At 42.7% G+C, this 67,183-nt stretch overlaps 1 protein-coding gene, 1 long non-coding RNA gene and 1 pseudogene across 2 annotated transcripts in view; all 3 read left to right on the top strand.

The window, feature by feature from the left end:
* Nucleotides 1-34,286: 34,286 nt before the first annotated feature.
* On the top strand, nucleotides 34,287-35,293 carry LOC148001938 (18S ribosomal RNA; annotated as a pseudogene).
* Nucleotides 35,294-53,291: 17,998 nt separating this feature from the next.
* On the top strand, nucleotides 53,292-56,110 carry LOC148001939 (uncharacterized). Its single transcript, XR_015634453.1, has 3 exons — nucleotides 53,292-53,531; nucleotides 53,684-53,805; nucleotides 55,507-56,110. It is a non-coding gene; the product is annotated as an uncharacterized LOC148001939 (long non-coding RNA).
* A 9,547-nt stretch (nucleotides 56,111-65,657) lies between these two features.
* Nucleotides 65,658-67,183, top strand: part of LOC134478876 (uncharacterized) — a 5,544-nt gene continuing 4,018 nt past the window's right edge. Inside the window, exon 1 of the mRNA XM_087579613.1 lies at nucleotides 65,658-67,081. Within this exon, the coding sequence (XP_087435739.1) occupies nucleotides 66,990-67,081 (92 nt within the window). The 5' untranslated portion in view covers nucleotides 65,658-66,989. The remainder of the gene's footprint in view (nucleotides 67,082-67,183) is intronic.

A 67,183-nucleotide genomic window follows, 5' to 3' on the forward strand; every position in this document is an offset into this window, starting at 1 on the left:
ATCCATATGAAATAAGCATGGGCATGGTTGATTGGATACCACAGGTCATATGGTAAGGTGGAAAGAGAAAAGAAGATAAGTCTTGTATGCTTCTGATCAAGGTAGCCTTGACTACTCAGTGGTAGTAGCAATAGAGCCTGCCCAGGACAAGGTAAAGGGTTAGAACCTACACATGACCTTTTCCTCTGACTTTCACATGTGTTTCCACACAATAGGATGTGCATTTACCCATAAATATATACACATCACACACATGCCACACACACACACACAGACACACACACACACACACACACACACACACACAGAGACCACATACATTAATAAAGACAGATGTGCAAAAAAGATACCTAACCCATGGGTATATAACAGCCACACCTGTATATGTGTATATAGGTAGGCATGTGTGTACATATGTCTACTTGAACATTGTAAAATGTTTTTTAAAGATTTATTTATTTATTATATATAAGTACACTGTATCTGTCTTCAGATACACCAGAAGAAGGCATCGGATATCTTTACAGATGGTTGTGAGCCACCATGTGGTTGCTGGGAATTGAACCTATGACCTCTGGAAGAGCAGTCGGGTGCTCTTAACCGCTGAGCCATCTCTCCAGCCCTTGTAAAATGTTTTTGAGTAATTTAGTAAATATGTAATTTATTTACATGTGTATATAGATATCTGTCTGACACACAGTTAGATACACATAATAAATACATAGGTTCTTTGTATATTTGGTTTTGTCATGGAGTATACTGGTTTCTCCATCTTTGTTAATTGACAGTTTTGCTGGATAGAGTAACCTGGATTTGTGTTCTCTTAGGGTCTGTATGACATCTTCTAAGGATCTTCTGGCTTTAATAGTCTCTGGTGAGAAGTCTGGTGTAATTCTGATAGGTCTGCCTTTATGTGTTACTTGATATTTTCCCTTACTGCTTTTAATATTCTTTCTTTGTTTTGTGCATTTGGTGTTTTGACTATTATGTGATGGCACAGATTTCCTTTCTGGTCAATCTATTTGGAGTTCTATAAACTTCTTGTATGTTTATGGGCATGACTTTCTTTTCTTTAGGGAAGTTTCCTTCTATAATTATGTTGAAGATATTTACTGGACATTTATTTTGGAAATCTTAGCTCTCTTCTTTACCTACTATCCTCAGGGTTGATCTTTTCATTGTGTCTTGGATCTCCTCAATGTTTTGGGTTAGGAGCTTTTTGCATTTTACATTATCTTTGATGGTTGTGTCAGTGTTTTCTGTTATCTTCTGCCGATGAGATTCTCTCCTCTATCTCTTGATTTCTGATTGAAAATACTTGTGTTTCTGACTCCTGATCTCCTTCCTTCTTTTTCCATCTCCAGGGTTGTCACCCTTTGTGCTTTCTTTATTGTCTCTATTTCCATTTTTAATTCCTGGATGACTTTGTTCAATTCCTTTACCTGTTAGTTTGTGCTTTCCTGTAGTTCTTCTGGAGATTTCTGTGTTTCCTTCTCAAGGGCTACTATTCCTTACCTGTGTTGTGCTGTATTTCTTTAAGATACGTATTTATGTCCTACAAAGAATAATAGATCGGAAACTCAAACACAAGGAGGAAATCTGACCCTAGAAAAAGCACAAAAGTAATCTTCTTGCAACAAAGCCAAAGGAAGAGAACTACACAAATATAATTCCACCTCTAACAACAAAAAAATAACAGGAAACAACAATCCTATTCTTTAATATCTCTTAATGTCAATGGACTCACTTCTCTAATAAAAAGACATGGACAAACAGAGTGGATACTTAAAGAGGACTCAGTATTTGCTGCAAACAGGAAACCAACATAAGTGACAATGACAGACATTACCACAGAGTAAATTGCTGGAAAATCATTTCCCAAGCAAATGGTCCAAAGAAAAAATCTGGAGTAGCCATTCTCATATCGAATAAAATCAACTTTCAACTAAAAGTTTTCAGAAAAGATAAGGAAGGACACTTCATATTCATCAAAGGAAAAGTCCAACAAGATGAACTCTCAGTCCTGAATATCTATGCTCCAAATGCAAGGGCACTTGTATTCATAAAAGAAACCTTACTAAAGCTCAAAGCATATATAATATGTCACACAATAACAGTGGGAGATTTCAACACCTCACTTTCATCAATGGACAGCACATAGAAACAGAAATTAAACAGAGACATAGAAAAACTAACCTAAGTTATGAACCAAATGGACTTAACAGATATTAATAGAACATTTCATCCTAAAACAAAAGAATATACCTTCTTCATAAAACCTCATGGTAGCTTCTCCAGAACTGACCATATAATAGATCACAAAACAGACCTCAACAGATATAAGATTGAAATAATTGCATGCATACTATCAGATTACCATGGACTAAGGCTTGTTTTCAATAACAACAATAGTGACAGAAAGCTCACCTATACATGGAAGCTGAATAACACTCTACTCAATGATAACTTGGTCATGGAAGAAATAAAGAAATGAATTAAAGACTTTTTAGGATTTAATGAAAATAAATGTACAACGTACCCAAACTTATGGAACACAATGTGTAGAGAGCTGTGACGTGCCACGCCTCAAAGATGGCGCCGGTTTCCACCTTCCACCCTCCCAACGGTGAGCGCTCCTTGCAGTAAACAAGTCCTTATTTGACTATGTCTGCCTGGCCCGCTAGCTTCCGCATAGTGACAGCCTATCTACATGACCCACATGGCTTGCTAGAACAGGCCAGTGCTAGCTATTTAAGTGTGGTGCAGGGCATTCCCCGGGGAGAGAGAGGCAGAAGAGAAAGAGAGTCAGATGATTGTATAAAGGTTCCTGAGTAAAACTGCTTCAAGAAGATCTCCTGTGGTCCTGTCTTCCTTGCTGGTTGAGGTTGGGTGAGGCAAGTGTGGCCTGTACGGGGAATCCTCGAATCCACCGTAAAGAGACTCAACTCTCTCCGAGATCAGAACTTCTTGCTGTCAGGGCAGCACTGGAAAGTTCCCAAGGTAAGGTGGGACAATAAGGACCGTGGGAAATAAGCGCCTATAAAGTCTCAGGGTAGTGAGCAAGTAAAGTTCACTGTAACAGGGAACCGAAAGTAAAGTTCACGATAGCAGCGAACTGAAAGTAAAGTTCGTGGTAGCAGCGAACCGAAAGCAGCAAGACGTGCGGTGAATTTAGCCGTACCAGCATAGAAAGTTTTGGTCATGGGGACCTCACAGTCTCGTCCAATTTTTCTGGCTCTTCAAGAGCTGTTTGAGCAAAAGAAACTAAAAATAAAAAGAAGCACCATAGAGAGATTTTTGAGTGAGTGCGAAGCCATTGCACCCTGGTTCGCAGCCTCTGGTAATCTCACGGTGGCAAGTTCGGACAAGTTAGGGAAAGACCTTGATTTTGCCCGGGAACAGGGGACTCTAAGACCTGGGGTCCATACAGTATGGTGCTTAGTGTGTAGTTGCCTTGAGGATCAGAAATGTTGTCACACAGCTATAGAGAAGGGGCAAGCTACCCTAGAAATGCTTCAAGAGGAGAAGTCAGAAAAGCAGGGAAGCGCAAAGGAGAGAGACTCAGAAAAGACAGATACAGAGGAGGAAACAGATGAAACAGATTCAGAAGAAGAGTTACAAGAGTTGATAGATCAAATGCAGAAACAGTCTCTAAGGAATAGACAGAAGAAGAAAAGGAAAAAGCCTAAAATGGTGGAGGAACCTCCTGGGCAGTTCCCCTTGGCTCCTCCTCTCTGCAATGTTGTAGAGGGAGGAAGTAGAGTTTCGGGTAGTACATTCTGCCCAGAAGTGTGGAAGGCAGTTCGCACAAAACTACATCTGGCCTATCCTGTTTATGTGGATGCTAATCAACAAAGGTATCATGAGCCTTTAGACTTTAAGGTGATCAAGTCCCTGGCGGAATCAGTCAGGACATATGGGATTACGGCCTCATTTACCGTAGCTCAGGTTGAGGCCTTACACAGATTTTGCATGACTCCTAGTGATTGGACTAACCTTGCTCGTGCCTGTCTTAGTCCGGGACAGTATTTGGACTGGAAAGCTTTTCTTATTGAGTTTGCCAATGAACAGGCTGCCGAAAATTTGGCAGCAGGGGGCAGCCAGGCTGCCTGGGATAGGGATATGCTGCTGGGTCAGGGACACTTTGCCAATGCTCAGACAGGGTATCCAGGACAGGTTTACCAGCAGATTAATGAAGTTGCAACAAAGACATGGAAATCCTTACCTAATAAGGGAGAAGTGAGTGGAAACCTCACCAAGATCCTTCAAGGACCTATGGAGCCATTCTCTGACTTTGTAGCCCGATTAGTAGAAGCAGCGGGGAAAGTCTTTGGAGACCCCGATACTGCTATGCCCTTGATTAAACAGTTGGCCTATGAACAGTGGACAAGGGAATGCCGAGCTGCTATCACTCCTTACAAGAACAAGGGACTTGAAGCTTAGATGAAGGTCTGTAGAGAAATAGGGGGACCTTTGATTAATGCTGGACTTGTGGCTGCTGTTATGCAGATGACACAGAGAAAAGGAGGCAGCTCAGGAGCGTGTTTTAAGTGTGGTAACAGGGGCACCTAAAATGGCAATGTCCAGAAAGGGGAAGTCTAGTTAGTACAGGAAGTGGCCAATGTCCAATTTAGGAACAAAAGTAAGCCCTTATATCATTATCCCCCAAAAGGTTGAATTGAGGAAAGATAACCTTAAGACTCTTAATGATTTTCAAAAATTATTGGGAGATATTAATTGGGTCAGATGTTGTTTAAAATTACCAAATTATTAATTAAAACCATTGTATAATATTTTGGCTGGGAATTCGGCCTTGGATTCTCCTAGACAATTGACTGATGAAGCAAGGGAAGCTTTAAAGAAGGTTGAAAAAGGATTACAAGGCACAATGTTACATCGATGGAAGGAGGGTGCAGACATTGTGCTATGCATTCTAGCCACCTACATGCAGCCCACAGGATTGTTGTGGCAAGATGGCCCTCTGCTTTGGGTTTATCCCAGAGCTTCTCCAGCTAGATCAGTAGAGTATTATCCTACAGCAGTTGCACGATTAGCCCTGAATGGGATTCAACAGTGCATACAATATTTTGGTGTTTCCCCAACCTCGATCATAGTGCCCTATACAGGTCAGCAGATGAAGATCTTATGTGGCACTGTGGGTGATTGAGCTATATTACGCTGTGGATTCCATGGAGAGATAGATAGTCATTATCCAAAACACCCTCTGCTATCCTTCTTTAAGGAACATCTCGTGATTTTTCCTAAGGTTACCTCCAGTGTTCCCATACAGGGGCCCCAAACATTTTTACAGATGGATCCAAAAATGGCTGTGGAGCCTATATGGTTGACCATCAAGAGCCAATTTTGTGTCAATATCAACCTGGCTCTCCACAAGTAATTGAACTCAAAATTGTGCCTGAAGTGTTTAAAAATTGTTCTTTTGCCTTTAATTTGCTCTCTGGTTCATCATATGTTGTTAATGCAGTTAAGATACTAGAATGGCTGGCCCTATTAAAATTAGCAGCACGGTATGCCAGCCACTGAGGGAATTTCAGGAATTGATCTGGAAAAGAGGTCACAAGTTTTTTGTCCAACATATTACAGCTCATACAGGTTTGCCTGGTCCTCTCAGTGAGGGAAATGATCTTGTGGATAGATGTACCCTAATGGAGTTTATCTTCATAAGCTCAACATTGGATCAAGCCTGACAGTTTCATCAACAATTTCATGTGCCTCCCAAAACCTTACAGCAGAAGTTTCATCTGTCGTGAGCAGATGCTCGACAGATAGTTTTAGGATGTCAACAGTGTATCACTTTCCATCATCCCCCTAGTATGGGGGTTAATCCCAGGGGCTTACTGCCTCTAAAGATTTGGCAAATGGATGTAACTCACATATCTGGATTTGGGACTCAAAAATACATTCATGTTTCTGTGGATACCTGCTCAGGTGTCATTCATGCTACCCCTATGAGTGGGGAAAAGGCACACAATGTTATTGGACACTGCCTAGAAGCCTGGGCTGCTTGAGGAAAGCCTCAGCACTTAAAAACTGATAATGGCCCAGCATACACTGCCCAATCTTTCAAATCCTTTTGTAAACAGATGGATGTGCAGTTGAGCCATGGTCTGCCTTATAATCCCCAAGGTCAAGGTATTGTTGAGCGAGCACATCGTACCTTGAAGGAATGCTTAATTAAACAAAAAGGGGGAATAGGCCATGGCAGAACTCCTAAGGAACAGATATCCTTAGCCCTTTTTACTCTTAATTTTTTAATTTTGGATGATGATGGCCTTTCTGCCGCTGACGGACATCAGTGTTGGGCGGGCACATTGAAAAGTTATGTGAAGTGGAAAGATGTGCTCACTGGCTTATGGCATGGGCCAGACCCTGTGTTGGCGTGGGCAAGAGGGTCTGTTTGTGTGTTTCCTCAGGACCGGCAAGATCCGTTGTGGGTCCCTGAAAGATTGACCAGGAGGTGCAACAAGGATGAAGATCCTGCTGTTGCTGACACTTCTCGGTGTGACCCAAATGCTGGTCAAAAAAAGCCCCGGTAGGGGATACTACCGGTGTTCCTGAGACTCATGCCGATACATCATGACCTTTAAGCCCACTCCTCTAATTTGTCTGAACAATTGTCAAGTTATTTTTTAGGTAATTGGACTGGAGAATTCGATGTCTTAATGGATCAGCTATATGTAGCCATCGTGACCGTGAACTCCACATGTGCAGATGCTAGACTGGCTACGGGATTGTCATCTTGGATTGCTGCTGCTATGAATCATCTTAGAGAGTGGGTGGGTATGGGAGCCCTAGCTGGACTCTTGCTTCTGGTCTCCCTCGTGAGCCTGTGGTGTCTCTGTAGAATGAGGTTTGTTCAGAGGCAGCACACGGCTATGGTGGTACAGACATTTACAGCCATTGAAGCAGGACAGTCCCCTCAAGCCTGGCTTACGGTCATTCAGAAGACCTAGTTGCACCTCGCCCCTGAGTATATGTGAGTGACCTTGCCCAACGACGGGCAACTTCCCTTCTACCTAAGGTATGGAACCTTGTGGGCGATGAGGTGTCCTATGACGGGTTTAATGAAGGGATGATCCTAAGACGGGGGGGGGGGGAGTCGCCATGCTCAGCGGTGCCTTTGCCTGCTTCATTAATTAAACAAAAAGGGGGAACTATAGAGAGCTGCGATGTGCCGCGCCTCAAAGATGGTGCTGGTTTCCGCCTTCCACCCTCCCGACGGTGAGAGCTCCTTGCAGTAACAAGTCCTTATTTGGCTATGTCTGCCTGGCCCCCTAGCTTCTGCATAGTGACAGCCTATCTACATGACCCACATGGCTTGATAGGACTGGCCAGTGCTAGCTATTTAAGTGTGGTGCAGGGCGTTCCCCGGAGAGAGAGAGCCAGAAGAGATAGAGGTCAGAAGATTGTATAAAGGTTCCTGAGTAAAACTGCTTGAAGAAGATCTCCTGTGGTTGTGTCTTCCTTGCTGGTCGAGGTTGGGTGTGGCAACAATGAAAGCAGTGCTAAAAGGAAAACTCACAGCTCAAAAAGAAATTGGAGAGAGCATACATTAGCACCTTGAAAGAACACCTAAAACCTCTAGAACTAAAAGAAGCAAATGCACCCAAGAAGAGTAGAAGGCAGGAAATTGTATTAAACTCAGGGCTGAAATCAACCAAGTAGAAACAAAAAAGGAATATTCAAAGAATCAACAAAAGTGGGAGCTGGATTTTTGAGAAAATCAACAAGATAGATAATAAACCCTTAGCCTGGCTAACCAGAGGGCACAGGGTATCCAAATTAACAAATCAGAAATTAAAAGTAAGACATAACAAGAGAATCTGAGGAAATTCAGGAAATAATCAGATCCTACTACAAATGCTTATATTCAACAATACAGGAAAATCTGTATTGAATGGATAATTTTCTAGACAGATACCAGGCACCAAAGTTAAATCAGGATCACACAGAGCATCTAAACAGCCCCATAACTACTAAAGAAATAGAAGTGGTTATTAAAAGTCTCCCAACCAAATAAAGCCCAGGACCAGATGTGTTTAGTGCAGAATACTATCAGACCTTCATAGAAGATGTCATACCAATATGGTGCAAACTACTCCACAAAATAGAAAAAGAAGGAACACTAGCCAATTCCTTCTCTGAAACCATAATTATGCTTGTTGCTACTAAATATTGGCTGCGCCCGTCCAGAAAGAGCACACCAAACCAATACCAACACAGTTCCATGTGGTGGATTTAATAAATCCCTTATAAAATACAAGGGGAAGGGGCCAGAGAAAGAACAGAAAAGAGAGTGAGGGTGGAAGGAGTCTGCTTTTATTTGTACTGTGAGGTAAAGATGCCCAGGTGGAGGTGAGACTTGAGCCAAAACGTCTTCTGGGAATGTATGGTGTTACCGCTAAAGGCAACACTTGATACCAAAAATGCTTATACCTAAGCCACACAAAAAACCAAGAAAGAAAGAGAACTTCAGAGCAATTTCCCTTATGAATATCAAAGCAAAAATACTCAAAAAAAATTCTTACAAACCAAATCCAAGCAACCGTCAAAATGATAATCCATCATGATGAAGTAGATTTCATCCCAAATATGAAGAGATGGTTCAATATATGGAAATCCATCAATGTAATTCACTAGAGGGGCAGGCAGTGAAAAGTACCCTGATTCCTCCTGGAGATAGGTTGAATCCCCAGGACACTTAAAGGGGACTGCCGGTGCCTTCCCAATTTCCCAAGATATCAGGTCCCCCCAAAGACCCCTTTATAGAGGTTTGAGGCAGACCAGTCATGTAGGGCAATGCTGAAAGCCCCTTCTCCACAGGTCATGTAGGCTCAAGACAGATGAGAGGTAGAAGCAGAATCACACCTACAAATAAGTATATGAGGAGGTCTTCCCAAGCTCTCAGGACAAACCAATAGGAATTACCTTCTGTCAGACACTGACCCATTCACAAAACTGTTTAAGCACAATGAAAGGCGTGCAGGAATTATTCCATTGTCTACGAGCTTGTTATAAGAGCTGTTACTCTGCCACTTGGAGATGAGATCTGCTCTCCGGAAATCATCACTGCCAGAATTTCCCTTGCACTCCTCACTGGCTAGTCAGTCCCCTGCTGGTTCAGCCCAGCCCAGGTAACCAAAGTGGCAGACAGTGGGGGTAAGGAGAAGGACCGGCAGTTGGGGTGGCAAAAAAATGTTCCCCCTCCCTGCCTGAGATCTTTCTCCCTTTACCTGTACCCACACAACTAGCCAGCCTGGTCAGAGATCACTGTGGAGAGCACTCGGGAACCAGAGCCCTAAAATGTAGTTCTCGAACAATGATCAACAAAACTGCAGTGCGGGAAGGTGAGTCACCTCCCCCAACTCTGGAGACTAGCAACCTATCTTTTCCTGGTTAGTTTTCAGTCAGCACCATCTCAAGCTTAGGTCAAGCTGAAGGGGCACCTGAAGGCTCCTGGCCAGAGCTACTCTCTGGGGTTGGCTGAAGGTCCCTCTAGCCCCTGTCTAAATCCAGACAGCCTGCAAAACAGCCTGCAATCGGTTTTGGCAGACTCCCTATCTAACCTGGTAACGCAGCAGACACTTAAAGCCACAGGGCACCTAGTTCTTTAATCTGCAGAAAGGCTTAACATTTTGGACTTCTGTGGAATCCCCCAAAGCTGATATACCAAGGGAATGTTCCCGTTGGACAAACCGTTTCTCCTGTTTTCTGTGACAGTTCACTGACACACACGAAAACACAACATTAAAAAAAAAAAAAACATTCCTCAGTTCCTGCAAACCTCCCCCCTCCCCCCGCCGGCAGTGTTTTTGCAGCCTTCCACAGCCCAACACCCACCCTGTGGCAGTGTGGGGTAAGTGTGGTCAAACTTCTAAGCCCTGTATCACCTAGGGGATGTGCCCTGATGCAGAAAACTCCCAAGGCTTCAAAGGAGACACTAAAGAGACTGTCTGCTCCTCCCTCTCCCCCAAGGGCAGGACTCCATTAAAAAAACAAAGGAGCTTCCACCTGCCTCTCCCCTTACTCCACCTCCCCCCCATCCAACTAAGGAGATCTCTCCTTAGAGGTAGTTGTTAAAACAGCCAACCAGATAAAGACCACATTAGGACAGAAGATATCACCTATAAAGACAATGGAATACCCAAGGAAACCCAGAACCCCACCTCCAAATCACCCCCAATTCTAAGGGCCACTGTTGACAGCACACCTAAAAGCTCTAGAATAAAAAGAAATAAATAAACCCAAGAGGAGTAGAAGGCAGGAAATAATCAAAATCAGCTGAAATCAACCAAGTACAAACAAAAATGAGTATACAAAGAATCAGCAAAACCAGGAGCTGGTTCTTTGAGAAAATCAACATGATAGATAAACCCTTAGACTAACCAGAGGTCACAGAGAGTGTATTCAAATTAACAAATTCAGAAATGAACAGGGAGGCATAACAGCAGCATCTGAAGAAATTTAAAAATAAATTAGATCCTACTACAAAAGCCTATATTCAACAAAACTGGAAAATCTGGAGGAAATGGACAATTTTCTAGACAGATACTGAAAGAGCATACCCCAAAACGGGGGCCACATCTCTCGCTCCGATCGAGGGGTGAGGTGCCCCCAGGAATCACGAGTAGCTGGTCTTGATGTAACAGCAAGAGGTAGCTTTTATTAATGAGATCCCTGTTAGAGGGATCCCGGGTCAATACGTATCTCACACAGGAGACAGAGGAATCGACCCCGAGCTTCCAAACTCGGGGGTTTATATAGGGGAGGTTAGGGGCATTCTCGTGGTTACACATGATTGGTCATTTCAAATGGTGCACAGTTACTTTCGGCGCGAAACTACATCAGCAAGGAGGACGTGCTATCTAGCAGCTCAGCAGCGCGGGTAGGGTGGCTCATCTCACTCAGGGGGATGACTTACTTCTGGGGAGTGAAGGAAGGGGAGGGGGTGGCTACGGATGGTCAGTGTCCTTGGGGCTGGTAGCTGGTCCGGCAAGTCCTATCTCTGGCTCTCCCTCAGGCACGTCCGGCCCTGCACATCCGGACTCTGACAATGAGTAACCTTTTGAAAACTCTAGTTCTACATTCCCTTCTTCTTTTATATGAGTAGTTCTAATCCTAGAACTACATGGAGAACTCAGCTTCATCTAGCATAACAGCTTGGTATTGTTGTCTTAACATGAGGATTCTAATCTGGACACTATCCAAGCCTATACACCAAGGTCATGACTAGCTTTTAGAACTTCTAAACTTATACAGACTGTGATCCCTGAGGCACAGTCCCAAGAAGTATTAAGAGTACTAACATATGTAAGGTTACATCATTCATAATAGAAATCAAGCCTATCCCCACACCTATCTTGATAGAACCCAGGACAAACATGACTGAATTTCCTTCTAGGTCCCAGCTCTCAGCCCTAACAGCTAGTACACGGCTGGTGAGGGCTGAGAATTGACGGCTGTCAGGGTGGTCAGCAGTACCAGGTATGGTCCTTTCCAGCAAGGCTCGAGTGTCTGGGCTCAGTGTAGCAGCAGTCTCCGACCTGGAACTGATGGGATGTCTCAGGGATCTCCGTGGCATAGGCTGCTGTCAGCTGTGAGCAGATTTCTTTCTCTACCACCTGTAGGTCTTTTATCCTGGCACACAAATCATTATTACTATGGCACTATGACATGTTGGTTCAGTAACATCATCTAATAAAGTCAGGGGAGCTGAGGCTCCATATAAGGTCTCAAAGGGGGTATGGCTGAATCTGGAAAGGGTATTTCTTGCTCTGAAGAGAGCAAGAAGGAAGGAGTGTCACCCAATCTGCGCCAGTCTCCATGGTTAATTTAATTTGGTCAGGGTCTCTTTTAAAATTTTGTTTACTCTACCTGCCCTGAACTTTGAGGTCTGTAGATACAATGTAATTTCCAATCGACCTCTAAATACTTAGCCACACCCTGGCTTATCTTGGCAATGAAAATAGGGCTGTTGTCTGACCAGATTACCTTGGGCACTCCAGACTGGGGGAAGATTTCTTCCAGTATCTTCTTGATAACTATTGAGGCTGTCTCTTGCAGTTGTTGGCTTCACCAGGGCATCCAAGAGATGGTAAAGGCATCTGAAGTGCTGATGGGCGGGGGGGGTAGAAGTTCAGCCATCCCAGATGACATTGTGTTGTCCACCATGGCAGCACCCACTTGTCTCTGACCTTCATTCATGAAGAGAACTGTTCCCGTCTGTGGACAAGGTCCTCGGCTTTCAGCAGGGGTCAATCAGTCAGTCGCAGAGGTCTTTCCTCCACCCATGGGCTTCTGTCAGTGCTTGACACTCGTGCTGTGGTGGCTCCAGGTCCGGACTGGGCAGCAAGGTGACCAGATTGCCCCCAACAGGTGGAGAATCTAGTCCATGGCAGCTGACCAGTGGTCCCATCTTTTGGGACACTCTATTCAAAGGCAAAACATCAGCCACTCTATCACAGTTTAAGTCCTGGATTGGGTGATAATTGTTAGTGCCCGGCTGGCAGGAAAGGTGTGTTCCAGGCAGAACAGCACTAAGCCATTCATCTCCCAGCATCAGGTACTGGTGCACTGACACAGGTCTTAAGCTCCACATACACAGTCTGCAGATATGCATACACATGGCCTCACCCAGCCATTTCAGCCCACGCAAGCCATTTTGGAGAGCAATTTTCTCATGAGCAAGGGACAGGGGCAGTCAGGGATGACCATGAACTAGTGGGTGGGTTACCCGGCCCACGCCAAGGTCCACTGTTCTTCAGGCAGTCCATAAGTATTGTTTGTTGCCAGTAGCCCCTTGCACTCAAGGTCTTTGGATATTGGCCCACTTTGGGGGGGGGGGCATAGGAGCACAGAGCTTTGGGTCCCTGTATCCACACTTCCCTTCTATCTCTGTACATAGCTAGCACTCTAGGACCAAGAAGCTCTCCACTGGCCCCTCTTGTTCTTTCTTGGGCAGTCCCTGACCCAGTGCCCTTTTTCTTTGCATTAGGCACACTGATCTTTAGTCAGGAATTCTCTTCTGTTGCCAGGTACTATCTTCCTAGGTTCCCTAACTACTGTGGCCAGTATATGTTCCTCTCTCATCTTTTATCTCTCTTTAGCTCTTTAACTTCCTCTTTTTAACTTTCTGTCTCTTCTCTTCCCTAGCTTCCTGCTCTTCTTACCTCTTTTCTCTTTTAACCTTACTTTCTCTGTAACTTATACTAACTCTCAGCAACTTAGCTCAATGCTTTAAATTTCTGTAACTTTTTCTTCATATCCCTTCCTTATCTTAGCCAGATTTTGGGGGCATTTTCTAGCCCCTCAGAGACCCACCCTTGGGAGCCTGGCTGGCAGACCTTTAGGCGTATTGAAGTCAACAGGCAGATGTGAGGACCTTCCATCCGTGTCTGGAACATTCTTTCTGGCCTCTAGTAGGATTCCGTCTTCCCTCACTGGTAAAGACCTGTAACAGTTACTAACAAGCATATTCTTTGAAATTATTATAGGGGCTCTTTTTGTCCCCCAACCTGGGGCATTTTGACCACAGGGGCAGGAACTGGCTGCTGTGGGAATAGGATCAAAGGCACTCTCCATGTTAATGATGATCAGCGAGAAAAGTAATTTAGTGCTGGAGACTGACTCCTCCCTTGGAATAAAGCCAGCAGATAAGGCAGGCTTCCTTAAAGTACTTCTCTTAATGAGCGCTCTCCTTCTGTGAGCAAATGTCAGAAATTCCTTTCTTGTTCTTGTTTTCCTTATAGTCCTCTCCCACCTTGCTCTCAGCCTTTTCAGATAGTTCCTCCAGTAGCATTTCTAACTCAGCCTGTCCCCCTTTTTTTTTTCTTTTTCTTTTTTTTTATATAGCCTGTTGACAGCATTTCTGATCTTTTAGGCAGCTACGCACTAAGTGTCAAACCGGCTGAAACTCCGCCTTTAAGATTCCTTACTCCCAAACAAAATTTAAATCTTCCCCAACTTATCACCGCTGGCTGCAAACACAAGCACAGATAAAACACTGTTTTAAAAACTAACTTTGGCTATCAACCAACACACCGCCACTAGAGTGGGGTCCACAAAATTAAGTTCCTTACTCACTAAGAACTAAGGGGACCAAGTATAACTCTTCGACGAGCAAAGCAAGCAGTTCAAACACAATTGTCAGTCCAAGATTTCAAACACAGTCAGATCTTTTTGACTGTCAGATTCGGGGTCCTCCTGACAAAATTCAGCTCATGGAACGTCTCTCACATGTCCCAGCACCTGCGCGATTGGGGGGTCCCCCTGTGCTCTTTCTAGAAAGGAAAAAAGAAAGAAAAAGACTAATCAGAGTAGGAATCCTTCATCTACTCACAGGCGCCTGTTCGGGGTGGGGAACCTTCTTCGACCCGTGCACAGGGCAGGAATCCTTCTTCTGCCCAGACAGTGCACTCTCAAGCTAGCTTTCTACGGGGTGGGAATCCTTCTTCCACCCGTGCACAGGGCAGGAATCCTTCTTCTGCCCAGACAGTGCACTCTCAAGCTAGCTTTCTACGGGGTGGGAATCCTTCTTCCACCCGTGCACAGGGCAGGAATACTTCCTCTGCCCAGACAGTGCACCAAGACCTTAAACCGGTACCGAAAAACACAGACTACAAGACTTAATTCACACACACTCACACACAGCGGCCGCTTTCCAGCACTCACACTAACGGACCTCCAAGTGGCATTCGGGGTTCCAGGGGGGTCACGCTCCGATCCCAGACGAGCCCCCAAATGAAAGAGCGTACCCCAAAACGGGGAACCGAGTCTCTCGCTCCGATCGCGGGGTGAGGTGCCCCCAGGAATCACGAGTAGCCGGTCTTGATGTAACAGCAAGAGGTAGCTTTTATTAACGAGATCCATATTAGAGGGATCCCTGGTCGATACGTATCTCACACAGGAGACAGAGGAATCGACCCTGAGCTTCCAAACTCAGGGTTTATATAGGGGAGGTTAGGGGCATTTGTGTGGTTACACATGATTGGTCATTTCAAATGGTGCACAGTTACTTTCGGTGCGAAACTACATCAGCAAGGAGGATGTGCTATCTAGCAGCTCAGCAGCGTGGGTAGGGAGGCTCATCTCACTCAGGGGGATGACTCACTTCTGGGGAGTGAAGGAAGGGGAGGGGGTGGCTACGGATGGTCAGTGTCCTTGGGGCTGGTAGCTGGTCCGGCAAGTCCTATCTCTGGCTCTCCCTCAGGCACGTCCGGCCCTGCACATCCGGACTCTGACAATGAGTAACCTTTTGAAAACTCTAGTTCTACAATACCAGGTACCAAAGCTAAATCAGGAACAAATAAACCATCTAAATACCCCCATAACTCCTAAAGAAATAGAAGCATTTATTGTTATTAAGAGTCTCCCAACCAAAAAGAGCCCAGGTCCACATGGATTCAGGTCTGAACTCTACCAGACCTTCACAGAAGACCTCATACTAATACTGTTCAAACTATTCTGCAGAATTGAAACAGATGGAACTCAACTAAATTCCTTCTATGAATTAATAATTGTATAATAAGATTATACAATTAATCTTATACTGAAACCACACAAAGACCCAACAAAGAAAAAGAAGTTTAGACCAATTTCCCTTATGGTTATTGATGCAAAAATACTCACAAATGTCTTACAAACGGAATCCAAGAACACATCGAAATGATCACCCATCATAATCAAGTAGGCTTCATTCCAGGGATGCAGGATTGTTTAATATATGAAAAGGATAATAAATGTTAAAGCCCAACATAAGGAGGCAAGCTATACCCTAGAAGAAGCAAGAAACTACTCGTCTTGGCAACAAAACAAGGAGAAGAAAAGCACACAAATATAACCTCATATCCAAATATGAATATAAAGGGAAGCAATAATCACTATTCCGTAATATCTCTCAACATCAATGGCCTCAAGTCCCCAATAAAAAGACATAGATTAACAAACTGGATACGCAACAAGGACCCTGCATTCTGCTGCCCATAGGAAACACACCTCAGAGACAAAGACAGACACTACCTCAGAGTGAAAGGCTGGAAAACAACTTTCCAAGCAAATGGTCAGAAGAAGCAAGCTGGAGTAGCCATTCTAATATCAAATAAAATCAATATTCAACTAAAACTCATCAAAAAAGATAAGGAAGGACACTTCATATTCATCAAAGGAAAAATTCACCAAGATGAACTCGCAATCGTAAATATCTATGCCCCAAATACAAGGGCACCTACATACGTAAAAGAAACCTTACTAAAGCTCAAAACACACATTGCACCTCACACAATAATAGTAGGAGATTTCAACTACCCACTCTCATCAATGGACAGATCATGGAAACAGAAATTAAACAGAGACGTAGACAGACTAAGAGAAGTCATGAGCCAAATGGACTTAATGGATATTTATAGAACATTCTATCCTAAAGCAAAAGGATATACCTTCTTCTCAGCTCCTCATGGTACTTTCTCCAAAATTGACCATATAATTGGTCAAAAAACGGGGCTCAACAGGTACAGAAAGATAGAAATAATCCCATGGGTGCTATCGGTCCACCGCGGCCTAAAACTGGTCTTCAATAACAATAAGGGAAGAATGCCCACATATACTTGTAAATTGATCAATGCTCTACTCAATGATAGCCTGGTCAAGGAAGAAATAAAGAAAGAAATTAAAGACTTTTTAGAATTTAATGAAAATGAAGGTAGAACATACCCAAACTTATGGGACACAATGAAAGCTGTGCTAAGAGGAAAACTCATAGCGCTGAGTGCCTGCAGAAAGAAACAAGAGAGAGCATATGTCAACAGCTTGACAGCACACCTAAAAGCTCTAGAATAAAAAGAAGCAAATACACCCAGGAGGAGTAGAAGGCAGGAAATAATCAAACTCAGAGCTGAAATCAACCAAGTAGAAACAAAAAGGACCATAGAAAGAATGAACAGAACCAAAAGTTAGTTCTTTGAGAAAATCAACAAGATAGATAAACCCTTAGCCAGACTAACGAGAGGACACAGAGAGTGTGTCCAATTAAGAAAATCAGAAATGAAAAGGGAGACATAACTACAGATTCAGAGGAAATTCAAAAAATCATCAGATCTTACTATAAAAGCGTGCATTCAACAAAATTTGAAAATCTGCAGGAAATCCCAATTTCCTAGACAGATACCAGGTACCGAAGTTAAATCAGGAACAAATAATCCAGTTAAACCAGCCCATAACTCCTAAGGAAATAGAAGCAGTCATTAAAGCAGTCTCCCAAGCAAAAAGAGCCCAGGTCCAGACGGGTTTAGTGTAGAATTCTATCAGACCTTCATAGAAGACCTCATACCAAAACTATTGAAACTATTCCACAAAATTGAAATAGATGGAGCACTACCGAATTCCTTCTATAAAGCACAATTACTCTTATACCTAAACCACACAAAGACCCAACAAAGAAAAGAACTTCAGACCAATTTCCCTTATGAATATCGATGCAAAAATACTCAATAAAATTCTGGCAAACCGAATCCAAGAGCACATCAAAACAATCATCCACCATGATCAAGTAGGCTTCATTCCAGGCATGCAGGGATGGTTTAATATATGGAAAAACATCAACGTGATCCATTTTATAAACAAACTGAAAGATCAAAACCACATGATCATTTCATTAGATGCTGAGAAAGCATTTGACAAAATTCAACACCTCTTCATGATAAAAGTCCTGGAAAGAATAGGAATTCAAGGCCCATAGCTAAACATAGTAAAAGCCATATACAGCAAACCAGTTGCTAACATTAAACTAAATGGAGAGAAACTTGAAGCAATCCCACTAAAATCAGGGACTAGACAAGGCTGCCCACTCTCTCCCTACTTATTCAATATAGTTCTTGAAGTTCTAGCCAGAGCAATCAGACAACAAAAGGAGGTCAAGGGGATAGAGATCGGAACAGAAGAAGTCAAAATATCACTATTTGCAGATGATATGATAGTATATTTAAGTGATCCCAGAAGTTCCACCAGAGAACTACTAAAGCTGATAAACAACTTCAGCAAAGTGGCTGGGTATAAAATTAACTCAAATAAATCAGTTGCCTTCCTCTACACAAAAGAGAAACAAGCCGAGAAAGAAATTAGGGAAACGACACCCTTCATAATAGACCCAAATAATATAAAGTAACTCGGTGTGACTTTATCCAAGCAAGTAAAAGATTTGTACAATAAGAACTTCAAGACTCTGAAGGAAGAAATTGAAGAGGACCTCAGAAGATGGAAAGATCTCCCATGCTCATGGATTGGCAGGATTAATATAGTAAAAATGGCCATTTTACCAAAAGCGATCTACAGATTCAGTGCAATCCCCGTCAAAATACCAATCCAATTCTTCAAAGAGTAAGAAAGAACAATTTGGAAATTCATCTGGAATAACAAAAAACCCAGGATAGCTAAAACTATCCTCAATAATAATAGGACTTCAGGGGGAATCACTATCCCTGAACTCAAGCAGTATTACAGAGCAATAGTGATAAAAACTGCATGGTAATGGTATAGAGACAGACAGATAGACCAATGGAACAGAATTGAAGACCCAGAAATGAACCCACACACCTATGGGCACTTGATTTTTGAAAAAAAGCCAAAACCATCAAATGGAAAAAAAATAGCATTTTCAGCAAATGGTGCTGGTTCAACTGGAGGTCAACATGTAGAAGAATGCAGATCGATCCATGCTTATCACCCTGTACAAAGCTTAAGTCCAAATGGATCCAGGACGTCCACATCAAACCAGATACACTTAAACTAATAGAAGAAAAACTAGGGAAGCATCTGGAACACATGGGCGCTGGAAAAAATTTCCTGAACAAAACACCAATGGCTTATGCTCTAAGATCAAGAATTGACTAATGGGATCTCATAAAACTGCAAAGCTTCTGTAAGGCAAAGGACACTGTGGTTAGGACAAAACGGCAACCAACAGATTGGGAAACGATCTTTACCAATCCTACATGAGATAGAGGCCTTATATCCAAAATATACAAAGAACTCAAGAATTTTGACCGCAGGGAGACAAATAACCCTATTAAAAATGGGGTTCAGAGCTAAACAAAGAATTCACAGCTGAGGAATGCCAAATGGCTAAGAAACACCTAAAGAAATGTTCAACATCTTTAGTCATAAGGGAAATGCAAATCAAAACAACCCTGAGATTTCACCTCACACCAGTGAGAATGGCTAAGTTCAAAAACTCAGGTGACAGCAGATGCTGGCGAGGATGTGGAGAAAGAGGAACACTCCTCCATTGTTGGTGGGATTCCAGACTGGTACAACCAATCTGGAAATCAGTCTGGAGGTTCCTCAGAAATTTCGACATTGAACTGCCTGAGGATCCAACTATACCTCTCTTGGGCATATACCCAAACGATGCCCCAACATATAAAAAAGACTCGTGCTCCATTATGTTCATCGCAGCCTTATTTATAATAGCCAGAAGCTAGAAAAAACCCAGATGCCCTTCAACAGAGGAATGGATACAGAAAATGTGGTACATCTACACAATGGAATATTACTCAGCTATCAAAAACAATGACTTTATGAAATTCGTAGGCAAATGGTTGGAACTGGAAAATATCATCCTGAGTAACCCAATCACAGAAAAACACCATGGTATGCACTCATTGATAAGTGGCTATTATCCCAAATGCTTGAATTATCCTAGATGCCTAGAACAAATGAAACTCAAGACGGATGATCAAAATGTGAATGCTTCACTCCTTCTTTAAAAGGGGAACAAGAATACCCATGGCAGGGAATAGAGAGGCAAAGATTAAAACAGACACAGAAGGAACACCCATTCAGAGCCTGCCCCACATGTGGCCCATACATATACAGCCATCCAATTAGACAAGATGGATGAAGCAAAGACGTGCAGGCCGACAGGAGCCAGATGTATATCGTTCCTGAGAGACATAGCCAGAATACAGCAAACACAGGGGCGAATGCCAGCAGCAAACCACTGAACTGAGAATAGGACCCCCGTTGAAGGAATCAGAGAAAGAACTGGAAGAGCTTGAAGGGGCTCGAGACCCCATATGTACAACAATGCCAAGCAACCAGAGCTTCCAGGGACTAAACCACTACCTAAAGACTATACATGGACTGACCCTGGACTCTGACCTCATAGGTAGCAATGAATATCCTAGTAAGAGCACCAGTGGAAAGGTAAGCCCTGGGTCCTGCTATGACTGAACCCCCAGCAAACTAGATTGTTGGGGGGAGGGCGGCAATGTGGGGAGAATGGGGAGGGGAGCACCCATAAAGAAGGGGAGGGGGAAGGGGGATGTTTGCCCGGAAACCGGGAAAGGGAATAACACTCGAAATGTATATAAGAAATACTCAAGTTAATAAAATAAAAATAACTCAAACAATTAAGTAGCCTTCTTCTACTCATAGGATAAACAGGCTGAGGAAAAAATTAAGAAAATGACACCCTTCACAATATTCCCAAGTAATATAAAATATCTTGGTGTGACTTTAACCAAGCAAATGAAAGATCTGTATGATAAGAACTCCAAGTCTCTTAAGAATATAATTGAGGAAGAACTGAGAAGATGGAAAGATCTTCCATGCTCATGGATTGGCAGTCTTAATATAATATACATGACCATTTTGCCAAAAGCAATCTATAGATTCAATACAATATCCCTACTCAATTCTTTATAGAGACAAAAGGAGCAATTTGCAAAACCCAGGATAGCGAAAACTATACTCAACATTAAAAGAACTTCTGTGAGAATCACCATCCCTGACTTCAAGTAGTATTACCAAGGAATCATCATAAAAACTGTATGGGATTGGTACAGAGACAGACAGATAGATCAGTGGAATAGAATTGAAGACCCAGAAATAAACCCTCACACCTATAGTCTTTGACAAAGGAGCTAAAACCATCCAATGGCAGAAAGATAACATTTTCAACAAATGGTGCTGGTAAAATTGGAGGTCAGCATGTAAAAGAATGCAAATTGATCCATTCTTATTACCATGTGCAAAGCTTAAGTCCAAGTGGATCAAGGCCCTCCACATCAAACCAGATACACTCACACTAAGAGAAGAAAAAGTGGGGAAGTGTCTCGAACACATGGGCACTGGGCAAAATTTCCTGAACAAAACACCAATGGCTCATGCTCTAATATCAAGAATCCACAAATGGGACCTCATAAAGCTGCAAAGCTTTTGTAAAGCAAAAGACACCGTCAATAGGATGAAATGGCAACCAACAGATTGGGAAAAGATCTTTACCAATCCTACATCTGATACAGGGCAAATATCTAAAACATACGAAGAACTCAAGAAGTTAGAATCCAGAGAGTGAAATAACCCTAATAAAAATGGGGCACAGAGCTAAACAAATCTTTCTCAGCTGAAGATTATCGAATGGCCAAAAAACATCTAAAGAAATGTTCAACATCCTTAGTCATCAGGGAAATGCAAATCAAAACAACCCCAAAATTCTACCTCACACCATTCAGAAAAGCTAAAATAAAAAACTCAGTTGACAGCAGATGCTGAGGAGGATGTGGAGAAAGTGGAACACTCTTCCATTTTTGTTGGGATTGCAAACTGGTACAACCACTTTGGAAATCAGTCTGGAGTTTCCTCAGAAAATTAGAGATTGAACTACCTGAGAACCCAGCTATACCTCTCTTGGGCATATACCCAAAAGATGCTCCAACAAAAAACAAAGACACATGCTCCACTATGTTCATATCAGCCTTATTTATAATAGCCAGAAGCTGGAATGAACCCATATGCCCTTCAACAGTGGAATGGATTCCAAAAAGTAGTACATCTACACAGTGGAGTACTACTCAGCTATCAAAAACAATGACGTCATGAAATTCATAGGCAAATGGAATGAACTAGAAAATATCATCCTGAGTGAGGTTACTCAATGACAGGAAAACACACTTGGTGTGCACTCATTGATAAGTGGATATTAGCCAAAAAGCTCGAATTACCCAAGATGCAATCCACAGACCACAGGAAGCTCAAGAAGAAGGATGACCAAAGTTCAGATGCACCCACTCCTTCTTAAAAGGGGATATATATATATATATATATATATATATATATATATATATATATATATACATATGTATATGTATATATATGTGTATATATATCTGTATATGTATATATCTGTATATGTATATATATGTATATGTATATATATGTATACTAGATAAGATTGATGAAGTTATAAAATGCATCTTGAAAGGAATCGGATATAGATCTCTCCTGAGAGACACATCCAGAGCATGTCCAATACAGAAGTCAATGCTAGCAGCAAACCACTGACATGAGAACAAGACCGTTGGAGGGAATTAGTCGAAATATTGAAAGAGTTGAAGGAGCATGCAACCCCATCAAAACAACAATGCCATCCAAACAGAGCTTCCAGGGTCTAAACCAGTTTCGAAAGACTATACATGGAATAATCCAGGGCTCCAACCGAATATATAGCAGAGAACAGACTTGTTGGGGCACCAGGGGAAGGGGAAGCCCCTGGTCTTGCCAAGGATGGACCACCAGTGCAGGGGAATATGGGGGGGAAATAAAGTGGATGTTTAGGGGGAATACTTGTGTGGAGGAGGGGGGTGGGAAAAATGGGGGCTTATATACAGGAAATTGGGAAGGGGAATAATTTTTGAAATGTAATAAAGAAATATATCTAATAAAAATTTTTAAAAAATTAAAATTTAGGAACCAAGAAGATGCCAATGCCAATTCTAGCTATAATGTTTAAGTCCTGAAATGGAGAAGGGGAGTTAACAAAAGTGAAGACACTGACCACCTTTTGATTTTCAGGCAAGTGGCCACAAATAACTTGAGCCTTCTATATTTATACAATGACAATTGTGCTTACCCAAGCAGTGATATCATTGCTTACATTATTAAAAAAAATTATAATATCCACATTTCAAAAACTCTATCTTTACACAAAGCCCCCAATAGTTCCCCTTCCTCCTTCTCCCATACCTTGGATCAATCACCACCTAAACTTATTTTGCATTAAAAAGCACAATTTCAGTAAGACAAAAGAGATGTCTGGCCAGGCATGTCCTGTAAACAGGAAGACATACCCGTCTGGTAGCAAATATGGTTACATAGTTATGCATGGTGAGAGGCCGAATTAAACATTTGTTGGTAAACTATCTCTAGTTATTACCTCCTATCATAATTCCCTTTTAATTGCAGACAGACAAGTTCATTTTACAAAGCAGATCTTCTAGACATCTAAGATATAGATCTCTGTAAGATGTAATCATTCTAAGAGCCATTTTCAAGTCTCTATCAACCCAACATAATCTTTGCATTTTCCATGTCTCTATTGATCAGATATAGCTTCTTAAAAATAGTTATGTAACCCGCGGATCCCGGCCCGCAGCAGCTCTCTGCTCCCAGACCCGGTGAGAGAGAGACCCAACCGCCTGGTCAGGTGGGCACTCCTGAGGCTGCAGAGCGGAAGAGACCACCAACTCTGCTCACCCCTGCCCACATCCCTGGCCCAAGAGGAAACTGTATAAGGCCTCTGGGCTCCCGTGGGGGAGGGCCCATGAGCGGCAGGACCCCTGCCTGAGACACCGCCGGAACCTGAAAGAAACAGACCGGATAAACAATACTCTGCACCCAAATCCCGTGGGAGGGAGAGCTAAACCTTCAGAGAGGCAGACAAGCCTGGGAAACCAGAAGAGACTGCTCCCTGCACACACATCTCGGACGCCAGAGGAAAAAGCCAAAGACCATCTGGAACCCTGGTGCACTGAAGCTCCCGGAAGGGGCGGCACAGGTCTTCCTGGTTGCTGCCGCTGCAGAGAGCCCGTGGGCAGCACCCCACGAGCGAACTTGAGCCTCGGGACCACAGGTAAGACCAAATTTTCTGCTGCAAGAAAGCTGCCTGGTGAACTCAAGACACAGGCCCACAGGAACAGCTGAAGACCTGTAGAGAGGAAAAACTACATGCCCGAAAGCAGAACACTCTGTCCCCATAACTGACTGAAAGAGAGGAAAACAGGTCTACAGCACTCCTGACACACAGGCTTATAGGACAGTCTAGCCACTGTCAGAAATAGCAGAACAAAGTAACACTAGAGATAATCTGATGGCGAGAGGCAAGCGCAGGAACCCAAGCAACAGAAACCAAGACTACATGGCACCATCGGAGCCCAATTCTCCCATCAAAACAAACATGGAATATCCAAACACACCAGAAAAGCAAGATCTATTTTCAAAATCATATTTGATCATGATGCTGGAGGACTTCAAGAAAGACATGAAGAACTCCCTTAGAGAACAAGTAGAAGCCTACGGAGAGGAATCGCAAAAATGCCTGAAAGAATCGCAAAAATCCCTGAAAGAATTCCAGGAAAACATAAATAAACAAGTAGAAGCCCATAGAGAGGAGACACAAAAATCCCTGAAAGAATTCCAGGAAAAAATAAATAAACAAGTAGAAGCCCATAGAGAGGAGACACAAAAATCCCTGAAAGAATTCCAGGAAAACATAAATAAACAAGTAGAAGCCCATAGAGAGGAGACACAAAAATCCCTGAATGAATTCCAGGAAAACACAATCAAACAGTTGAAGGAATTAAAAATGGAAATAGAAGCAATCAAGAAAGAACACATGGAAACAACCCTGGATATAGAAAACCAAAAGAAGAGACAAGGAGCTGTAGATACAAGCTTCACCAACAGAATACAAGAGATGGAAGAGAGAATCTCAGGAGCAGAAGATTCCATAGAAATCATTGACTCAACTGTCAAAGATAATGTAAAGCGGAAAAAGCTACTGGTCCAAAACATACAGGAAATCCAGGACTCAATGAGAAGATCAAACCTAAGGATAATAGGTATAGAAGAGAGTGAAGACTACCAGCTCAAAGGACCAGTAAATATCTTCAACAAAATCATAGAAGAAAACTTCCCTAACCTAAAAAAAGAGATACCCATAGACATACAAGAAGCCTACAGAACTCCAAATAGATTGGACCAGAAAAGAAACACCTCCCATCACATAATTGTCAAAACACCAAACGCACAAAATAAAGAAAGAATATTAAAAGCAGTAAGGGAAAAAGGTCAAGTAACATATAAAGGGAGACCTATCAGAATCACACCAGACTTCTCGCCAGAAACTATGAAGGCCAGAAGATCAAGGACTGATTTCATACAGACCCTAAGAGAACACAAATGCCAGCCCAGGTTACTGTATCCAGCAAAACTCTCAATTAATATTGATGGAGAAACCAAGATATTCCATGACAAAACCAAATTTACACAATATCTTTCTACAAATCCAGCACTACAAAGGATAATAAATGGTAAAGCCCAACATAAGGAGGCAAGCTATACCCTAGAAGAAGCAAGAAACTACTCGTCTTGGCAACAAAACAAAGAGAATGAAAGCACACAAACATAACCTCACATCCAAATATGAATATAAAGGGAAGCAATAATCACTATTCCGTAATATCTCTCAATATCAATGGCCTCAACTCCCCAATAAAAAGACATAGATTAACAAACTGGATACGCAACGAGGACCCTGTATTCTGCTGCCTACAGGAAACTCACCTCAGAGACAAGGACAGACACTACCTCAGAGTGAAAGGCTGGAAAACAACTTTCCAAGCAAATGGTCAGAAGAAGCAAGCTGGAGTAGCCATTCTAATATCAAATAAAATCAATTTTCAACTAAAAGTCATCAAAAAAGATAAGGAAGGACACTTCATATTCATCAAAGGAAAAATCCACCAAGATGAACTCTCAATCCTAAATATCTATGCCCCAAATACAAGGGCACCTACATACGTAAAAGAAACCTTACTAAAGCTCAAAACACACATTGCACCTCACACAATAATAGTGGGAGATTTCAACACACCACTCTCATCAATGGACAGATCATGGAAACAGAAATTAAACAGTGATGTCGACAGACTAAGAGAAGTCATGAGCCAAATGGACTTAACGGATATTTATAGAACATTCTATCCTAAAGCAAAAGGATATACCTTCTTCTCAGCTCCTCATGGTACTTTCTCCAAAATTGACCATATAATTGGTCAAAAAACGGGCCTCAACAGGTACAGAAAGATAGAAATAATCCCATGCGTGCTATCGGACCACCACGGCCTAAAACAGGTCTTCAATAACAATAAGGGAAGAATGCCCACATATACGTGGAAATTGAACAATTCTCTACTCAATGATAACCTGGTCAAGGAAGAAATAAAGAAAGAAATTAAAAACTTTTTAGAATTTAATGAAAATGAAGATACAACATACCCAAACTTATGGGACACAATGAAAGCTGTGCTCAGAGGAAAACTCAGCGCTGAGTGCCTGTAGAAACAAACATGAAAGAGCATATGTCAGCAGCTTGACAGCACACCTAAAAGCTCTAGAACAAAAAGAAGCAAATACACCCAGGAGGAGTAGAAGGCAGGAAATAATCAAACTCAGAGCTGAAATCAACCAAGTAGAAACAAAAAGGACCATAGAAAGAATCAACAGAACCAAAAGTTGGTTCTTTGAGAAAATCAACAAGATAGATAAACCCTTAGCCAGACTAATGAGAGGACACAGAGAGTGCGTCCAAATTAAGAAAATCAGAAATGAAAAGGGAGACATAACTACAGATTCAGAGGAAATTCAAAAAATCATCAGATCTTACTATAAAAACCTATATTCAACAAAATTTGAAAATCTTCAGGAAATGGACAATTTCCTAGACAGATACCAGGTATCGAAGTTAAATCAGGAACAGATAAACCAGTTAAACAACCCCATAACTCCTAAGGAAATAGAAGCAGTCATTAAAGGTCTCCCAACCAAAAAGAGCCCAGGTCCAGACGGGTTTAGTGCAGAATTCTATCAAACCTTCATAGAAGACCTCATACCAATATTATCCAAACTATTCCACAAAATTGAAACAGATGGAGCACTACCGAATTCCTTCTATGAAGCCACAATTACTCTTATACCTAAACCACACAAAGACACAACAAAGAAAGAGAACTTCAGACCAATTTCCCTTATGAATATCGACGCAAAAATACTCAATAAAATTCTGGCAAACCGAATTCAAGAGCACATCAAAACAATCATCCACCATGATCAAATAGGCTTCATCCTAGGCATGCAGGGATGGTTTAATATACGGAAAACCATCAACTTGATCCATTATATAAACAAACTGAAAGAACAAAACCACATGATCATTTCATTAGATGCTGAGAAAGCATTTGACAAAATTCAACACCCCTTCATGATAAAAGTCCTGGAAAGAATAGGAATTCAAGGCCCATACCTAAACATAGTAAAAGCCATATACAGCAAACCAGTTGCTAACATTAAACTAAATGGAGAGAAACTTGAAGCAATCCCACTAAAATCAGGGACTAGACAAGGCTGCCCACTCTCTCCCTACTTATTCAATATAGTTCTTGAAGTTCTATCCAGAGCAATCAGACAACAAAAGGAGATCAAGGGGATACAGATCGGAAAAGAAGAGGTCAAAATATCACTATTTGCAGATGACATGATAGTATATTTAAGTGATCCCAAAAGTTCCACCAGAGAACTACTAAAGCTGATAAACAACTTCAGCAAAGTGTCTGGGTATAAAATTAACTCAAATAAATCAGTTGCCTTCCTCTATACAAAAGAGAAACAAGCCGAGAAAGAAATTAGGGAAACGACACCCTTCATAATAGACCCAAATAATATAAAGTAACTCGGTGTGACTTTAACCAATCAAGTAAAAGATCTGTACAATAAGAACTTCAAGACACTGAGGAAAGAAATTGAAGAAGACCTCAGAAGATGGAAAGATCTCCCATGCTCATGGATTGGCAGGATTAATATAGTAAAAATGGTCATTTTACCAAAAGCGATCTACAGATTCAATGCAATCCCCATCAAAATACCAATCCAATTCTTCAAAGAGTTAGACAGAACAATTTGCAAATTCATCTGGAATAACAAAAAACCCAGGATAGCTAAAGTTATCCTCAACAATAAAAGGACTTCAGGGGGAATCACTATCCCTGAACTCAAGCAGTATTACAGAGCAATAGTGATAAAAACTGCATGGTATTGGTACAGAGACAGACAGATAGACCAATGGAATAGAATTGAAGACCCAGAAATGAACCCGCACACCTATGGTCACTTGATTTTTGACAAAGGAGCCAAAATCATCCACTGGAAAAAAGATAGCATTTTCAGCAAATGGTGCTGGTTCAACTGGAGGGCAACATGTAGAAGAATGCAGATTGATCCATGCTTATCACCCTGTACAAAGCTTAAGTCCAAGTGGATCAAGGACCTCCACATCAAACCAGACACACTCAAACTAATAGAAGAAAAACTAGGGAAGCATCTGGAACACATAGGCACTGGAAAAAATTTCCTGAACAAAACACCAATGGCTTATGCTCTAAGATCAAGAATCGACAAATGGGATCTCATAAAACTGCAAAGCTTCTGTAAGGCAAAGGACACTGTGGTTAGGACAAAACGGCAACCAACAGATTGGGAAACGATCTTTACCAATCCTACAACAGATAGAGGCCTTATATCCAAAATATACAAAGAAATCAAGAAGTTATACCGCAGGGAAACAAATAACCCTATTAAAAAATGGGGTTCAGAGCTAAACAAAGAATTCACAGCTGAGGAATGCCGAATGGCTGAGAAACACCTAAAGAAATGTTCAACATCTTTAGTCATACGGGAAATGCAAATCAAAACAACCCTGAGATTTCACCTCACACCAGTGAGAATGGCTAAGTTCAAAAACTCAGGTGACAGCAGATGCTGGCGAGGATGTGGAGAAAGAGGAACACTCCTCCATTGTTGGTGGGATTGCAGACTGGTAAAACCATTCTGGAAATCAGTCTGGAGGTTCCTCAGAAAATTGGACATTGAACTGCCTGAGGATCCAGCTATACCTCTCTTGGGCATATACCCAAAAGATGCCTCAACATATAAAAAAGAATCGTGCTCCACTATGATCATCGCAGCCTTATTTATAATAGCCAGAAGCTGGAAAGAACCCAGATGCCCTTCAACAGAGGAATGGATACAGAAAATGTGGTACATCTACACAATGGAATATTACTCAGCTATCAAAAACAACGAGTTTATGAAATTCGTAGCAAATGGTTGGAACTGGAAAATATCATCCTGAGTGAGCTAACCCAATCACAGAAAGACATACTTGGTATGCACTCATTGATAAGTGGCTATTAGCCCAAATGCTTGAGTTACCCTAGATCCCTAGAACAAACGAAACTCAAGACGGATGATCAAAATGTGAATGCTTCACTCCTTCTTTAAATGAGGAAAAAGAATACCCTTGGCAGGGAAGGGAGAGGCAAAGATTAAAACAGAGACTGAAGGAACACCCATTCAGAGCCTGCCCCACATGTGGCCCATACATATACAGCCACCCAATTAGACAAGATGGATGAAGCAAAGAAGTGCAGACCGACAGGAGCCGGATGTAGATCGCTCCTGAGAGACACAGCCAGAATACAGCAAATACAGAGGCAAATGCCAGCAGCAAACCACTGAACTGAGAATAGGTCCCCCGTTGAAGGAATCAGAGAAAGAACTGGAAGAGCTTGAAGGGGCTCGAGACCCCAAAAGTACAACAATGCCAAGCAACCAGAGCTTCCAGGGACTAAGCCACTACCTAAAGACTATACATGGACTGACCCTGGACTCTGACCCCATAGGTAGCAATGAATATCCTAGTAAGAGCACCAGTGGAAGGGGAAGCCCTGGGTCCTGCTAAGACTGAACCCCCAGTGAACTAGTCTATGGGGGGAGGGCGGCAATGGGGGGAGGGTTGGGAGGGGAACACCCATAAGGAAGGGGAGTGGGGAGGGGGATGTTTGCCCGGAAACCGGGAAAGGGAATAACACTCGAAATGTATATAAGAAATACTCAAGTTAATAAAAAAAAATAGTTATGTAAGCAGGACCTACCTCTCTCCACAACTGACACAGACTTGCTCAGTGTGACTGGGTACTTCTCTAAAGATATGAGTATAAGTCTCAAATTCCCAGGATTTATGGTAACATCTGGAGGATTGATAGATTCAAAAAGAGGTGAAGAACATTTTATCCCTTGAAAGAGTTTTGAGAAAGATGTAGAATCATCCACAGTGACTTAGCCTGTGTGACTCCAGATGGCCTTGTCCATGACTGATGAAGTGATACAATTTTTATAATGACTATATGCAGTACAATGAAGGAAAGGAGAGCTTGTAGGGCATGCAAACTTGGTACTAAATATAAAGACCACCAAATTCCCCTTGTCAACTGAAAAGTGGTTTAAATGGACTTTCCACAGTAGAATCCTGTCACTGAAGCACTCATATGCTATTCCTTGCAGCAGCTACATGGCCACCGCCAGAAAGAGGTAGCACCTCTGCTAAATTATTTCTAATACATGCATGAGGATCTGAGTGCAGTCTCCAGAGAACATGTAAAAAGTCATGGGACTGTGTTCCAAGCTAATCATCCTGGTGCCTGTGAAATGGAGAAGAAAGAAACCCTGTGGCTTGACAGAGCCGCAGTCTAGCTAAATTGGTAATTCCATGGTCAGCTTGAGACCATGTCACAAAATCAATACAGTAGAGAGTGACTGAGAATGATACCCAGTATTGACCTTTGACCTCCTTATTCCCACCTGTGGACATGCACCTGTAGACACATGTACCCCGACACAAACATGTACACACAAATTACTGCGACCTTATAAGCAGACTCAAGCCTCTTTAGAAAGTTTCATGTCAATTTTTACCCCGCAACATCTCTCATACAGCACACTGTTCCTTATTGTTTGCACTTTATCTTTTCTAAGATTTAGATATATTATGCCTATTGTCTATCATAATGAATTTCATCTTTAAAAATAACCTCAGAATCATTATATTCATTCAGCCTCCTTGTCTTTAGGCAATAGAAATCATTTTTTTTAACTTATTTTAACAGGATACTGGAGAGATGACGGAGTTTTACTCTTTTAAATTTATCCTTTTCAAGTAAGACAATAGAAAACTTGTGGGGGTGCTTTGTAAATGAATATGAGGATGATCCCTCTTGTCTACATTTTGATGTCTTATAAATTTGAAAAATAAGTGCTGATTCAGCAACTAAATTCTGCACAGGCAACCACTGTGGAGAGTCCAGTGGAAGTGCTCCATGACTCCTGATGGATGTCAGATCCCCTTGAACTCCGTACACTTGAGATTTTAAACTAATATATTACCCTAAACCCAGGATGTTGGGGTATTTTCTTTCATCCTCTACCTCATATCTCAGAAAGAATGAAGAAAATCATATTTGAACAAGGTCACTTGATTCTATTTCACGATGTGACTAAGAAACCTGGAATCTCCTAGTAGTATTCCTGATTTGGTTATAAAGGAGAACATTTTGTTTTATTTCTCTAGTTACATATAGTACATTTCAGTGTAGATGCCTATTCCTCCACCATGGAAGGAAAAGTCCGTATAAATCTAAGTAATACAAATGCAAGTGCTATTGTCTGGTCACCCTGGTTACACAATTCCACTGTGGCAAAGTCTCTGGAATCTACATGTCCCATATTTAAGTTTTTTGATTCACCAATCTGAGTAATACATGTTCATGAGTCTGAACTTATAGTATCCAGGAGTTGTTTAGCTTATCTCTGCAAGACCAAGTTGCCTTCATATGAACTATATATGTATTCTTTTTTAAATTCTCAATATTATGTTCTGTTGCTCTGTAATACTAGGCAGAAATTCCATGTATGTAATTTTTTTCTTCCTCCAGAAACTGGAGAAACGGAACACACATATGTATAGAGATACTTTCTCTAAGTCTGGGTATGTATCAGCTTTACAGAATTCTTACCATATCTCATGTCAATCTATTTCCTTACTTTAATTTATGCATATATTTTAAGTCCTATATTTATAGAATTCTAATTTTCTGATTCTTTTAGTTGAGTATTTGCTTGTTTCTGCATGTGATAGCACACATGTGGATGACGGAGTACAATTTATGGCATCCATTTCCTCCTTCCATTGTGTATGTCCCAAGGAACAAACCAAGGTTAACAGCCTTGGCAACAAATATCTTTAGCTACTGAGCTATTTCACTCTTCCTAGTATATTTCATAATTTATTGTTGCAAGCCCAATTGCTACCCCATGCCAAAAAAAAGAATGTTTTCTTGCTGATATACGCTATAATCTAAAGCATTTCTTTAGATTAAGTCATTGTCCTCTTTAATACCCTATTATGATACATATAATATCTGTGGGCATGCAGAAACACATATTCACACATAATTTCACTGACATGCACTGTCGGTGCCCCATGCCCGCACCGAGACGGTACCGAGAATCGGGCGAAACCCTGCGGAATTAAAGAAACACACACACAGGTTATTATTAGCCATTTTTTTTGTAAAATTTTTAATATCACTTCAATACACATGCTTAGAGATATACACCCACAAACTCTCACCTACAAACTATATAGGAAGGTTTTTTTATCAATGTGATATAAAACTAGAGATAACTTGGAAGAGGAAGAAGAAATCTTTTTTTTTCTTTTTCTTTTTTCTTTTTTTCCGGAGCTGGGGAAGGAACCCAGGGCCTTGCGCTTACTAGGCAAGCACTCTACCACTGAGCTAAATCCCCAACCACGGAAGAAGAAATCTTAACTAAGAAAAAAGTTCTTCATAATATTGTCCTATGAAAAAGCCTGTGGGCACTTTCTTGATCAATAATTTTGTTGGAGGGCCCAGCTCCCTGTAGGTTGTCCCACTCCTGGGTTTATTGTTCTAGCTTTTATAAAAACACAGGCTGAGCAAGCCATAAATATAGACCAATAAACAATCTTCTTCCCATGTCTCTCTAACATTTCATGCCTGTGTAATCACTGGGATATCTTCCCACCCTACCTGATGCAACTAGGATTTGTTTTAGTGATTTTGTGTTTTGGACTGATGGCTGCTAATGGGATCATAAAATAAGACTTAAGTTGAATCTTTCAACGTTCTAGTAAATGTGTAGAATAATTTTATTCTAGTACCCTCATCTTTGAGACACAGGACATCATATATGAAAGGTCAGAAAGATTCTGCCATAAATATAGGCATCCTGTAAGGTTAATTCTTTACAACCAATAGGTCCAGGTAAGAACTAGGTAGATAAATATTAGCAAAATGATTGTACATTGTAAGGTTAGTTCATATAAGGAAGTAGCCATGTTTGAAAGTGTCATATAATTGAGGGCCAGATAAAGTAGTAATTCAAAGAAAAAGTGACAGAATGTATCACAGATAAAATATGCCCAATTCACATGAGAACAGCTTAGGAATAAGAGAATACACAAGAGTAGAGAAAGAGAGACAAAAATAGATAATAGAAAGACAGAGACAAGTAGAACAAGAAAGAGAAGTTGTGGTGTGTGGCATGTGTTTACGGAAGCTTTCTGGACATGATTTTACAGATTCAGGTTCTGAGAGAACAAACTATTCACTGGGGAAAACAGAAAAAGCTGGAGAATTAGAAGGATCCAGAAGATTGTAACACATTGTCCAAGTTAATGTGAGTACAAGTAGAACAACGCATGAAGATGCCAAGAGAAACCATATGGAATCAGTCAGCTTGGAAGGTTGGATTACATGGAGGCTAGAAGCTCCTAGTATTAGGTCTATAAATAGTAGAACAGAGGGAAAAAATACTCTGGCCTCAGCCTAAAGGACGTATTTGCATAGCTTGTGTAAGACTCTTATCTCATCACTTTATCTAAAAAAGAAAAGTGACATTCACTTAGAAAGACATACAGACAGGCACACAGACAGACAGACAGACACACAAACACACAGAGACACACAAACACACAAACATAGAAACATAGAACGGTGTGGGGAGGGAGGGAAGAAGAGAGGGAGGGAAGAAGGGAGAGAGAATGCTTGCAGTCAAGTATTGATCTGAGAACTAGGTTCCAAAAAGAGGAGTTAGAGAAAGAACTGAAGTAGTTGACGGGGTTTGCCACCCCATAAGAAGAACAATATCAACCACCATCCTCCATCCTGCCCTCCATCTTCCATGGACTAAACAACCATCCCAAGAATACACAGGATGAGCCTATGGCTCCATCTGCATATGAAGCAGAAGATATCCTTTTCAGGCACCAATGGGAGCAAATGCCCTTGGTCCTGTCAAGGCTTCATGCCCCAGTGTGGGGAACTGTCAGAATGGGCAGGTTGGAAGGAGTGAGTGGGTGAGTGAGGAACTGCCCTCATAGAACAGGAGGCATGAGGGGAAATAGTAGCTGGTTTCTAGAGGGCAAATCAGGAAAATCATATTTAAAATGTGAATTAAAAAAAATCCCCTCCCCCAATGAAAGGAAAAGAAAGAGAAAGAGAGAAAGAAAAAGAAAAATAAATGGGGGTACATAACTAAACAGAAGCAGACTGGCGATGTGGCAGCGTTATTCCCATGATAGTCAAGCAGCTTCCGGGAAACCAAAGTCTTTGGGTTCCAGGGGAGTATGGTTGCAAAGATGAAACTTAACGGAATTGACGGAAGGGCACCACCAGGAGTGGAGCCTGTAGATTAATTTGACTCAACATGGGAAACCTCACCTGGCCAGGATACAGACAGGATTGACAGATTGATAGCTCTTTCTCGATTCTGTGGATGGTGGTGCATGGCCGTTCTTATTTGGTGGAGCGATATATCTGGTTAATTCTGATAACGAACGAGACGCTGGTATGCTAACTAGTTACGCGCCCCCCGAGCGGTCTGTGTCCCCCAACTTCTTAGAGGGACAAGTGGCGTTCAGCCACCCATGATGGAGCAATAACAGGTCTGGGATGCCCTTACATGTCCAGGGCTGCACGCGTGCTACACTGACTTACACAGGTGGCGCGGGTAACCTATTGAACCTCATTCGTGATGGAGATCAGGGATTGCAATTATTCCCCAGGAACGAGGAATTCCCAGTAAGTGCGGGTCAGAAGCTTGCGCTGATTAAGTCCCTGTCCTTTGTACACACTGGCCCTTCGCTACTACCCAGTGGATGGTTTAGTGAGGCCCTTGCATTGGCCCCGCCGGGGTCGGCCCACGGCCCTGGTGGAGCGCGTCGAACTTGACTATCTAGAGGAAGTAAAAGTCGTAATGAGGTTTCTGTGAACCGGCGGAAGGATCATTAACGGAGAAGGCCGAGGGGGTGTCCGGTCCTTTCTCAGGCCCGTGTGAGTCCCTCCTCTCACCAGGAGGCGCGTCCCTGGGTCCCAGTCGCCTTCTTGTGCACGCCGCTGACGGTCGGCCAAGTGAGCGTTTCGGGAAAGGCGGGGGTCGTTACGGAGCTGTGCGGTGGGGGGTCGGGTCTGGTCTGTCGAGGGACCTCCTCCGTTCTCTCTCTCTCTCTCCCTCCTCTGCTTCCGTCCTCGCCTCCGTGCGCCCGCCTCTGCCACTGCTGCCTCCGCTGCCGCCGCCTGCTCCTCCCTTGCCCGCCAGCCAGCCACGGCCCTAGGCGGACCGAGGTCATTTTGCCTCTTTCTGGACCGGCTCCGTAATCTCATCTCGTGTGCACGGAGGGGGGGGGGTGGGGGGGTACATGATCTCTTCCCGGGCTGTGGCCGGGACACGCTCGCTCTCCTCATGGCACCTGCCGCCCCTCCACCACAGCTCTCCCGCTCTGACGGTGCTGGGGTGGCTCTGTCGTGTGCGGGGGGTGCCTGTGCCGCGGGTGGGCTCACACACCCACCCCGCCTTCTGGGCCTCGCGTGCCCGCCCCGCTCCTCTCCGGGTACCTACCTGTCCTGTTCCAGCGCGGAGGTTTAAAACCCTGGGGTGGGGGAGGGTCGCCCTACCGCCCGTCGGTCGTCCGTGGGAGGGCTTCCCGGTTCCTCCTCCCACCTGGTGCTCCTTCAGACTCAGCGGGCACCCTCCGGCCGCCGGCGCTTCCAGAGGCGGCGGTCGGGGGGCCGTGTCGCGAGCCCCCTCTGGGAGCCTGTGGGGTCCCAGCCCTAGCACCCGACTTGCCCGCCCATTGGCCGGCCGCCGCCGGGTGCTGGGTTGGCGGCGTCCCATGTCCCATGTGTCCTGCCTTTCCGTTGCCGACCCTGTCTTTTTTTTTTTCATTTCACATGTATCCTTTAGTTTCCCGCTGGCTGGCCTGAGGTGGAGCCGCCTCGCCTTGGCCCCTCTCTTCCCATGCAGCAGGGGCGGACGGGTGAGCTGGTGCCGTTGTTAGCACCCAGACGAGTTCGCTCACACCCCAGATACCGATACGACTCTTAGCGGTGGATGTGTCGCCACGCGCCGGCCACCCTCCTCCTGTCTCCTTCCTGCTCGCTCAGCCGCTCCCGCTCCCATCCTTGCCCGCTCTCCCCCACAGTGGGAACGAGTCGGCGTTTGCTGGTCGGGTGCCTGGGCGCGAGACAGGCCCTGTCGCCGGGTCGGTCATCTTGCCTCTGGTCTGGTGGGAGGCGGGCCCCGCCCACTGGCTCAGTGCATCCGCTGCCGCCATGCACCGGCCTGTGCGCACAGAGAGAGCGACCTGCGAGGGTTGGATGGGGGTGGAGGGGCATACCGCACCCGCCGGGGCCGGTCTCTAGTACCTCTCCTCCCCTCCTCCCTCTGCCAGGGGCAGACCGGTCGGGTGCCAGCCGGCGGGACGCCGTGGCGTCCGCGCGCTAATGCGACTTGCCCCCGGGATGTGGGAGCTGGCCGGGGTAGAGAGGTCGCAGGCCCCAGCCTGGGACCCTGGCGCCCTCTCGCTCTCCTCTCCATCCGTCCGCCCTCGGCCGCCAGCGCCCTCCTTTCCTCTTTCTCCTCTCGACCGCGACCTCAGATCAGCTGTGGGGACCCACTGAATTTAAGCATATTAGTCAGCGGAGGAAAAGAAACTAACCAGGATTCCCTCAGTAGTGGCGAGTGAACAGGGAAGAGCCCAGCGCCGAAACCCCGCCGCGTGCCGTAGCGCGGCAAATGTGGCGTACGGAAGACCCACTCCCCAGCGCCGCTCGTGGGGGTCCCAAGTCCTTCTGATCGAGGCCCAGCCCGTGGACGGTGTGAGGCCGGTAGCGCCATGCCCGGGTCTTCCTGGAGTCGGGTTGCTTGGGAATGCAGCTCAAAGCGGGTGGTAAACTCCATTTAAGGCTAAATACCGGCACAAGACCGATAGCCAACAAGTACAGTAAGGAAAAGTTGAAAAGAACTTTGAAGAGAGAGTTCAAGAGGGCGTGAAACCGTTATGAGGTAAACGAGTGGGGTCCTCGCAGTCCGCTCGGAGGATTCAACCCTCAGGCGCGTGTTCGGCTGTGCCGGTGATCCCAGCGGATCTTTCCAGCTCCCCGTTCCTCCCGACCCCTCCACCCGTGCGTTTTTCTCCTCCCTCCACGCGTCCCGCCGTCGCCGTCCCTGCTCCTCCCAACAGGGGGTTCTGCGCGCGCTCAGGCGGCGGGCACGGGGTGTGGTGGGGGCGCGCGGGTGGGGCCGGGGTTGGGGTTGGTGGTTGACCGCCCCCCCTCCCCCCCCTCCCGGGTTAGCGACTGGCCTCCACTGGGCGCACTTCCACTGTGGCGGTGCGCAGAAACCGGCTACGGGACCACTGGGAAGGACCTGCGGGGATGTTGACTGGGGGGGGGGTGTGCAGCATCACCCGTGGGCCCCAGAACACCCCATCCCGAGTGTTACAGCACATCCTCTCCATACAGAAGACAGTGACAGACAGACAGACAGACAGACAGACAGACACAGACACACACACACACACACACACACACACACACACACGGTCACACACACACACAGACCCACACACACAAATACATATTTAAATATTTACAATGATGTTTAAAAAAACAGTCTTCCTGTTTAACAGAGGTTTAAAGGGAAGTTGGCTGACAGAACGTTTTTGTGGTTTTTTTATTCTCTTTTTTACCAAATAGGAGGTAGATCTGTTGGCCCTTTTATTAAAAGCCAAAGTATTAAGTGGCGAGCAGATGTTTCAACTTTTCCCATTCTGTTCCTTTCACGAAAACCAGGGAGTGTTGTTTCTTTGGCTCTTCCTTTTTGAAACAAACTGAAAGGAGCTCTACCAGTTGGCCTAGTTTCCCTGTTCATTTTCCCTCTTCCACGATATGCTCGATGAAATAAAGTAAATAAATGAAGTTTCTAGTTATTTATTTGTTTGGGAGACCCGAACTCTCACTCAAGATATATTTCCATCTCCCCCAACACACACACACACACACAAGGCCTCCTCCCTGTATGTGTGGAGGGGGAGGGGTGGACTGGAGGTAGCTGAGAGGGGGTGGGGTGGGCCTGGAGTATATGCATGTCCCTGAAGGTCTGTCCGGGAAATACTGCTGCTGCCCTAGCATCCTTTGCTTCAGTGCTGAGCCAGGCTGTGCCTCTTTACAGGGGGGTGGGGAGGGGCAAGTTTTCTGCCTGAAATCAGTGAGTGATGATTTCAGTGTGAATGTCTGATACCTCAATGTCCTCTCAGTGCTCTGGCTCATGGCAAATGACTGAAGAAAACCTTAGTTAGACTCACACCCAGCTGTTTGGAAAGTGTAATGGAGTTGATAGCACACCCTCAGATGTGCTCACTCTCAACACCCAGCCAACTCTGGATTTCTAAGTAAGGCTGAATCTGGACCATAACTACAGGATTTGGCGTTTCTGATTCATGTTTAATGTTTACTTAAATAAAGCTTGTGAAGGGCTGGAGAGATGGCTTCGAGGTTAAGAGCACTCACTGCTCTGCTCTTCCAGAGGTCCCGAGTTCCATTCCACAGAAACCATATAGTGGCTCACAACCCTCTGCAAAGGGATATCCCATGTACTCTACTGCCGTGTGTATATTTAAAGGGCTTTAGTGTACTCATATAAATGAAAATAAATAAATAAACTTTTAAAAGAATAAAACAAAATGAAGCTTGCAAAGAAATTGAGCATCTTAAGATGCCAGGCATGTCTACCCACTCCTTTTATTTTATTTCGTGGGTGGATCACATAACCACAGAGGTGGTTCCCATTTTCTTAACCTCGATAGCCCAACTGGGACAGAAGTGCAAACTATCATCTACCTATCTGGGAGTGGGGTGGTTGGATACATGGAGCACTTGCAGTTAGTAAAGTTCTGCTATTGGTTTTTTTTTTTTTTTCCTTTCCTTTTTGGATAGATATTGGGAGCTGTTTTTTTTTTTTTTTAATACAAATATTGTTTTCTGTGCAACATTCTGATCATAGTTTCCCATCTCAAAGCTCTTTCCAGATCCTTCCTCCCCATCCACCACCCCGTTCTACCCAAGGCCTGCCCTTATATGTGGTTGATGCATACCCAGCTGAATCTCCATCGGAGAAAGCACGATATTCCCATCTCCTATGACTGTCAATGGCAGATGACTTAAATGCCAGTGACTTCGGACTTGACTCCATTTTCCCCTTGGAGAACTGGGTTTGGATCTGTTGAACGAAGACAGGCCCTGGGTTTTGAAACAAACCAACAAACAAACACACAAAAAATATTTAAAGCAGGCAACAACTGCCTGCCCACCAAGAGACTGTTGACTCCTCTTTGTAGCTAGTACGATGTGAAACTTGCTAATAAAGTAGAATCCACACAGCACAAAGGGAACACTTTAACAAATTATGAGGAAGAGAGAGAGAGAGAGAGAGAGAGAGAGAGAGAGAGAGAGAGAGAGAGAGAGAGAAAGAGACAGAGACAGAGAGAGAGAGATCTGTTTATCTCCCTCTAGTTTTTCAGACTAGAGATTTCATCTTCTACTGCTCTGGTGCTGGTGGTTTTATTGCTGGTTTGGGGGTATTAGGATAGGGATAGGAAGAAAAAAGGCTTGAGTGCTGATTTTAAAGTTCTCTCTCTCTCTCTCTCTCTCTCTCTCTCTCTCTCTCTCTAAAGCTCTCTCTCTCTCCCTCTCCTTTCTCTCCCCTACACACACACACACACACACACACACACACACACACACACACACACACACACACACTTCCTAGGATGAAAGAAACAAATAAAAAGGAAGGCACCCATGGTGATGCATGACTTTGATCTCACTTTGGTCTCAGCACTGGAGAGGAAGATAGGAAGGCTTATCTAGATGCAATGTGAAGAAGGCCTATGTCAGATGAGTTAATGGCTATGGAACTGTTACCTGGCTAGTCTGCCATTTTGTTGCACTTGCTAATATTATAAGGACACTTTCTCATTGGTTGTTTCTGCTGTTACTGCCAGAATTCATTAAATATTCTATTAGGTTCTTCTGTGTGATAACACACTCAGAAACCAAACACTGTAGAAGTCAGTCTAACTGCTTTATTTGTTGTCTAGTTATCCGCAATAATCTTGGACTGAACTGAACACCCAGCAGCATTTTCCGCACCCACCCATGTATAAGCTTTTATAAGCTGGACCACCAACACTAGAGGGACAGTGCAGACAGAGACTATTTGTAATCAGACTTCCATTTTGAGTTTTGTTTGTGTTCTTGTTTTTTTCTGCTGTCCTGTCCTGTCCTGTCCTGTCCTGTCCTGTCCTGTCCTGTCCTGTCTGTCTCTCTGTAAATCCACACATATAGTTCTTTCCACGTCTTACATTTCAAAACAAATAATGCTTGTTGTGATCCTCATTTCATTCAAGGGTACTACTCTCTAGATCAGAGGAGCCCCCTTACAATTCTCCACAGGTAGTGATGACCGGAGTGTTCAGTGCGACTAAGCGTGAATTATATGGTTGCCGCCATTATGCTTGATCTTACCCAAGGTAGGGTTGCAGGGCATGGTTGTCACGATGGCGACCAATAGACAGTAATTGAAGAGATGGAACAATAACCTACAATTCTCCCTCTCTGTCACTGTTTCTCTGTCACTCTTTGTCTCTCTTCCCTCCTTCCCTCCCCCCTCTAACAGACCTGAATGAACATTGGAACTAAAGTAAATGCACATGTGAAAATAAGCCAGGTGTGGTGCTGCAGGTCTTTAATTGCATCACTTGAGAGGTGGAGGTGGGTAGAACTCTGTGAGCAGGCTGCAGACCTGATCCACGTACTGATTTCCAGGGCTTTTGTGCAAATACCCCTGACTCCACTAAAGAAATGAAGAGGAAAATAAAGAGACAGATACAATTAACTTGGAATGAACCAAACAAACTAAGAAAAAGGAAAGGCAGTAATGGAATGGCCTGGCTTACAGAGGAAGGGCAAACATTTATCTGCCATTGCCTCCCCGGTTGAACACACAAACACATGCGCAGAGAGAGAGAGAGAGAGAGAGAGAGAGAGAGAGAGAGAGAGAGAGAGAGAGAGAGAGAGAGAGGGAGGGAGATCTGTTAATCTGTTTGTCTCCCTCCCCTAGTTTTTCAGACAGGGTTTCTCTATGAAGTCCTCTGTAGACTGGTGGCTCAGAGGGCAAAGCTGCTGGCTGTTAAAGGTCTAGGTAAAACAATGTGATGGCCTAAGGGAACCGTTAAGGCCTAGATGCCGTGTGAAGGAGGCCTACATCAGATTGGTTAAGATAACTCTCATCTGGCTAGCCTGCCCTTTTTTACAGTTACTAATATTGCAAGGACGCCTTCTCATAGGTTGTTTCTGCTGTCACTGCCAGAGTTCATTATATATTCTGTTAGGTTCTGTATGACACACACTCAGAAACCAAACATTGTAGAAGCCAGTGTGTCCTTGAGTGCGTGTCAACAAAGTGTGCATGCGTTCGTGCCCAGGGACATGCTAGAGCCCACCCCAGATTTGTGTTTCAGAGATCTTTACTTATTTATTTTTCCTGCCATGGCTCGTGTAGGCACCAAGTCACCACACTTCACAAAAAACAAAATGAAACAAAACAAAACAAAATCCACCAACAAATGGACCAAACCGAAACCCCAAGCCAAACAAACAAATATTCCTGCCTACCTGTCTGTCTATCAGGGATACAACAGAGAAGTGGAATCTTGAATAAACAAAACTAGAATACCTAAGTCTGCCTGTTTCCCCTCTCCCGGCCCTCCCCTGTCCCCAGCCCATCCCCTAGAGCTGTGAAAGCTGAAATGGAATACAATCTATCATGTATAACTCACTCTGCTATCAGGATTGAGGCACATGTTCTCTCAGCTGCCTGGAATTCAATCCAAGGGCGTTCAACTCTCCTGAGCTTATGTCCTCTGACCAGGATCCTAGTCCTTAGTCAATGGTGAATTTAAGGCTGGGCCTCCTGTTTGTTCCAGTTCAGGCTAAGACTTCAGGGTCAGGCCACACTCCTGAGCCCCACACAGGGCTGCCTGCAGACTCTTGTGACTGCAATAGAGGCAGAGTGCTCTCTGCCCAATCTTCTTCTCTCCTCTTTGTCACAGCCATGGTCCCCAAGAGCACTTGTCAAATACATCTATTTCTATCTCAAAGGTAAGTTCCAAGAATCAATCCCCATAACTGACCATAAATGAGGATTCACTCTGTGTATGTATATATAATGTTATAGAACACAGAATAGGGATTCTTGGTGAAAGCTTTGTGGATATGTCTCTTTCCTAGATGTCTTTGCACTGGGATTTTTCTATATGACTTAGATATCCCCGCCATCTTGCCATTTCAGTTTTGTTTTTCTTTTGGATGCTAATGCTGTTTGACATAAAATCCAAGGCTGAACTTTCATACTCGGCTATAGTTTCAGACTTGATTTATAGCCATGTGGCCCTCGGGTTGCTTCCTTTTGATCCTAGAGGTTTATTAATCTTTCTTGAAAGGCCTCCAGTACTTGATAGGATTGTGCTATATGCTGTCAGAGCAGAGTTACACAGAATTCATATGCTGGCCTTCCTCTGATGGTGCTTACCATTTCCAAGTCCTCAAACAGGGCAGCGCTTGGAAAAAAAAAAAAAACACTGCAGTCAAAGAAATCATACATGTGGGTCTACCACTGGCTCCATGAGAAATGAAAGAGGAATATAGTCTTGGCTTACTGGTAGTATTATCCCAAGTCTAGGGAAGGGGACTCCTAGAGAGTACTTAGCCTTCTCCTCATCCATCATAGTCTGTAGAGCTTGTAGCTTTCATTTGGTCGGTGTGGTGACCTTAACATGTTCTAGGTATTTCTGCCATGTTACTTCTCTATATGTAGACATGACCTCAGGTGTACAGTCACATTGGAAATATAAAAAGCCTCTCATCTGAACTGTGAAATTCAATGTGTGTTATATTTAAAACCACAATAATTGAGTGTCCATTGCAACAATAAATATTATTAGGGGGTTTCTACCCCACCATAGATCATTTAGTTCCCAAATAAAAAACACAAAACTTTTAGATTTATAATAAGCGTCCAAGTACTAGAACTGGGCAGGCATCAACCCTCTGTGCAATTTTCCTGCTTCCCTGTCAATAACCCTGAGGTATGTCCTACCATGCCCTGCCTGGGCCACACCTGTTCTAACAGGCTGGCCCTCATGGAAATATACTCACAATCCACCTACCCTATGGGGTGGTGTCTCCTTCCTTCTCCTCCCATGTCCTTTTCTTCTCCTTGTGGACCCTGCCAGAGCCCCCAAGCCCTGGAAAACTTTGCTCTGTCCCCTCTCTTCTGCCCAGCCCATGTTGTAGGGATTTTTATTAACCAGTAAGGGATAACTCGAGAGACAAAAACAAACAAACAAAGAAACAAAAATCTGGTACACATGAGGATCTCCTTGTCCTGGAGCGACCAGACCTTAGGGAACAGAATTTACCATTTGAATATACAGCAGGACCAGACCAACCCATTATATGCCAATCTACTTTTAGCTGGACTCAAACCTTGGCTCTCACACCGGTTAGATGTTCAACTGTGGAGAAGTTATTTTACCTGTGTTTGACTCAATTCCCGTATCTGCACGGTGAGGATGAAAACGAGTGTTTAATTCAGACTTGTCTTGGGGACTAATGAGTTAATGTACCAGTATTTAAATATTAAATACCATCTACTTTGCATAATTAGTAAAAGTCTGTGGAAAGGGCAAAGTAATAAAGCCAGAAGAACATTTGATTAGAAAATAGAGCCATACAACTACCTCTAATAATAAACTGAGAATCAGGAAATGGTGGAAGACTAAGGCCAGAGAATTGGGAAATCAAGGCAAGCCTGGGCCACGTAATAAGATGCTGTCTCGAAATATCAAGACAAGTCATGGTCATAGTAATTATAAATCAAGAAATAGCCATTGTAAAGAATTTACAAAAAGCAAAGCAATGGAGCAGTGTGGATGCTGTGTGTCAAGTCCCTCTGCTGTCCATCTCTGGGACCAAGTATACACCAGATCAGTGACTGGAATGGGGTGCTGAGTGCCTGGAGCAAAGGGATGCTGGCTGAATTGCCACATTTGAACAGCACTAAAGTAGGACTAAGTGATAAGAAAAAAAAGCGATATCGAAAACATGTAAATTTTAATGTCCTCCAGAAAGGCACAACCACAATAATTTTACTGTTTGTGAAGCTGCTTGTGTCAGCAAACTTCTAATATTGGTAAGGATGCGAAAAACTCTTCTGATACAAACCAGTTGCGAATAAGAAGAACAACCACTGTCCTTACCAAGGTGACCTGGATGCTTTCAAATAGGCTGAGGCAGCCTTAAAAGCCATCAGAGTAAGTTAAACACACAGATATCTGTCATTTCAAAAAGGGGAAAATGAAGCCTGACCCCACCGCCCCCCTTTAAGGAATACCAAGACTACTCCAGCATTGAGGCTTACAAATAAAAATATGCCAAGAAACTTCATAGAATATACATTTCTCCTGTGTGCTACTGAGTGTGTGTGTGTGTGTTTTGTGTGTGTGTGTTTTGTGTGTGTGTGTTTTGTGTGTGTGTGTTTTGTGTGTGTGTGTGACTGTGTATGTGAGTGTGTGTGTGTTCGAATGTGTGTGCATGTGTGTGAGTGTGTGTTTGTGTGTGTGTGTGTGTGTGTGTGTGTGTGTGTGTGTGTCTTTGTGCACTAATGCTTCAATATGCTGCTATGGTGAATACTGTCCCCAACTCAATTATGAAGGTTAGTATTAAGCTGTAAGTAGTATGTGGAAAGTGGTCACAAAGAATAATCAGGAGTCTTCTTCTGTTAAGTTGTCTGAGACTTCCAAATGCTGCATGCTGTGAGTGGGCCTCACATCTCAGCACACTAACACTTTTATGTACAATTCCCGTGTGTTTTGCTTAAACAATTTTCTATGAAAAACTTTTAGAATTTTTTTCTCCCTTTCATTTTTTGGGGGGGAGCATGGGTCTTTTTTTTATTTTTTTGTTGTTTGTATTTTGTTTTTGTTGTGGTTGGAGGTGGTGATTTTGTTGTTGTTGTTGTTGTTGTATTTTATATTATTTATTTAATTTTTCTTTCTTATTTTAGGTCCACAGGATTTTCTGTAGCCTGTGAGGAAGTCCTAGATTTAGGACACTGGATCTGTACACCTTAGAGAATTAACCACTTCACTGCACAATTTTTTTTTTTTTTTTTTGGTTTCTGTTTTTCTTTGGAGATCTCACTGTGGGAGCAGAGGAAGCCCCAAGGAAGTGAAGCCCTGAGTGAATGTGTGCAGTAACCATGAGCATGTCCATGCCAAGGACACAAAGCCATTTATCCATGGGGAAAAGGCAAAGGCCCCCATGCCCTTGAGGCTCAGACACATGGCAAATCCTTCTCAGGATGGTGTTGATAGTGTGTGCAGAAAAAGTCTACTTTACCTTTCTCCCTGGCCCCATCTGGATATTTACAGCCTGAAGACTGCTCCCTGCAGAGACTGCTCCTACTGAGATTAGCTAAATCTGCCCCTTGTCATTTACATATACATAGTCCTCCCCTCCTTGTTTATCAGCATGTAATGCCCACCTCCTTGCTGCTGTGTGCAACAACCCTGCTCCTGGCCAACTATATAATAAACATGCTCAGCTTCTGGGATACTGCATTTTCTCCAGCCCTTGGACCCAGCCTTCCCCAAGTATGTGTGTCCAATCTCATTCTTCATTGGACTTGGCAATCTCAGTCTGCTCCACTTTGAAGGAAGTGCTTACTAAACTGAAATCTAAAGGACACAGTGGATTAAGCTCCCTATCAAGTGTCTTTGGTGAGGGTTGGGGTGGGTGTGAGACCAGTTACATTCTGACTATTGCAGAAGAGTAAAGGATTCACAGTTTGCTTTTGGTAAAGGTAAGCCCCACAAGAGGCTACATTGCCAACCTTTTCCCAAGTCACATCTAGGAGGTCAACTGACTCCTAGGTGAGTCTTTGGTTATACTGCTTCAGTTTTCTGTGGCTACACTGTCCAAATGGCACCCACTGGTCACACATGGCTATTTGAGATGAACTAAACTTAGAACTAAAATCTTCCTCTTTAGTCACAGCAGGCAAAGCAGGAGGCAAATAGCCAGCCAGAATCCATAGCCAGAAGCACAGCAGATATTGAATATTTCTATCATCTAGAAATTACTCATGGACAACAGTGGTCTAGATTCCTGCTGTCTGGTTTTTCCTTCAGGGAGAATTACTTGCTGTTACCAATATCCAGAGGTTTATTTTTAAAGCAACTTTACCAATATATGACTTACTATCCCCCAAATTAATCCAGTTCAAGTCTACAATGCAATGGTTCCCCATAAATCTACCCAAGTTCATCACTAGACCACGGAACAAAAGAAAGAGAGTGTATGCAGTTATGTAAAATAGTATGCAACAGTAATGACCACTGCATAATTATACTGCACTACTTTTGAATTCTTCAAAATTCATGCCTTTTATTGATAGTTGTACAAAAATACATATTCTAGAGTTGAAAAATATTATACAGTATTTCATTGAGACTTTAATATTTTTGTATCTTTTGCTAGTATTGTTAGATTTTTTTATAAGTGTTTTACTTTGTGGATTTTTTTTTTTTTTTTTTTTTTGCCAATCTGGTTACTATTGATGCCATTTCAACGTTCTCAGGATTTTGACGAAAATATTACCACAATGATATAGTGATACTCATTTTCTTTAGGCATTTACATATGCATATACACATATATGGGAAGTTATATATACATATTTTTATGCTATACTGTTAGAATCCAATTCTATTATACCTCAACATATACAGTTTGCTCAATCTGATTTCTGTGAATGTCATCAGTCATGGGGAAATAGTAAGAGCCTGAATAAACATGGACAATATTTGCAGAATGCACATAAAATTGAAGGTGGTATATAAGCAAAAATGTGAAGTATATCACAGCCTTCATATCGAATGCACTTTAAAATGTTTAATAGATGAAAAATATTTCAACTATCTTTCCCACTTTTTTGTTTTTTTCTTCAAAATGTGTCTCCTGGGTGTTTTGAATTATATATGCTGTTCAAGATTCTTTTGACAACTGTAATCTAATGCCTTAAATGTGTTTCTGATATTTCTATTCAGTTGATCACTGTTCAGTAATTGTACCAAGTTGATAGCTGTAATTTTATTATCACTTTCAGAATGTAAATTTCATGGGTGAGTATACACTTTTGATCCTAGCTCTTGGGTGGCATAGGCAGGTGGATCTCCTTTTTGAGGTTAATCTGGTCTACATAGCAAAACCCTATCTTAAAAAATCAATCAATAAATAAGCAAATAAATAAAAAGAATCTAAAATATTTGAAATTTGTATGAACACAACCACATCATTAATAACAATTGATTTTTATTGCAGATAATTAATATAATTAATATTTACAAAATGTTACATAGTGTCATATGGGAACTCAATTTCATTGTAAATTAAACCTGCTTTTCTCTTTTCATTGGTTGCTCTTAGTTAACATTTTCATACACTATACAATTTATTCCAATTATTCTCTCCCCCACATCATCTCATCCCTTCCCCTATGACTTAAACATACATAGTCTTCTAAATTTAGGCTTTCCAATGTGTGATTTCTCTTTTATTTATGATACATTCCTTTACTTTTCCATCTACATTTTATGGTACCTTAATAAGAAACCCATTCTGTTATTAGCTTTATCTCAGTGTTTGGTAGGAGACATTCACATTCTTCAGTAGCTTGCCATCAGTGCAAGAAATGACATCGAGGTCTCTCTCTGTCCCTGTCTCTCTCTCTGTCTGTGTCTCCCACTCCCTCTATGTCTCTATGTCTCTCTGTCTCTCTGTCTCTCTCTCCATCTCCTCCCCAATTGTTTTGTTTTCTAATATAAGGTCTCAGACTGTAGTCTAGGCTAGCCTTGAACACAAGGCAATCCACCACCCTCAGCCTTGTGAGTGTTGGGATTCCAGGCATACACTATCTTGTCCAGTGAATTTTATGACTCTCTTACATCCCTTTGCCATTTCTGAATTATTTTAATTTTTAATATTGCTGTGACCCTTTTCTAGCTTCTAGATGTAGATACATTAACTTGATTAGAAGGTTTTAGTTTTTAAATATTTATTTATTTATGTACATGAGCACTCTGTTTGCAAGTGTGCCTGCATGATAGAAGAGAGCACCAGACAGAAGAGGGCATTGGATCCCACTAAAGATAGTTGTCAGTCACCATGTGGTTGCTGGGAATTGAACTTGGGAGCAAAGGAGAAGTAGAGCTCTTAACCACCAAGCTGGCTCTCCAGCCTGATAAAAAAGATATTAAATTTCATTCTTTTTTGTGTTTGTTTGCAATCTTTCTTCTTGAGAACATTGTGATGGAATGTCCAAATGGTACTTAGTGGCAGTTGGTGTAGAAGGAGCCATACCTGTGTTGCTAATTTTTTATAGTCAAGTACACGGATACAAACACTCTACTCCAGGGAGAATCTTGACTGTTTCTCTGTAGGATGGGTTCCCTCCTCTTTTTCTTTAATTGTAAAATGTTACTCAGGTTTTGTAATTTTATGATGAAGTTGGGGCTCAAAAAATTCATACTGTTTTGAAGAAAGCATGCTGTACCTTAAAACTTTATCTTAGAGCAATTTAAGTAGTATAGGAATGACTTATTGTTTAAAAGCTTTGAAAGAACTCATAACTAATGTACTGGGAAAATATCACCTAGCTCACCCAACTGTTTTCTGTTTCTGACTCTGTGTTTTTATTACATGCCTGTGCAAAGTCAGGAAAGTATGACTATTAAATCAATTAGTCAGACACTTGCAGCTCAGAATAATGGCTTTTTTTGGTTCCTTTGTTTGCAGGCTAGGGATGAAACCCAGGCCAAACCCTTTACCACTAAGCTGAATAACTAACACTGAACAGTGTTTCTTAAAATGTAATAAAAATCAATTTAACCTTTCGCTGATCACAGTACCTTTTTGCTGTTTTTTTAGTGGTTAATAGTCTGCCAGTTTGTCCTGATTTGTCAGAATGCATACTACTTTTGTGTTGGATTATTTTATATGATTGTGTTTTTACTTTCTTACTGTGTTTTGGCTCATTACTTCCGTGCTAGGCATTTTGGGTACAGAGTTAATATGTGTTCGTTGTTACTCTAGTTTCCTTCTGAGAGGACTAGTGTGGAACATTGGCTTTTATTTTTCTGACCTTGTCTCTGTAGAACACTATTCTTTTTATTTAATTGTAAATGTAATGGGAGAATATGGTGTCGTAGAATTGATGCTCTTGTTTCTTGTTTCAGCAGAAGGGCATTTGTCTATTTCTATATACAATTAGTTTGTGTAACGAAAGAGCATGTTTTAACCCTTTGTTCTCGGTATACTCTCCATATGTTGCGTAGTCTGCTTTACTTCTCCTGTTCCCCTGTCAGCCGTGGACTTTCTTTTCAATTTGTCTGAAGATTCTGTCATATATTATAGTGCCTTCACCTGCAGCCATATTTCTCAGGGTCCCCTGCTGTTCCCATATGTGCTTACAGAGGGAGCTTCCAGGATGTTATGACCCACCCATAGGTTCCTATTCTCAGCATTCAGTTTAATTCTTGCTGATCATCTGCTCTCAGTGTCCTGGGATTCTTAGTCATCTCAGCACTTGCCCTTTGCAGAGACCCCTCCTGCCTGAGTCATGTAGCCAACCCTGTGCAGTCAATGGCCTTGCTGAGGAACATTTTGTCACAGGCTGATTGGAGACACTTTGTTGGACTTCCTAGATAAGCCATTGCATCATCTAAATGAAATAGGACTCTGGCAGGCAGTTTGGGGAAAGTTCTCTCGTTAGCCTCCACCCCGACCAGGGTCAAATTAGTACAAGCAGTTCTCTCTGTGTCTCCTTCATTTAATCTCAAATGTTCCCTTTCAGAGGAGCTTGAGGTCAGATGTCCACCAGATGGGACCGAGCTCAAGCCCCACCAGTTCTTTAGTTTGGAGCAGCTGGAGTAAAAGGAAGCTCTGGTTTTAATCTTTTTCTTCCAGAATCCTTCTGCCTTATATACATCCCACCATCATCCTGGAGGTTCAAGACTCACACTCCTTTAAATACAGGAGGAGTGGAGGAGGCAGCTGAGTCTTCTCTGTGCAGTTCAGAGATTGGAGATGTCTTTGGTAGAGTAAGGTGAGGTTTAAGCTATTCATGAGTATAAGAGAGATCTCACTTCTTTGTCAGGACACTCATCATCCTGACTCCTTATTTCTCTCCATAAAATGGGGAAAGAGCAGTAACAGCCCATGTGTATTTGTGTGAGTTAAGAGAGGAGACTTTGAGAAACCGTCAAATGAAACCACGTGCCTGATACAAACTCACTGCTTCTTTGCTGAGCTACATGGACGAGCCTCAAGCTTACCAAGATGGTGATGGTTCCTGGATATTCGGAAGTATTTCTTAGTCCTGTGGTTCCAGGGAGGAAAATGGGGAAAGAACAAGAAGATGGGCATTCTCCAAACCTCAGTGCTCTGGTTAAGGTATTAACTATCCAGGTGACTGTCGTGGGACTGTTCTGGAAACGATGGTCCTGTCTACAACTACCCATTCTATTGACCTGTACTTTAGTGGATGGCGTCCTTGAAATTGATCAGTTGTGACATAAACAGGGTTGGCTCTAGAAGAGCTGCATAATTTCAGTTATGCCTTAGCATCTTGTCTGTGAAATGGGAACAAATGTGTGCCTGCTCTTGCTATGCTGTTTTTCCTTCTGTCACAAGGGAGTGGTGTCAGCTCAGACGGACATAAGCATGCTTTGCGGACAACCTGGATGTGAACTACTCTCTGATGTCCTACTCACCCCAGAAATCTTAGATGTTCTTAGAATTCTTGAATTCTTAGAATTCAAGCCTCTTACCTGAGGCTTGGAATCAGCCGCACATGCCAGGAGGACCACTAATACACCTTTCAGTCCTCTCTGCTGTTCTGTTCTTGCCTGCATTCGATGACTGTGCTGGCTGCACAAGGAATGCCCTAGTTCTCATATGTTCTTTCATTTTCATCCTGGGAATATTCCCAACCTGTGATCCTTGTTACACCAACCTGCCTTTCAGAATTGATGAGTGCACTTCTCTGAGACAGTCTCTGTTTGCTAAGCAGGCACCTTTCTTTTTCAAAGAGATCATCTGTCTCTCTCAGGGTTCTAGTTCTCTCTCTTTGGAATCAGCAGCTTAGATTTAGAAGACTAAAGCAGTTTTTATTTTTTAGGGATTATTGTTTTTTTTCCTTGTTTCTTTTTTTTTTTTACCTTACATCCTAATAAGCCCCTCATCCCTCTTCTCCTCCCAGTTCAACACTTACAAATCCTTCCCCCACTACCTCCTCCTCCTCCCTTCTTCTTAGAGAAGGGGAAGTCCCACTTGGGTACTGCCACACCCTGGAACCTCCCATTCATAGCAAGACTAAGCGCATCCTCTCCCACCGAGGCACAAACAGGCCGTCCAGTTAGGGGAAGAAGAACCAATAGCAGGCAACAGAGTTGGCAACAATCTCTACTCCAATTGTTAGGGGACTCACATGAAGACCAATTAGCACATCTGCTACTATGTGTAGGAGGCCTAGGTCTAGCTCCCTGTATGCTCTTTGTTTGCTGGTTCAATCTCTGTGAGCCCCTGTGAGTCCCAGTTAGTTGACTCTGTAGTAGAAGACTAAAATGTTTTATAGGTCAATATGGATGGATAAGTGCATGTGCAAAGAACTCTAACTTCTATGAAATTTACAATGCCATGAAAACACTTCAGCAAAGATTTTGGCATACTATTTACAATGTCTTGAACACCATTCCTCACAGAACAGGCGTGATGGAAATCCCTTAGTAACTGAAGAGGCATCGGCATGAAGGAGGAGAAATACTTGCTTACTGTATTGTTTGTAAGGAAAAAAACCTCTTAACTGAGCTTAAAAATCCGGTTGCGAGCCAAGAATTGCATGTTCCAGGAACACGCCTCTTCCTGTCACCATATCAAGGTACCAAACCGTTGGCTGCTTGTGGAGCCAGTATCTTTCTAACCCATGTGTGAGCAGGAGTTTGTGGGAGACAAGTACTTAGGTCAGGGATCAATCAGAACCTGGTACAGGCCTTGGGTGTCTGGCATCATTAGTTACAGATCTGCCAAAATGCTTTGGGGAAGGTTTTAATTTAAATCCCAAGTTTATTTCAACGAAATCTCCCTGATACGATCTGTTGGGAATTTAGAGTGAACTAGACAAGTGTTCATTTTGGAGGGCATTTGTGAATTAGACAGTAGGTCCATAAACAACAGCCAAACAAACAACTAAAACAACAACCCATTCTGGGTGTATGACTCTCAGGATGCCCCTACTCACTTCAGAGCTCTCAGTGAAAGGGTTGAAGAATCTTTGTTGGCTACATCAATTTTTTTTATTGACATGTAAATGCAGAAGATTAGAGTCTACTACAGGAATGGCAGGATCATTTAGGTGATTAGTGAAAACATTACTTTTAGAGAACTCCTACAGGAAGACCCCTTCATTCTGTCCTGTTGGGTTTAGCAGTCCAGGGACATATAAGGAATTGATTTCTGTATGTGAAATGGGTTTGCTCCACTGAGGAAGTTCGGTGGGAGCAGGATGGAAGGGACCGGGTTGTGAGTGGGGGGCTGGCAACAAGGTGCAGAACCAAGACCATGGCCAGGTGCCCAGCGGCCTACCTGTGGGATGTGAGCTAGCTGCCCCCTAAGGATGCCTTCAGGTGAGGACAGGTGGGGGTGGCTTGTGCCCTGCTGAGCCGGTTTAGGAGAGTTTCAAACACAATCCCAATGCTCGCACTGGCGCCTGAACAGATCCCCGCGGCCTGTAGGGGGCAGCGTGCAGCTCAGCAGGCGATGGCCGTGGGCAGATCATGGTGTGCCTGGGGGCGCTCAGAAGCAGCCCTGGGCCTCCACAGAGCCACGAGAGGGGACTTAGGGGCCTTGTTGGAGCCCGGACCTCCGCATTACGCGCCTCCCCGCGTTGCCCGTGTTGCGGAGTGGCTGCATGTATCCTCCCCACCCCGGCTCCACCGAGCATGAGCCTGGACTGAGGGCACACAGAGCTCTTCAGTGAGCGTGGGACCTTAAGGCACTGGGAATTCGTAGGTGAGCGCAGGGCCTGACGGGAAGCAGCGCGCACGACATTTTTGGCGACTGCAGTGGCGCGTGTGCTTGGGCGTGGTTTTCTTTCACAAGTGCCAGCAGTGGGGCCGCCGCTGAGAGTGACTAAACTCTCTCTCCCTCTCCGACCGCCGCAGGCCAAAGAGGTGATTCTGCCTGCATGATGTCCTCCTTGCTGGAGGCGAGCTCTTTGCAGGCGCCACATCGCGATCAAAAAGAGAAAGAAAAAAAGAAAAGAAAACGTGGAAGAAGCAGCCAGGTAAGGGGGCAGTAGCGGCGCTGGGGGTCACCTGGGCCACGGTCCGGCGTGCTTTGACAGTGGCGGGGTTTCCAATGGTGACCTCAGCCTCGGAGTGTCCAGGGACATAGCCCGGGCCAGTCCTGCCAGGGTACCTCGAGGCATGGCATTCGCACAGACCCCTAGCCTTGCCGCAGGTCTGGTCCCCAGGGACAGCAAGCTGCCAGAGCAGCAGCATCAATGTAGGTAGGAGACCCGCGGGCATTCTTGAACTCACTCTCCCAGCCCTGGGGAAGCAGTGCCAAAAGGAGGCTTTGCAAAGTGAGCCCATTGGGTAGGGGAAGCGAGGATTCAGGGATGTTTGGAGAGCTGAAGCAGGGATTGCAAAGCCCATGGCATTGAGAAAGATTGGACAGGTGATTTGGAGTGTGCATGAGAGTTGTGCTCTGACATCCCCAGAGCAACTTGGGGCTCTCACCTCTCTCTAGATTGACTTGAATTAAATGGCCTTGTACCTCCCAGGGCAGGACAGGCTTTTCAGAGGCAGCTTAGCCTGGTGGCGAGCTCCCTGTAATGTTTCTATTGTATGTTAAAGAACGGGAATCGGGGATCGTGGGAATATATTTTCTTAAAACCTCAGGCAATGAATATATATATTATTTAATAGATTTCTTCTAATCTATTTGTAATTGGTTGCCCCTTGCAAGGGATTGTATTGGGAGGATGTAAAATACCCCTCCTTCAATTACTTGGAGAAAGGGAACAGAAACAGAGATTCCCTCTTTTTTAGCCTGCAAAGCTCTGAGAGATTACAGCTCCGCATAATTTAATTCTTCCCCTACCTGCTCTGAGCAGGCCTCCAGATCAGCAAGTGCCTTTGGAATGGTTTTGCTTGTTTTCGTTTATTTTCCATGGTGCTGTTTAGAAGGCCACGAATTGCTAGGTGAATTTTAAATTTCAGGAGGTGACACCCAGAGTTTATGGTGGTTTCGTTCAAATATTGCAGTGTAGTTGCAGCATAAAAAATATTTCCTGTGACAAGAAGTGGAAAAAGAAAGTTGATAAGCTAAGAAAAGTAAAGCCTTGAGCCAGACCAACCATTTGGCTTCCTCAAATATGGAGCAAGCATGGAATGTTGCTTTTTCAGAATCGAAAGGGTTTTTAGAATAGGGCAGTGAATACTGTGTGGTGCTAACCCGTCCTTTTTGTGGCTGATAACAATTAGGATACAGGTCAGAATGTGCCAACAGCACAGAGTTGGCGCTGGAGGTATTTGAACTCAGAAGTGCTCAGGAACTGTGAACGTTTCTCTGTTATCACCCTGGATCCATCTAGTGAAGTAGAGCACTTTGATGCCGTGTAAGAGGCCGTTATGAGGGCTGGAGAGATGGCTCAGTGGTTAAGAGCACTAAGTGTTCTTCCAGAGGTCCTGAGTTCAAATCCCAGCAACCACATGGTGGCTCACAACCATCTGTAATGAGATTTGATGCCCTCTTCTGGTGTGTTTGAAGACAGCTGCATTGTCTAACGTATAAGTAAGTATATTGTACAAAAAAAAAAAAAAAAAAGAGGCCATTGTAAAACTGCATCTAGCCTTGTCGTCTACTGCTTTAGTTTCTATGCAGACAGGGCACAGTTGGAGAGCTTCAAGATCAAGTTCATTGCCTGTCTTTAAAGATCAAGTGTATCACCTAACTTTTTTTTTCTTTTTTTTTTTTTCAGGAGCTGGGGACCGAACCCAGGGCCTTGCACTTGCTAGGCAAGCGCTCTACCACTGAGCTAAATCCCCAACCCCCATCACCTAACTTTTAAACCAAGAAATGTAGTGTCTTTTTTGCTGCTTGTGTAGCTTTTAGTGATGTATCTTATCTCCTATTACATCCTTTGTTTCCATGATAGTTGTTTTCAAGTATATATGATTACCGATCCTTTTTGTAGACCTATTCAATATTTCTGCTTTTATTGGTTAAATATATTTAGTGAATTTGCATTGTGATATCAGTAAAATTCTATGTGAATGTTTTAGAGAATATACCGGTTTGTGTAATTTCCCCTCAAGGATTTTTGGTGGCCTGTATTCACATTTAAAAGACTCGAATTTATACCATCCAGAGCAGGATTGATAGGGAAGCACAATGGACAGTGACAGTGTTGTTCCCGTTGACAGTTGTGGGAGCCAAGAAAGAAGTGTGACTTGCATATTTGCGACTAACAAAATCGAGACTGAGTATCATTACTGTTGAAGCCCATGTAAAAAATGATGAAATTTTCAGAAATCACCAGTTAAGAAATCGTAGTGTTGCTTAAATGGAATCTGAGTTTCAAAGTTATGTTTCATTTTTCTTTATTCCTTAATGAAGCTTTTTATTAAGTTTTTTATTCACCATTTCACCCTTAGATGCACAGTGGTAAGATCATAGTAGGTGCTCAATAAATCACTTAACCATCAGGGCAGAGGAATGGTAAGAAAGTATGTATTTTCTATACGTTCTGTTAGTTTTGGGAACAGGTGGTTTTAGGTTTACCAGTCATATCTTGGTATCTTGTCCCACATAAGACAACTTGACAGAATCCCCTTTCTGGCCATTATGTTCAAGTTATTTTTGTCTTAAGCCTTCTTGAAAATCATGGAAGTAGTGTAGAAACTTGATTGTACCTGCAATATAGCAAAAAAGGTCAGTCTAGATAGGTAAGCAGTTATGTTTCTCCATGAACTGATGTCTTAAAACATGTAAATTTTAGGAATTTAGTGTTGTGTTTTCTAAAGATACATCATACAACATACAGATAACATTGTAATAGAATAAAGGAATCTTTTGATTTAGCACCAAATTCCATAAAGCAATGACTACTGCACAGCTCTCTTGGCCATATGAATAGCAAAAATTGTATTTCACTTTTTTAAAGCAGTAACAAAATTACTTAAGGTTAAGCGGAGCCCATGGGAAAAGGTCCCGGTGGTGTTTCTCTTTGGTTTCTTGTGATCTTTCTAGAGAATGGCTTTAAGAAATAAGTGCGGTCAGGTGGTCAGTGTGGTCAGGCAGTCATGAGCAGATGGTTAATCAATGTGTTAGGACCCCATAGACCAGTGAGCCCAGCTGAAGAGGAGAGGCTAGGCAGTGAGCCCAGCTGAAGAGCAAAGGCTAGCCAGTGAGCCTAGCTGAAGAGCAAAGGCTAGCCAGTGAGCCTGACTGAAGAGCAGAGTCTAGCCATTGAGCCTGACTGAAGAGCAGAGGCTAGCCAGTGAGCATGACTGAAAAGCAGAGGCTAGCCCATGAGGCTGACTGAAGAGTAGAGGCTAGCCAGTGAGCCTCGCTGAAGGCTGAAGAGCAGAGTCTAGCCCATGAGGCTGACTGAAGAGCAGAGGCTAGCCAGTGAGCCTGACTGAAGAGCAGAGGCTAGCCAGTGAGCCATGCTGAATGCTAATGAACAGTGATTTTAACATTTATTTATAAGTTCTTCAGTTTTCCTAAAAGTTTGTACAAAAGTTTGCCTCCAAAAAGATCGCTTAAAACGTTCTCTTTGCACTCTTCTTATCTCCTTTCCTCTTGCTCTTATGTCACAATAATTTCCTTACTCTCAAGGCCTTATTCTCAACACTATGCCTTTACTTCTAAGTTCTTCTTGAGTTTTGTCCTCTTCGGTTCAGTTCTGTGTAAAAAGGTTTCTCTTGCTTTGTCCTCAGCATTTGTATATCTTTCTGAATACATCATCACATGGTAAAAAGTTCACCACAAGTTTGCACACGAATTCAAATCATAAGTTGAATAATAAGTTTACAACAGAGAATATTTACATGCATATCCATTAAGAGTAATTATCAGGATAAACTGTCATCATCTGTCACTGGCTCTACAGGTTCGTGGAGAGTAAAAACTGTAATTTTTGTGAGAAAAGAGTAAGTGAAATTACCTATAGGCAAATCCAGTCAATTTTTTATGTTTGGTCCTTGCACCTATATTAAGTCATTAATTCTCTTTTTATGAACTTTGGTTAATTGGTTTATACGCTCTTAGAATGGGCTCTAATTTGGAGATGCCCGCTTGGTATTGCAGAAGTAATTTACTCATGACACTTTAAGAATGGCAGAGTTTTCAATGCAATTTTGATTATCAGAGAGAACATAAGAGCAGTCCTATTATAAACGGGCTTTGAATTACTAATCTAATTTTAGGAATTCTTTTACAATCATCATTAAGAAGTAAGAAATCATCTATTTGTCGATACAACATCACTCCAAGACAATACATCTTTGTTCTTCTGTGGTGATCTGTTCAATAAGTAGACTAAAGAGCATAACAAATACAGAGGCAGATGCTTACAGCCGACCACTTAGCTGAGAACAGGATCCTCAATGGAGGAGTAAGAGAAAGGATTGAGGGAGCTGAAGGGGTTTACAGCCCCATAAGAACAACAATAAGGAACACCCAGAGCTCCCAGGGCTGACACTATCATCCAAAGAGTACACATGGACAGACCCATGACTATAGCTGCATATGTAGAAGAGGATGGCCTTGTTGGGCACCAATGGGAGGAGAAGCCCTTAATCTTATCAAGGCTTGATGCCCCAGTGTAGGGGAAAGTCAGAACAGGGAGGCAGGTAGGCCTGGGTGGTTGGGTGGGTGTGGTAACACCCTCATAGTAGAAGGGGGAGGGGGAGAATAAGGGGTTTTATGGATGGGAAACCAGCAAAAGGGATAACATTTGAAATGTAACAAAATCCCTCTCTGGGGAGGGGACAGTGGATAAGGTGCTGCTAGCCCCCTACTTCCCTGCTGCCTCCCTTTGTTCGTGACTCTGGTGCCAGGTGTCAGCCTGGGACTCTCCATGGGCTGCTGCTGGCACTGGTCCTGGCGTTCAGGTCCAAGAGCATGATGAGCAAGGAGCACATAGTTTGTCCCGATTCAGAGCTGCGCCAGTGGCCACCAGAGGACAAGCACACCTTCCTGTATGATCATGAGGTCTTCCTGGGCAAGGAGCATTCCAAGACCTTTGATAGCTAAGCCTGGATGAGAGCAAGGAGAGGCTGGGGAAAATTGTTGATCCAATAGACAGTGATGGAGGCGGCCTTGTTACTACTGAGCAGCTGAAAGTTTGGATCAAACAGGTACCAAAAAGATACATCTACCATAATGTGGCTAAACTCTGGAAGGATTATGATAGGGACATAGACGAAAAGATCTCCTGGGAAGAATACAAGCAGTCCACTTATGGCTACTACCTGGGAAACCTTGCTGAATTCCAAGATAGCTCTGATCATCACACCTTTAAAAAAATGCCTCCATGAGATGAGAGGAGGTTTAAGGCTTCAGACATTGACAGCAACCTGACAGGTACTCGGGAGGGATTCATTGCCTTTCTGAACCCAGAGCAGTTGAAACATATGAAGGAGATTGTAGTTCTGGAAACCCTGGAGGATATCGACAAGAACAGGGAAGGACTTGTGGACCAGGATGAGTATATTGTGGATATGTTTTTCCCATGAGGACAATGGCCCTGAGCCAGACTGGGTTTTGTCCAAATGGGAGCAGTTCAATGATTTCCCAGATCTGAACAAGGATGGGAAGCTGGACAAGGATGAGATTCGCCACTGAAAGGATGAGATGCTAACCAAGGAGGAGATTCTACAAAACTGGAACATGTTTGTGGGAAGTCAAGCCATCAATTACAAGGAAGATCTTACCAAAAATCATGATGAACTTTGAAAGCCACTCATCCTCATGTGGCCAACCGTCACGGGCTTTGTGCAGATGTTCTGGGTGATTGCTATAGTTGTCAGTTGTATAGCAGTTGTGTCCCTAAACCATGAGAAACCTTACTAAATCTCAAATCACACATTGCTCCTCAAACAATAATAGTTCTACACCCCACTTTCACCAATGGACAGTTCGGGGAAACAGAAATTAACCAGAGACATAGAGAAACTAACAGAAGTTATGAAACAAATGGATTGAACAGATATTTATAGAATATTCCACCCTAAAACCAAAGGATATACCTTCTTCTCATCACCTCATGGTACCTTCTCCAAAATTGACCATATAATCGGTCACAAAACAGGCCTCAACTGATACAGGAAGATAAAAGTAATCTCATTCATCCTATTGGATAACAATGGACTAAGGCTGGTCATCAATAACAACAAAAATGACAGAAAGCCCATATATACATGGAAGATGAACTCAATGTCAACTTAGTCATGGAAGAAATAAGAAAGAAATTAAAGACTTCTTAGAATTTAGTGAAAATGAAGATACAACATACCCAAACTTATGGGACACAATGAAAGCAGCACTGAGAGGAACACTCATAGCTCTGAGTGCCTGCAAAAAGAAACAGGAAAGAGCATATGTCAGCAGCTTGACAGCACACCTAAAAGCTCTAGAACAAGCATTAAATAAACCCAAGAGCAGTAGAAGGCAGGAAATAATCAAACTCAGGGATGAAATCAACCAAGAAGAAACAAAAAGGTCTCTACAAAGAGTCAACAAAACCAGGAGCTGGTTCTTTGAGAAAATCAATAAGATAGATAAACCCTTAGGCAGACTAACCTGAGGTCACAGAGAGTGTATGCCAATTAATAAAATGACGTCTGAAGAGGGAGTCACAATAACAGAATCTGAAGAAATTAAATAAACTCATCAGATTGTACTACAAAAACCTATATTCAACACAACTCGAAATTGTGTAAGAGATGGACAATTTTCTAGACCGATACCAGATACCAAAGTTAAATCAGGAACAAATAAACCATGGAAAAACCCCATAACTCCTAAAGAAATAGAAGCAGTTATTAAAAGTCTCCCATCCAAAAAGAGCCCAGGACCTGATGGGTTTAGTGCAGAATTCTATTAGACCTTCATGGAAGACTTCATACCAATACTGTGCAAACTATTCCACAAAACAGAAACAGACAGAGTACTACCAAGTCCCTTCTATGAAGCCACAACTACTCTTACACCTAAACCACACAAAGATACAACAAAGATAGAGAACTTCAGACCAATTTCCTTTATGAATATTGATGCAAAAATGCTCAATAAATTTCTTGCAAACTGAATCCAAGTACACATCAAAACAATCATCCATCTTGATCAAGTAGGCCTCATCACAGGGATGCAGGAATGTTTTAATATAAGGAAATCCATCAACGAAATACACCATGTAAACAAACTCAATGGAAAAAAACCCATGATCATTTCATTAGATGCTGAGAAATCATTTGACAAAATTCAATACCCTTTCATGAATAAAGTCCTGGATAGATCAGGAATTCAAGGCCTATATCTTAACATAGTAAAAGCAAAATACAGCAATCCAGTAACTCACATCAAACTAAATTGAGAAAACTTGAAGGAAAATCAGGTTTTCTAAAATCAGGGACTAGACAAGGCTGCCCACTCTCTCCCTACTTTTTCAATATGGCACTTGAAGTCCTAGCTATAGCAATCAGACAATGAAAGTAGGTCAAAGGGATACAAATTAGAAGGGAAGAAGTGAAAATAATAATATTTGAAGATGATATGATAGTATACTTACGTGACACGAAACTTCCACCAGAGCATTACTTAATCTGATCAACAAATTCATCAAACTGTTGGAGTATAAAATTAACTCAAAGAATTAAGTATCCTTCCTCTATTCAATGGGTAAACAGGCTGAGAAAGAAATTAGGGAAATGATACCCTTCACAATAGGCCCAAATAATATAAATTATCTTTCAGTTACTTTAACGAAACAAGTGAAAGACTCACATGGGGTCGGGGGGGGGGCGCTGGAGGGGGACTTATGGACTGGAAACCTGGAAAGGGAATAACATTTGAAATGTAAATAAAGAAATATATCAATTAAAAATCAAATTTAAAAAAAAACTAAGAAATAATCAAAAAAAGAAAATGTGAACAAGAAAGAAATTTTTGGATTTGAAAAACGATGAATGCCAGGTATTTGAAAAACTGTATGACCATGGTAAACCCTTTAATATACTTGAGAAATTTTTTTTACTTGTTAATGAACTGGGTCTGCTTTTTGTTTTTTTGTTTTTTTTTTCCATAGTGAATAGAAATATAGTCCCTTTCTGACTGTAAGGCTAGGAATCCAGATGTAGTGGAATTTATTATTTGTTCAGACCTGAACCATTGAGCCTGCCTCTAACACAGCTTATGCTAAGGCAACAGGCCAAGGGGACATCTAAGCCAGAGACCGAACTATCTGGACTAACAATTACAGGTGAAATTCCTACTTTTAAATGGGAGGAGAGGAATAAAGGATACCTGTGAGGATTGAAAAAAAAAATGAAATATACCCAAAAAAATCCAATAAAAATGTCAAAAACAAAAAGAAGAAATAAAAGAACTTAGAAAATGCAAAAGATTGGGGTGCCATTCCACAGTCATGATGTGTTTCTTCTGTGATAGCTTACAGATTAACTCACCTCTCTATTATTGTTTTCTTATTTGAAAGTAAGTAATGGCATCATCTGTGGACTGGTTGGGAAGAACAAAAGCTTTGCCTAACTTGAATAATAGGTCTCTCCAGAGCATGTGCTTAACATTCTAAGCACAGTGATATTTGCTGAGGGGAGTAAAAACAATATCCAGACATAAAACAGTGATTTAAAAAAATTCTGCACGCTGGTATTAAAGGCATGTTGCAACTTTAACCAGCTTTGTAGGTATTTCTATTAAACAAACGAAGAAACAAAAATCCTATTACAGTTCTAGCAGTTGCATCCAACAAAGAGAGAGCTGTGAGGTAGTGTGTGCTGCTTCTTTCCCCAGATACCTCTGGGCCTCAGGCCTGCATCCAGTGAGCTGGACCTAAGAGCAGCCTAGTTGAAATTCCTACTGCTATGGCAGGATTCTACAGGAATATTTTCCTTTGACAACAAGGAACTTGTGTGGAGGAGACCTCTTGGTGGATCCTCAAGGACTCTGCAGTTCCTATTCTACAGGGAGAAGCCCTGCCAGGTCTTTGAGTAAGGCCAGCCAGTTGTTTGGGGAAATCTCTGGTCTTGTGGCAGGGGTCAAGGAATGGGTGAAAGAATGGCAGCTCCGCTGAGAGCAAAGGCTACCCCTTCTAGGCCTATGACCTCCTAATTGATCTTTTCACCTGATGCCTTATTCACATTTTTTTACTATCATACAACTATGATCTTGATGAACAGCTTGTTTTCTCAATCAGGTCTTTGTTGTCACAGACTTTTTGAACTTACTCTAGCAACTGGGACTTATTCATACCTTCTGTATGCAGTAGGATCCTTGGTGGGCCTGTCATATCTAAAATAGAAGCTCTGGTAATCCAAAAATTGGACCCCAGTATATCTCAGGCCAGGAAAGATGTCACCATCACTAGTGAAAAAGCAAGGGAAAAATTACATAGGAAAAATATGTGCCTTAATCAAAAGAAAAGACCCTCAACTTCTAAGGACTCCACAATCTCCACCCCTCTGTTTTTAGCTTTGCATAGTGATGTTGTACAAATGGAGATGGTAGTAAAAAGCATTGCTCTTCCCACAAAAGTCATACATGAGCTTCACTCTGACATTAGTGAGGTTAGGTGGCATTATAGCACACATTCAGGTGGCATTACAACACCTAGGATAAGAACACAGAATCCATATATGACAATGCCAAATGGACTCCCTCCTGAACTTATGGACCCATTAAAATTGAGGTTTAACCTGACCTTAGGCATTTCCATTCTGTGCCCATCCTCCTGATTTTTATGTGTGATATGAGTAAAAGATCACAGTGCAGCCCCCAATATCCTTATGATAGGACTTGGAAATTCAGGAAGAATGGTATTGGAGAAGTGATGGCTATGTCGTTACAATGTAGTAACACAAGGTCCAGGTTGACGTTTGCTCACTGATGTCCAATTTAATTGTCTTGTTGTGTTTCAAAAAGTGAGGATGTCCAACTTAGTAAATAAAAGGCACAGAAATTTATAATTTTATATATGCCCTGTAGTTGATCCCTATATTCCCAAGAAAAGGGAGTTTTATTACAAAAAAATAGGATTATAGACCATTGATTTTGTGGAATACATGGATGTCTAAATGAAACAATGTCAAGGTGTCAAGGACTGCACAGTAAGCAAATATTTCCAGGTTTTACACAATCAAAGTATAGAAGAAAGATATTGGCCTCCAGAAAAAGGGAAACCCTTGGGAATAGAAATGTATATCACATCCATTGTCTAAGGTGGTAGAAAAATCTCCCTCATCCATGGTCCCTAGAGATTTGGGTGCTAAGAAAAATCTCTTATCCAATTCAGGGATGTAAGCCATTCTCCCCAGCAAAAGCATTGATGACTTTTGAAAGAGAGAGAAATATCTAGCTTTGGAATAGTTGTTGCCAAACGGTATTTCTGGTGACACATTAGAGACTGCAGGAAAGGGCCCCCACAGAAATTGATCAATTTGGGGAAAGCTAGTTAGCAGGTAGGCCATAGAACTTCCCAGTGACATCATCAGTAAGCCCTTCATTGGACAATCTATTGTATCTAAGAGATCCCTAGAATCTTCTGTGATTGTGTTGTGGTGACACCAACTGCCTTTGGGAAATTCCTTCAGTTCCCTTTGGGCTCACAAACAGGCATGTTTTGCCAGCTGCTCAGGCTATTTTGGAAGGAGAGTGGAGATCAAGGAGAGACCACACCAAGGCAGAAGGAAGCTGACCTCCTGTCTAGTAAAACAGGAAGGATGAAATCATTCTGGGGAAGGCTTGGTGAGTCCTGGGCAGAGTTGGGGAACTTCCTTGAGGAGGTAGGTTTGAGATGTGCCTTCTAAGACTAGGCCTTACAAGCATGAGCCTTAGGATTTCTCAAAGGCAAACCAAGAGTCAGGAGTTCCTGATTATTAATTTGAGAGAAAGTCAGAAATTGGTAAGCCTTCAGTTTCTTTTCTAGAAGCTTTTTAATTGTGTCAATGAATGCCAGAGGAAGGCACTGTGAGATTAACAATGTGACCATAAATGGTTGGGAGTTAAAGCACTTCATCCTCTAGATTACTGTAGGTTACATAAGTCTCTGATGACAAGAACAAGGAAAGATGCACCCCTAGTCATGAGTTTAGGTCTTAGACACTTTGGGCTGGAACACATATGACTAGAGTTTGATGGTGCTAAACATTATGAACTCCAGGATTTACCTGCACCACATCTGATATGAGATAACAATGTCCCACATGTTTATGTCTGAGTCAGGTTATACGTTTCAGGGTGAGGGGTTCTATAATAGTGAGCTTGGCACATGTATGGCATTAGAGGTTGGAAAGAGGGACGTAGCTTAAGAATCCAGCTCGAGGGCTGGAGAGATGGCTCAGTGGTTAAGAGCACCAACTGCTCTTCCAGAGGTCCTGAATTCAAATCCCAGCAACCACATGGTGACTCACAACCATCTGTAAAGGGATCTGATGCCTTCTTCTGGTGTGTCTGAAGACAGCAACAGTGTACTCATATACAAAATAAATAAATAAATCTTAAAAAAAAGGAATCCAGCTCGAAGAAAGCTTTTCTGCTGTTTCAGGCATTCACCTAGTCCCTACCATTTCCTCTTCCTCAACCTCCTTTTGGGATTCAGAATGCTCTTTTCCTCCTATGGGCCATCAAATATGCAAATTCACTTGGGTTTATCTATCTACAGGTTTTGGTAGGAGGGCATCATCCCCAAATGTCATCAGTAAGCAAGAGAAGCATCTAAAGGAACTGTAGGAACTCAAATTTGAAATCCAGAAATGTAAATTCGAGAGGCATGAACTTTATCAAATCCTGGACCTTTATATCTATGATGATTGGGACTACAGGTAGTCATTATGCCCAGTAACCTGTTCGCTGTCTTGTGCTCTGTCTCTGCTAACCCAAGATTTCCTCATATCACGAGAGAGTTTCACCTCTCATCCTGGATTTTGAGGAGACTTGGCAGGCATAGGCTTGTGAGATAAGCTAGGTGCTGTGTGTTTAGGGTCAACCTCCTTTTTACTTGACCCTGAGCTCCTTGGATTAGCATACGTTCTCTCAATAGCTGGAAGGACCTGGTTAGACTTGATGCATCTAACTGAGGGAATGAAATTCCTGCATGCCATCACTCATTTACTCTGATTTTGTTCACTATACACTGATTCTATGGCATCTCCATGGAAGTAGTTGGCATTCTAATTGTGTTTGTATATGGGTTGGTATGTATTTATATGAATGTATTTCTGGGTGTTTTGCTCAGGACCTGGAGACTGGGACCTTTGATGGGATCTGAGGATCTGTCTGATGGACAGTTTGCAGGTCATGATAGCGTGGAAGCCCACATGGACCAACAGAACTCTTTGCACCTTCTATTTACTTTGGTGGTAGATAGGACTCTCCTGAGGGAAGGAGGGGTTACAAATCCTCTTCCCTGTCTAAGTAGTTATGCCCTCTGGGAATTCATGTAACAATAGGAAGCAAGGTTTGAGAATCCCTGCTTTCAAAACAAAAGAAATGTCATCATAACTATCTGTTTGACCCAAGGCTGTGGCACAGACTGGAGGAAACTTCTTACAGAATTAGTCAATGCCTTCATGCTTACCTGGCCAACTCTTGACAGTCAGCTCCTTGGACCTGGTAACCTGGCTCTGTTGTCCTGTGCTCAGGATAATAAGTTTAATCAGCACAAATAGGACACAGTTCAAAGGAGCAAGTATGTGCCATAAATTGGTTTTAAGTAATCAAGTCAATAGTCTGATTTCAGGTAATCTTTTTTTGCCTGATTTGAACTTCATTTATTTTTTGACTTTACTTTTTTTTTTAGCTATCAGGGACCGTTTATTGTGACCTAGAAATGGTGATTGTGGTAATAAATTCTGGACATTTGTTATTCCTAAACAGGCATTTTACAGGCTCCACCCACTCTAGTACAGAGGAGTCTTTGCAGAACCATATCTCCACAGCCTTTTAAAGAGTCCTTATTTCAAAAGAAATGTTTGCTGATTCACGTAGAAATATTTCCTTGAAATAATTGTTGTTGTTGTCTCACTGTTGTGGTTTTACTCTGGTCTTTGTGTTTGCCACATTCTTCCCTCCCCACTCTTGAATTTGAATTTTTTAATGGATATTTCTTATTTACATTTCAACTAATTCTGAAATCATGAATTCAAACAGTTATTTGTTCCTTGGGCCATGCCCTAAGACAGGCTGGATCTCGAATTGCTAATACTTCAATCTGAACATGAGATGAGAATGATGGCTATGCAAATGGTGACCAACTCAATAAGTTATGCCATGGAGAGGTACAAGGAGCTCATACAAGTGAATAGTTCCTACCGGTGAGTCCCTGAGAGAGATGAGAACCCAGCACTAGGCAGGGAGTGCTTCTGTCCTATATGACTTTGAACAAAATCAGGGCTCTGGCTCTATAGTGTCTGACT

This window comes from Rattus norvegicus, chromosome 12 (genome assembly GCF_021556685.1).
Source record: "Rattus norvegicus strain SHRSP/BbbUtx chromosome 12, alternate assembly SHRSP_T2T, whole genome shotgun sequence".
Lineage (NCBI taxonomy): Eukaryota > Metazoa > Chordata > Mammalia > Rodentia > Muridae > Rattus > Rattus norvegicus.